This window comes from Oryza brachyantha, chromosome 1 (genome assembly GCF_000231095.2).
Source record: "Oryza brachyantha chromosome 1, ObraRS2, whole genome shotgun sequence".
Lineage (NCBI taxonomy): Eukaryota > Viridiplantae > Streptophyta > Magnoliopsida > Poales > Poaceae > Oryza > Oryza brachyantha.
In genome coordinates this window covers 13,929,284-14,000,934 of record NC_023163.2, presented here as the reverse complement: position 1 = coordinate 14,000,934, position 71,651 = coordinate 13,929,284, and the positions used below count along the sequence as shown (strand labels likewise).

Here is a 71,651-nt window from a genome sequence, read left to right as displayed (position 1 = left end):
TATTCGACATACCGAGGCAAGGGTGGCGTGATGGAGTATGGACGGGACATTGTGGTGTAACGATGGCCTCTACTGCTTTCGGATTCACCTAGACACAAGAGGAGGCTGCTCGGTTTGGTGTAGAGGAGGGGGCGAAACCTGAAGTGTGGTGCGGTTGTCTAGGGAGGGTTAGGTGAAAGGTCTTATCATGGTTTCCGTACTGAGGTATCATGGTGATACGTTGGGGCATGGTAACATGCTTGGGAGCCATGTCTTGTGAGTTAAGTTGTACACCTCTACAGAGTAAAACTATTCGAATAGTCGTGCCCGCGGTTATTGGGCGAACTGACAGATTCGCTGGGATTAGTTGAACCTTCAATAATTTGATTAATCTTCGAACTGGTTTGACCCTGCGTAATGTGGTGTAACGTTGGTAGTGGTTTGGGTCTATCGCAAGGTGGTGTAACGTTGGGCAGAGGGTTGATCCTGTCGCTACGTGGTGTAACGTTCGACAGCGGTCTAGGCCTGTTGTAACGTGGTGTAACGTTGAACAGCGGATGATTATTTAAATGTTTACTTTACTTTTATTTTAGTCTATTTTATCTACTGGTTTGCTAAATTACTGTCGCTTTTATGCAATTTAACCTTAGTCTATCTTTGTTATCATATTGCATTCATTATTCCCCTCTCTTGGGTGTTACTTGTTGAGTACGGTGGTTTGTACTTAGTCTTGCTTAATTTTCCCCACCAGAGAAAGTGCCAGAGTTCCAGTCAGAAGGTTGTTCTCAAGGTTGAAGTGAGGTTCAGTCCACCGTCGAGAATGCCTGTGGTGTGGAGCCAACATCGCCAGCTGAAGATTAGATGGTTTAGTTTATTTTCCTTTTCCGCTGCATTTTGATAGTTAATTGTTTTTATCTGTTTTTAAGTCATGGAACTACGTATTAAATTGTCATAGTGTGTACTCAGGCTGATTCCTGAACCGAAATTTAATACATGCTATTGTTTAGAAATTGATGTAAATTTCTGGGCGTGACATGTGGCAAGATCACATTGGTTCGTGGCTTGGTGTGGCAAAGATCGCGTCGGTGCACGACTTGAGTTTAACCTATTATAGGAATAGAACATGGTTTACAAAAATTGCTTTTAAAGCCCCTTTAAAATTTTAACTGCTCGTTTACTGCAAACTAGCCCAACGTATGCTTCCTTTGTACTCCCTTGAATTACTGCTGCATTGTCCCGGCGTGGTTTGCAAAGTACGAATGTACTCAGCCTAGCTTGTTTTTCCTCCAGCAGAGGAGTTCTTCAAAGATGGTGGCTTCAGTTTCTAGCTCATGCCTGCCGTCAAGTGCCTTTGGTTGCTAGCGTGTTGGTCATCTGCTTCGTGTTGGTATTAAAGCTGAGCTTGATCGCAGGACAAGCAAAATGGAACCCATAAGGAGCACTTCCCCTTTCATGTGCATGCTTGCATTTTCAAAAAGGTTTTGAGTACTTTGAAAAAAATGAGTTGGTTCGGTTCGGGGATTTCAAAATTTGTTTCTTTTGAGTTCAAAAATCTTTTGAGAAAACCGAGTCAAGTTTTTTTTATTGGTTTGGATTTTTTTTGGGCAAGTTAGATCAAAGGAATAGGATTGAGTTTAGCTCTGGGATGCATGCGGTTTGATTTGGAGTTTCTTCTACCATATAGTGCACAAACTAGATTTACTCATCATCATCTTCATGTGACACATCCAACAGCCTGAATCAATCCATACTGGATCGGATGACCCAGATCAGCTATGCCTCCCTCCCGTCCAGCCTACGCACTCCCTCTGCATGCCTCCTCTACCCTAGCTCTAGCCTCCCAAACCCTAGCCGCCGCCCTCCCTCCGTCGCCGTGCTCCCATCCCGCCGCCGCCGCCCTACTAGCCGCTTCCCTCCCTCCTCCGTCACCTCCTCTACACCCTCCCTCCTTCACTGCCCTCCCATCCCACCATCACTGTCGCCGCCACCGCCTCAACTGCATCCTCCCTCCAACCGCCTCCAAGTCCTAGCCGCTGGTAGGGTTACCCGGTCCGCCGCCTCCCTGCCGTCTCGCATCCATCATGCCGCCCCCTCTACACCTCATCAATGCGCCATTGCCGGCCTACCAGCCGCTGGCTCAACTAGGTGCCGCCTCCTGTACGCTCTCCATCTGTTGCCGCCCTCCCGTCTTGCCACCGCTCTACCATCTGCCGCCACCATGCCGTCTCGCCTCCGCCAGGTGCTGCCCCCTCTACGCCCCACCTCCGTTGCCGCCGGCCTACCAGTTGCCACCTCAATCAGGTGCCTTCGCCTCCTCTATGACATCCCTTCATTGCGCCCTTCTGTCCTGCTGCCACCGGGTGCCGCCGCCGCCTCTATGCCGGGTGCCGCCACCATGCCGGGTATATAGTTTTTTCCCTATCTGATTGCTGATTGATTTTTTAAGATAATGGATAATCCGGCTTCGACTTCAAAAGAAGCTACAACCACTTATTACATCCTGAGGTTCACACATAAGAGCAACACGAGATTGACCAAGTCTCTAGACAATGGACTCTAAACATAAACAATCCAGAGAATAATTGATTACATAAAATTTTAATTCGTGGATATCTGATTGCTGATTGATGGAAACAACATTTCACAGAATTTTTGTCTTCATAAAAGGAAACATCTATAAAACTGTTTTTTTCTTCATATATCCTCATGCACATTGTTATAGAGTTGATAAAAAAGCAGCAAAGCTTGTGCCCTTTCGTCAGAGAAGAAACACTTGGAGCAAAGCACAACAGTTAAAAACTTGCAAGCAAAACTGAGTATTACCATGTTTCTCAAACTGGTAACGCGAAGATTTGGCAATAGCATTTATTTCTTAAAAGTTAAACAAAACTAGCATGATTACGGTTGGCTACAAGTAACATCCTCAATGTCTTCCAGCATCCTCATCTTGCATGTGCTACGCTTCAGAAAATTTAAAGAATAAAAACCAAGCAAGTATAACTCCCATATTGTTTTAATTCATAACGGTGCGACAGGGAGGTGCGGAGGACATGGTTACAGACGGCATCCAGATTCCCACCTCATGGGAAAGAAAATCTTGTACTCAAATCTACAAAGAATAAATACTGGTGTGATAAAACTGGGCTAGAATAGTCAGTTTGAAATATAGGAGATCCAAGACCATAAAACTTCAGGAGAAAAATAAAAACAAGAAAGGAAATGAAGTAAAAATAAATGATTGTGCCTAAATCATGACAGGCACCTATAGAAACACTTTTGATTGGAAGAGGAAGAAAACAAAACAGCATATTCTGATTAATATATAAAATAGGAGATGGCGGGAGTGTTGGGAAAAAAATTACCTCAAATGATAGCAGGAAAGAAGAAGGAAATGAACAGAAAACGTAGAAGATTTGGGGGCTACCAGTTCAAGCAAGCAAGCAGAATTTTAACAGAAAAATCATAACACAAAACTTATAAACAATCCATGTGTTTTGCAGCCATCCGTTTAACTTTTGCTTCCTATTTAGTCAGCTGCAGTGAATAGAGGTCGAAATAAAGCATAAACAAGTAGTAGAAAAGCCCCAATCCTGGTTAGGAACTCCGCATGTGCCAAATAAATGGAGATAGCACATAGCTGTATAGCACAACCCCTGCTAAAGTAGACCTATTGGGTTATTTTATCCAACGTTAATTTCTAACCTTAGCCTAATATTGATCACCTCTGCTAACGTGAAAAAAAGATTGAATATTCTGACCTGTTTGAGAAGCCATTGATCGAATTCAAATTGATCTTCTTGCTCTGTTCTTTCCTCTCTTCTTCTCTATTCTCCCTCGCAGTAGGCATAGACGGCGTAGGTGTAGCAGTAGGGCTTCCCATCTTGAATTTGCGTCTGCGCCTTCTTTGAGATCACGTAACGACTCCCTTCCGGTGCCTAATCGATCGGGTGATTAGGGTTTTGATTTTGGAACAGACGGCTTGGGCGTCCCCTCCTCCTCTGTCTCTCTATTTATATGGCACTGGTAGGGCTCGGGGTAATCTCAAATTTAGTAGGGAGTTTTGAATCTACCGATCACCGAAACAAACTTCTATTCTATCTCTTCTTTTTTTTGTTAGAGTAGGACACGAATTTCTTGTTTGAGTAGGAGTAGAACACGGTAGAAAAACGGTTAAGGAGGATTCCGAATTTCTTAAACCGGACTCTATCTCTGATTTCTTTTATCCGGTGTCTAACCGAATAAATCAACCAACATTCTCCCCTTGATTTAGAGGTTTAGCTAACGAGTAAATTTAAACAAAATAGCTCCCCAAGACAATATGTCACAACAACATTCTACGTCATTGAGACTACAAGACCTATAGTTTACTATAGCGCTCAAATAAACTCAATCTTATCTTAGCGGGATGTTGATTGGCAAACTTATACCCCACATCCCGGATCTTCTCAGAGTATGGATCCATAATAAGCACTTAGTATTAATCATTAGTAATCCGATCCTGGGACCTGTCTTTCACAACATAGTGGATGCGTTGTTACTCGATCATAAATCGTCTATTCTTGCGCAATTCAAAATATAAATATTCATTAAATCTGCATCAAAGTTTCTCCCCATGCCGAAACATGGTTAAACTAATTGCGAATGAAATCAAGCCTGTATGCATCTAGACTAAAATCTAAAATTTATTATTATTAGTTAATAATGCAGACATATCTTATGACTTTCTATATAAATAAACTTACTAAGCATAATAAAATTTCCACCTTTATGTAAATATTAATATTGCCTCACTTGTGGCTTATTGAGATAACCAAACTTTCAGTTGGTTTCTCTCTTAACAAAATATTATTATTATTATTATTATTATTATTATTATTATTATTATTATTATTATTATTATTATCTTAATCTCTGCCCTAGAAGTGTGGCTAAATAATGCCATCAAGCATCACATGCATTTATAATAAGTATCACACAATATATTAAAACAACTAGTTTCACACAAAAGCAAAACTAACAACTCAGATTAAATTAAAATAACATTGTTTTGAAACATCTAACTCAACTAATATTATTTAAGAAACACAAACTTAACTAACTCTAATTCTAATTCTAACACAACCAAAAACTTTTCTTGATAGGAGAGTGAATAAAATTTAAGCTGATATGGAGTTTAATTGTGAAGTTTTCCGTCATGCTTCACTTCAAAATCTTGGCTTGACCAACTATTCTTTACTTTCCGAGTTCTCACTCCTCTCTTACTACCGTTTGGACAGTATTCAATTCCATTTATGGCTAACCACGCCTTGAAACGTGGACAGTTCCTTTGCCAATGTCTATGGCTCTTGCAAAATTTGCAGTATGGGTTCCGATCAGAGGGATCAGCTGAAGTAGAATAATTGTTTCCTTCTTTATTTTGAGAATTGTCGGTGTTACTCCTCTTGCTGCTGGAGCCACCTTCTTGATGCATCTTTCTTTTGCCTTTGTTAAAAGCATTCGTGAGGTTGAGCTGATCTTGAAACTTCTACTTTTCAGCTTTCTAACGCTCTTCCTCCTCTACTGAGTGTGAGATGAGTTCTGCTATGGTCCACTTATTTTTCTGAGTGTTGTAATTAATCTTAAAGAGAGCATAGTCAGGACCTAGGGAGCTCATAATAAAATGCACCAAAAAACCATCTGATATGGACATGTCCATAGACTTAAGCTAATGTGCCATATGAGTCATCCCCATTATGTGTTTTCTAATACCACCTTTGCCATCATAATTGCTAGTGATCATCTTTGAGATTAATGTATTGGCATAAGCTTTAGATGAAGATTTGAAATTCTCTTCAATATTAGCCATATACGTTTTGCATCTTCAGAGTCAACTATCCCTCCAATAATTCCTGGAGCAATAGTGCTCTTAATATACATTAAGGACATTCTATTGGATTTCTTCCAGACTTCTAATTTTTCCTCATAAACCCACTGAAGATTTTCATGTTGCTCATCAGTCATCTCATCGGTCCATTCAGGCTGCTTAGGAGGGTCCTGTCTTAACGCTAGGTCTTCTCCAATTAGTCATAAGTTTAGAAGCACATTGTTCTTCCATTCGGGATAATTGCTTCCATCAAGGGGCTCAATGACTTTAAGCTGTCCCATAACTAAAATCATGTAATTATAAATATTAGTAAAGTATATGAAATCAATCCGAGTAGATTCAATTAATAATAAAACCATAAATTCCACAATCTAATCACCGTTGGGCAGAATAGATCATGTCACAAAATAAATTTTCTAATTATATCATCGTTGGGCAGATAATAATTAAGAAGAAAAAACAAATAAATTATTGACATGAAACCATAAATAACGTTGGTCAGGATATGGTCTTATATCAAAATATTGCTTTCTGGTCAAACTTCGCGTTGGTTGCATTTAACCAGAAATATATTAAATGGTCATAAAATTTTGATTGAATTTGATAGCATATGAAATAATATTTATAAGAAGAAAACTGAAATTTTAAGAATAGTGATAAATAAATTTGAAAAATTAAAGAAATTAACACAGGCTTAAAATAAATGAAAGACACTTTTTTTTTGGGCTCAAACTAATGAGCTGGCTTGAAACTAATCAGCGAAGATGGCCCAGTAAACAAAATAATGGTTCGGCTAGGATAAATGGCTTGGCCCAGTAAACAAAATAATGGTTCGGCTAGGATAAATGGCTTGGCCCAGTAAACAAATGGCCGAATAAGGGTCAATTAGGGCCGGCAGCCTAATGAGGAAGGACGACAGCCGTCCGATTGAATAGATGGCCGTGATCTCTCCTCACCTGAGATATCCCCTTTAGTTAAAAGAGAAAAACTTAAACCCTAGCAAAAAATAATAATAATAATAACGGCGGCGGAGGGCTAGATCGACGGCGTGCCGGCGGCGGGCGGTGGGCAGCGACGGCGATGGCTAGCGCCAAGAGAAAGACAGGAGGTCGTGCTAGCCCGTGGAGGCGGCGCCGGCCCCAGCTTGCGGCGGCAGCGGGCTGGATCGACCGCGCACCGACGGCGGTAAGGCGGCGACGGCGACAGCGGCTGCTGCGCCGACAGCGTCGGGAAGAAGCGGCGGCGAGGGCGGCATTCGGTGAGCCGGAGACGCAGCACCGAGGGGGCGAAGCCGCGTGGCCATGGAGGGAGGAGACGAGCCCGCACGCCGGCGAGTGCGGGCGGCACTGATGCCCGCACGACGACGCTGATGCGGTTGCTACTTCAAATCGGTAATAAACTAATCCGATCCGAATCAAAGTTTGAATGTTTTGGGATTCTAGGGTTCCTATTCATCGGGGAATTTGGGGATTTTCTTGAAATTTGGGTTTCGCAGCTGAGTGTTTTTTTTGGACGAATTTTGCGCAAAATAAATGCAAATCCTTCTGCTGCTAGTACTGATTGAGAGTGAAATTTGACAAATTACAACAGAAATTGAATCTAAACAGTGCGTGAACAGTGTGGGAACAGTGAATATGAACCCTAAAAAATAAAATACGATCTGAAATAAATTCTTTGCACCAAAAGTGGATCAATTCAAAGATTAGATGGCTTCTCCCAGGGATGATGGGACCAATTAAGGCTAAGTTAAGCTCTGATACCACAATGTTGGGTTATTTTATCCAACGTTAATTTCTAACCTTAGCCTAATATTGATCACCTCTGCTAACGCGAAAATAAGATTGAATATTCTGACCTGTTTGAGAAGCATGGATCGAATTCGAATTGATCTTCTTGCTCTGTTCTTTCCTCTCTTCTTCTCTGTTCTCCCTCGCAGTAGGCGTGGACGGCGTAGGTGTAGCAGTAGGGCTTCCCTTCTTGAATTTGCGTCTGCGCCTTCTTTGAGATCACGTAACGACCCCCTTCCGGTGCCTAATCGATCGGGTGATTAGGGTTTTGATTTTGGAACAGACGACTTGGGCGTCCCCTCCTCCTCTGTCCCTCTATTTATATGGCACTGGTACCTCTATTTATATGGCACTGGTAGGGCTCGGGTAATCTCGAATTTAGTAGGGAGTTTTGAATCTACCGATCACCGAAATAAACTCCTATTCTATCTCTTCTTTTCTTGTCAGAGTAGGACACGAAGTTCTTGTTTGAGTAGGAGTAGGACACGGTAGAAAAACGGTTAAGGAGGATTCCGAATTTCTTAAACCGGTCTCTATCTCTAATTTCTTTTATCCGGTGTCTAACCGAATAAATCAACCAACGAGACCTACCTAATATCAGTGTCATTATATGAGAAGATGGTTTTTGTGGGATATATGATCCATTTTTATCCTCTTTGCCATGGATGCTAATCATATTCAGCTCTTGGATTGAAAGTTAAGTGTTCCATCAAGAATGTACGCACGCAGTATCCAAAAGTCACGATTTGGATGGAAATTTATGAATTCCTGTTTCCATTTTTTGGTCGATGATATTTACATGAAAACGAACACAGTAGGTGCTAGGCAACTATTACAGCAAACTCACCTACACTTATAATTGCTCGAGACATTCCAAAAAGAATTTAATCAACCTTTATATGTGTTTGCATATGCATATCGTAGTTTACGTTTATAAGCATTTCCTCATAGCAGCTAGGTGATTGATCAAAACAAAAATGCTCAATCTTGCAGGACATGGGAGACTGTGGTGAACCATCCTCCAACACGGGTCACCGAGATGAACACCTACTTGGCTAAAGCCTTCACGACAGAGCTCGATTCCACATCCCTGAGGTGGTTCTTGTACATGTTCACAATAAGGGTCATGTTAAGCATTTCTACATATTCAAGTTTAGATATATGCACCGCTGAATGGAATTTAATGATAGAGTTGATACTAGCACCAATAGCAAATTGTGCTCTGGCATTGATTTTTGCGTTTCATCAAGTAGAAATGTTTCGCAAGCTGGGTTTTCACATTGTTTTATTTTGGTGCACATATTTTCAGTGGGTTGCGTATAACGTGGACTGGAAATTCGTGTAGCTGTCCCTGAAATGTTGTAAAAGTTCACTACATAATTTTATAGTATCTTAGAAAGCTCCTAAAGAAAGCTTCAATAATAGCCTAATATCCATTTTACATGGTTGTTTAATATTCTTTTCATGAAAATTTGATATTCTCAAGTGACAAAGATCGGGCCATTGTGGCAAACTATTACTACCTCCGTTCATATTGTAAGTCTTTCTAGGCTTGCCTAGATTCATTCATGGATAAATGTATATAATTTATATATGTGTCTAGATTCATTAGCATCCCTATAAATCTAGGCAAAAGACTTACATTGTGAAACGGAGGGAGTAAAATAGTAAGCTCATATGTGTAACTAAAGTTTACGATCAGGTTCTTGTGATTAGTCAGAAATCTATTGTTGGGTTTGATAATAGCCCATATACAATGAACTAGTAAAAGTTTAAAGTGCTGCTAGGAGAATGTATAGTTCTCTGAAGTTGAAAAATTAGTTCAGCACCGGTTTATAATAGTTTACACATGGATTCTTTCTGTACTATTTTCAGTAAGTACATGCATATATAGGGGGGTTAATAGGATAATGAGTCCTAACTTAAGTTTTTAATCTCAAAATGAAAAAAAAAGGGAATAACTAATAATTGGATTGTTGAACACTAATGGTGAATGAAGTGGCTTTCCTATATGTTGATTGTAAGTTTGTCTTTTAAAATTAGTTTGCATTTTCACATGAACGTTGTTCTACTATATGGTTTAATTAGTTTAATAATTGAATTGTTGAACACCCTGAAATTACTTTGCTTTTCACGTGAATGTTGTCATCTCTAAGAACTGTACTAGAGTCACTGCTTGACTACCTGGTGATTTTAAGTTTTTAACCTATCAAAATGCAGCTGAACCGAAAGGCGGAAAACAGACTTTGGTAGACACGGAGGGATACCAAATGCTAATAGCAATTGTTTTTCTTAATTTTCTTCAATTCAGTTGGGTTCAATTATACACCCTCTGTTTCATACTGTAAGATATTTTGGCTATGTTAAGATTCATCTGAAATATTGCAATATACATGGTTTGTATATAATTAGATTTACGAGCATCCACGTGAAACAGAGGTAGTAGTTGATATGTCAGCAGAGGTACCTAATTTGTTAGGTTGACCACATGTCAACATTCTTATCTGCGGTGTCATAAGATACCGATTGTACCACAAATCAATTAATGTTCTTGTGATTTATATATGTACAGTTTGTCACAAGCTTGTAAAAAAGGAGACACCGTCATAAATCTATAATCAATTATTACGATGTACTCTCTGTTAAAAAAATTTGTTATTTAAGATAAGATTTGGTCGAACTTCAAAATTCCCACAAACAATTTTATGTTATAATAAATTTAAAAAATCTAATAAGTTTACGATTTTATAATAGTACTTTTCAAGAAGAATCAATGTGTATTATTTGTCTTGTTTTTAAACTAAGCATTTAAAAAATTATCGATGTTTAGAATTTTAGAAGTTTGATCAAATATTGTCTAAAACGATAATTATTTTTGAACGGATGGAATATCTATCATTCTACCTAATCTGTGTGATAATTTCTTTTTGGATTATTTTTCAATAAATACTCCTTTTACCACCAGGGATTACCAACTTTGGTCCCTGATATTCTTCTTCAAAGCAAAGTTGCAACACTTTGAATGCAAGTTTTGGGTCAAGTCCAACCGGTTACCAGGGTGCACTTGGTTTGACACAAAAGAACACGGTTCTTGGTGCTTGATTCAGTTGTAGTCCTACACACCTTACAATTTAATTAGGTAATCTTTTGTTTGTTATATTGATATTCACTATAGAAATGTTCACCCAAATTCCTAGCATGTACAAATAAATGTTAGGAAAACTAATTTGGTTATTATGAAATTTAACAATTTATTATCAAACAAAAGTTATACCACCGTAGCGCTAACACGGGTATATAACTAGTATAGATAAGCTATTTTTGGCATTATTTCTTGTCAAGATAGGTGGTCTAGGTTTTGCATCTTTCATGAAAAATGTTTTCTTGCATAAAAAGTTGGTTCTTTATAATGTTCTTTTCTCTATTTCTATGTCTCTTAGCATATATTGTTCCCTTCCTTTCCATAGATGCCTCCTCAGAATTGTCACGGTAACGATAGGTGCGGGTTTATGTACGAGTTGGCACTCATGACACACTTACCTCGGTTTCAGTATTCACCCGAGTAAATCTTAGTTCCTTCGCTTGCGGGAGAGCTGCCTCACCGGGTGTAAGATTATCTCGCCCTAAGTTTTACCTTAGCCCTGGATCATTTAATAAATTGCTAGAAAACAAATTGTTTAATTAACTCAGGAGAAAAACCCATAAATCATTTAATTTAATTAAATCAAAGCTTGCCAAATTATTCTAAAATATCTCGAGAGTAGTGAGAATAATTAACAATATTTAAAGTTTAAATTCATAAAATTTGCTCCAATCAATTATTAAAAATTGGCAAAAAGTGGAGGCTTTCCCTTCTTTTTCCTCTATTATTGGACGTTGGGCCGCCGGCCCAACTCCTCTCCCCCTCTCTCCCCAGCCTGCTCCCTCCCCTTCTTTCCCCTCCCGCTCGGGCCCGCCCAAGTTGTAGCGGCCCAGCCGCATTCTTTCTCTCTTTCTCCCTCGCGTTCTTTCCCTCCTGCTGGGCCGAAGCCCGCTCGGTTGCCCCTCGCGCGTCGAAGTCTACTCACCCTCCCTTCGTTCCCGATGTGGCTGACCGCCTAGCCCCAGCCGTCAGATGCCTCTTCCTCCGGTCCGGGCCACCGCCGCGCGCCGTGTCGTAACCTCCGCCGCTGAATCGTGTGTGCTGTGGACTCCAACCAACCTCCCCGTCCTACGCATGCCGCCGTCGCGTGCACGCACCGTCCGTCGCCGTCATCGTTGTCGCGCCCTCATCGCCTGTGCGTCGCCGTCATCGCCTTGGGACATTGCTGCCTCCCCAGCCACCGCCGCCTCGGGGCCGCTCTAGATCGCCGTCGCTGCCGGAGTTGCCGCACCTCGTTAGTCGCCGAACCTTCGCCGTCGCCGTCACCGTCGGTCGCCACCGGCCATCACCCGAGCTTGCCGTCGCCCACTCGGTCGAACGCCATCCCTCTCTCTGACTACCGGGCCCAGCCCGTCAGCCCCTACCTTCCTCTGACAGGTAGCCCCACCTACCAGTGCCGCCGCCTCGGCCGACTCCATTAATTGTACAATAAATTGACTTTAGAACTTTCTGTTTAGTTTAAAAAACCCAGAAAACTTTTAATATTCATATAGTCTTCGTTTTAGTCTATTTAAGTGTCATTAAATCCAACTAAATGTCAAGAATCCACTAAGAATATAATCTTGTGCTATTTCATTAGACTTATAGCCCATTTTATTTGTTTTATTTGATTGTCGTATAGATTCGGAGCCCGTCGACACACCGATTTATTTCGAGATCGTTGCAGAAGTTCCCTAGGGGTTGTTGACGCTGAAAATGATAATCAACGGTCACACACGTAGGCCTAGGAATCAATCTTAGACCATTCCAGTGTAGGAACTGATTCTTAGAAATACTGGACGCGCCAGTTAGTTTTATACTGTAACCGACAAGTTATAGCATGGAAAACAGTTAACCCCGAAACCGCTATCGGCCGGATAGCGGATATCATCTCAGGACCCTAGCCGATGAGGTAGACGATCGGCTTTACAGGAATTTCATGGTAACAGATATAAATGTGCTCAATCGGCTAAACCTAAGGATAACATCGAACAAACAGTCTTAAGATTAATCAGCTGATTGGACCGGTTTAGCACTTATCTCGCGTAAAATCGACAACCGATAGGAGACTAAGTGTGGAATTTAACACAAACCAGAATACTATACCAATTACTAGTATAAAACAATAATAACTAACTACACCTATAATCATGTTAGATCTAGAAGATCGAACTCAATCCAGATAGTATAGACCTAAACATAATTATATGTAAAATCAACTAGTCATTACGGCATACGAATAACAGGACAGTAAACTAGCGTAATCTACCAACCAATCCATTAAACCCAGCTGATCGGACCGATATCTATAAGCAGATTGCACCAAACATACATAGATCAGATCTAACCGAGCCAGTATACAATCTAATACGATATAATCATAGAGATATGAAGATCAACGAGCTTACTGAACAAATCAACAAATTACCCAAGATAATGCTGGCTAGAGCTCCAGCGATAAGCCCCCACGAGCCCCCGATCTAATCTGATAATACAAACCCGACAAACCAGATTGATCGGACCGAACCGATACAGATCAAGCCAACTGGAATTATGTTAACGAATCAAACAAAAGAACTAACGAGGTCTTGATCGAGAACTAATACTACTTTAAACCTGAACAGATTAAAGCAACACTAGAACTCAGCCCACCGATCAACCAGGCAGGAGATCGGACCTAACCGAGACAGTCCTTTTCTAGTTGGTCGACGGGTTATGACAAACGATAACTTACATTGCAAAGTTGACAAACCCCACGCCGAAAACTGAAGCAAGTCGAAGGTTTTGAAGGTGATGCGCCAAGTTTGATTGATCTAAAGATAATTTACGAGGACCCCAGACACATATATTTATAACCCTGGGTATTAACTAACCTATCCTGATAAAAATCCGTGACTAACTTATACCGTTCGGACTTTAATTAACTATAAAAATCCTAACCAAATCCTAAGATAAAGCCTAATTAATCTACACGGACTCACAACTAACACCGAACCTATCTCTAAGTCTTGGGCCCAATCGGACTCCAATTCCTGTCCGATCCGGACTCTATCGGCTGCACCCATACCGCGTCCAGTCTCCTGCTTCCGGCTGATTCACGCCTTCTTGTCCAATTCGGTTTTTAGCTGTGCTTCAATCCATAACGACGATTTGCTAAAATCTGGCGTTAACAGGGGTCTGAACAAGGCAAGTGACATTCAACCTCGAACATATTGCTCCCATTACTGCAATATTCTCGCTTAATTATTCAATCATGCATTGTTTGTTAAATGTATTTTCTTCATTTTATTTACCGGGTTTCACCCATTATTTACCCGTTATTAACCATTGATTATTCATTTTATACTAGGGGTAATCAATGTAGATTTAGGTCTAAGTTAAGCTTAGCCCTGCTTAGCTCAAGTAGCACATGGTATCACATTTAATCAATGATATTCATGGATAGCTGTTGTTTATGATTTAATATCCAGTCAAGGTTAATGCCTACTAAAATATTGATTAATGGTGGATGTGAATGCATGGTTTTGAGAGTCGCACCTAAGACAATTAAGGACAGGTTCACTGGAAACCCTGTAAGTCAATTAGTTCTAACCACAAACCAGAGTGGGCAATAGTGAGATTTGAAGTGTACCTTCGAACTATTCGACATACCCAGGCAAGGGTGGGCGTGATGGAGTATGGATGGACCTCGCGACGGTCTATGCTACTTCCAGATTCACCTAGGCACAAGATGAGGTTGCCCGACTTGGTGTAAAGGAGGGTGCCGAAATCTGTAGTGTGGTGCGATTGAATAAGGAGGGTTATGCGATGGGTCTTATCACAAATTCCTTTCTGATGTGTCGTGGTGGCATGTTGGTGCACGTTTATGTGTAGTGGGACTGTGTCTTATAGGTACGGCAGTACCCAGTACACCTTTGATTAGAGTAAACCTATTTGAATAGTTGTGCCCATGGTTATGGACAAACTACTAGATTTAATGTGATTAGTCTCACCTTAATAACTTGATTAATCTGGAATTGGTTTGGGACTGTTGCAACATGGTGTAACCTTGAGCAGTGGTTGGTCGTGTTGCAACGTGGTATAATGTTGGACAGTGGATGTCGGTAATTTCAATTATTTATTTATGTTACTTTATGATTATTCTATTTCAATCACTTCATATTTATTAAATGCTGCTTTATGCAATTAACCATAGTCTATTCTTATAATTCAATCCATCATTTATTCTTTTCTTCCGTGCTACTTGTTGACTACCGTGGTTTGTACTTATTCTTGCTTAATTTCCCTCTCATAGACAGAGTACGACTCGGACAGAGATAACTCTCAGGAATGAAGCTTATCCGATCGTCGAGTTTTGCCTATGGACTGGAGCTGTCGCTTCGCGGGATCAAGCTAGCTAGTTTTTATTTATATTTTTTCGCTGCATTTCATTAGACTTTTTATTTAATTTCATTTATTTTTAAGATGTGGTTATATAATTAATATTGTCAACTGTGTACCCTGACCGGCTCTGGACAGGAATTTAATGCACTTTAGTATGGAATTCATGTATGGAATTTCTGGGCATGACAAACATTTTGAAATTTCATGAAATTTAAATTTTAAATTTTAAATTTTAAATCACGTTTAAATTATTTTGAATTATTTTTGCGCGTCTTTTCCTTTTTTTCCCTGTTTTTACGGATGACATTTTGGTATATAGCCCAGATTTGCCAACTCACCTCACTCATTTGAAAATTGTCTATGGAATAATGCGACAACATAAATTGTTTGTGAAGCGATCAAAATGCTCTTTTGCTTGTTCTCAGTTGGAATATCTCGGTCACATTATATCGGCTGATGTGGTACAGACTGATTCCGACAAAACTGAGGCGATGATGCAATGGCCGGTACCTACAACTGTGATAGGGCTATTATCGCAAACTAGGGATTGGGGCGCGCCTTAGCGCCCCGCTTGAAGCGTTGAAGTGTATATTTTTTACTGTAACTTTGGTAGGTATGTTAATTAAGATATCTTTACATTATGTAAGCAGATATGCCCCCACCGTATGAGCGAAGGGTACAGGGTACGTAATAATGTAATAGAACTGCCCGCACATAATGTGCGGCTAGCATCATTTATTATACATGGTCTATTATCTTGATCATAATTAATTCAATTGTTAATTCGAAGTTAATTTTTTATATATTTATTTTACCATGGAACCTTATTTATCTATATTCTAAATTATATTTATACATAAACTCTTTTCTGCATAATAATAATTTGTAATTCAAATTTTAGATACTTCTAAATTGTATTTATATGTAGACTATTTCTCTTAATTTTACTTTTTAACCAGAATTTTAGATATTTCCAAATTATAATTATAGATGGTCTTTTCCCTCAATATCAATTATTTTAAAATTTTTAATCCAAAATTTGGATTTCTTTTAAATTGTATGTACACATGGACTTCTATTTTTCTTTATTTTTAATTCAAAAATTGTATTTCTAATTAGATTCTAGATGTTTCTAAATTGTATTTATAGATAGTCTCTTCCCTCAATATCAATTAGTTTAAAATTTTAAATCAGAAATTTAGATTTTTAGACCGTATGATCTAATTTAATGGTGTAGATTTTTTCTTAATAGATACTACATCCGTTCTATAATAACTTCATTTTTTGTTTTTTCGTATCCAACGTTTGACCATTCGTCTTATTTAAAAAATTTATACAGAAAATTACAAAAATTAGTCACGCATAAAGTAATATTTATGTTTTCTTTTTATTCTTTTTCTTTATTTTTAATTGCGATATTGTATTTTTAATTAGATTCTTTTTATTACACATGAACTCTTTTTTATTATTTTTCTTTGTTTCATAATTCTGAAATTGTATTTCTAATCAGATGTTTTTTTATTAACGTGTGTTTTAATATGAAATTTGGATTTTGCTAAGCTGTATTTACACATTGACTCTTTTTTATTATTTTTTATTTATAATTCTAAAATTGTATTTCTAACCGAATTCTTTTTTATTACATATGGACTCTGAAATTGTATTTCTAATCAGATTTTTTTGTTTCTGACATGCGATTTTTTATTTCATAGGAATGAAAGTGCTACATCAACTGTATTAGAGATCTAATGCATTATAAAGAAGAACCGATATATTTTTCTCTCTTGTAATACACAGTAACTGATTTTTTCCATATTTGCTGTTGTCCGACTCAAAAAGCTAATATTTTTTCTCTCTTGTAATACACAGTCTTCTCTTTTTTTTTCTCTAATTTTCTTTCGATTAATCTCAGAATTTCTAACACTTGAGAGAGAAAGTAGATGCTCCTTTTCCTATTACTTTATATATATAATAGATTAGAGACAACAAGTCAAGGCATAGAACAAGTACAAATAATAAAACAATAATCAGAATGGTCATATAACGTATATATATTATGTAAAATAAATCCATTACACATAAAATCGACAGCACTAATAATACAATCCTGCATTCTCTTGAATTGTCGAGGAAAACCTAAACTGTGAATACAAGACTGATCGGCAGCATTCGTTATATGCATTCAGCGAAGAGGACAGCAACGTTGGTATGGTGAGGCGAACAGGCCGAATTGAGGAAGATCCATTGCACGCCCTCCCATGAGCTGCAAGTTGGGTCGTAAGAGAACCCATGAGTAATGGAGGTCGAAAAATGAACATAATTAGCGTGCACTGATCGTAAAATGTACGGCTAGAACGACCAAAAAAGGGAAGAACAAGGGGACGATAAATTTCTTCTGGTTTGTACAATAGTTACTATTGTTTTCAACCACAATATGATCCTTTAAATAGGGTCAACCAGGAATACTAATAAATATATGTTTTCGTTAAATATCTTTTAAGATTAGTCTGTGCGTATATATAGGCTCTACTGTCGACGGCAAGAACCACAGTAACTGTCTATGTTAAAAGCTATAAAATGGTGTAAAAATGTGTTCATGGGAAACTGTATGTTGCGGAATCAAATGGAGTATAGTTTTTAGGTATACGCAAAAAAGAGATAAAGTAGTATCGTGGTGTTTGCTATTCTGTTGAGAAATGGGCCATATAAATAATGTTAATTAACACATTTCAATAAATTAATAAGGTGATGAAATTCTTGAATATTAGAAATTGGGCTTGCAGAAACCTTTTACTCCTTTGGATCAGAAATCTCTTTTGGAACAGAGTTGTCGCCCTGGAAACCGCAGGCGAAAGATTAGTTGACAGGGTTGGTTTATATTACCAATGTACAACAGGAAACATGAAATTGCACACCTCTAGTTTAACTTCACCAGGATCTTGAATACATTCCCTGTCATCCCAGTCTTTCGGCTGCAAGAAAAGACAATTATAAGAGAAGCTTTTGTTAAAATTTCTCAGGATACCATCTCTTTCAATTATGCAGTTCAAACCCAGAATTTTTCTGCATTGGCTTTTTTAGGAGGGAGAATGTCCCAGTAAATAAGGTAAAAATCACATGGCAAACATATTATAGAAATTTTCGCCTTAACAAAATTAGTTAAAAAGGTTATTTTAATATCAACGTATCCTAAAGGAACTAACGAGTTCGGTAGCTACATCTAAAGTATAAGTTTAGAGCTTCTGGCTTAGTTGTTTGCAAAAAGAAGAATATCCTCATCTATATTCATATAGAATATCTTTGTACGAAGAGAATAAGAAACCTCAAATACAGTTAACTAACTTTCCTGTTTACGTTTTGAGATGGCGTGCTACAACGGTCATGGTTTTTCAACATTGATAATTCGATCATTAGAAAGACTCTTGGAACAAATAAACAACACACATGTAAGTAACAGAACTCTCAAACATTTAGTAATATCAGTAAACTAAAGAAAGATGCTTACTCATTAACAGATAAATGAAGCGGGAGGTGCGACATACATAGCTACTTTGTAAACAGGACTCTTTCTGGGCCAAACATACGCACATACAATGTGAGCAGCAAAAACACGAGCATACAGATAGGGAAGCAGCAGCAATACAATTTGTTGCTCTTTTACCTGATCAGGCTGATCACCTCGTAACATCTTACTATCCATAATATCTGAATAAACATCATCAAACTCAGTAATAAATCCACCGGCCGCCGCGCCGCGCTGCAGTAGAGCACCAGAACATCACGGCAGTAAGAAAGAATAAACTCGAAAATAAAGCAGTGCAACATAATAAAGAAATACTTTAGGCTAAGAAGGGTAAAGAAGTGCAAAGGAATAGTTAATCTCACCGGTGATGAAAAGGATGCAAATGTTTTATCCACTGCCTTTAGGCAGCCTGCCATGTACAAGAGATGAACTGTTTACGTAAGACAATCCAATAAAGGCAGGGAAAAAGAATGTTTAATCTATACAAACCTAGACTAAAGTACAGCACTGTAAAATAATATGCATAACTTACCGCTTGACAGAAGATGATCCATGGTAACGACAACCAGCGAGTGCTTTCTTGTGGGAAAAAAGATTATCTAACACCATATACAACGGTTCGTCCAGTACAAACTGATACCACATCTTTGATGTAACTGCATGAAATCGAATAAAACCTGCAAAATGAATGTAAGATTACCTCAACTTCCTTCAAGGACTATAATATTACAGCTAGTAGTTTTGATGTTCGCCTGAGTGGCAACTGTAACAAACCTTTTTTGACAAAGAAACTGCAGGCATGCTTGGACAGATATACAGATACCCTGATATACAAACAGATGATTGCTCTTTAAAACGAAGGAACGGCATTTTTCTCGAATGGGAGATTCTATAAAATAAAGAGCAATCCATAGAAAAATCAGGCTCTCATTTAAATCGACAGTACCAATTCTATATCTAAAAGCAGAGGGAGTTTGAAACGGCGAGCATCTTTGGTGACCACGCCGGGAGCGACGCGGCGCGGGCAAAACAACCGGCTCAGCCGCCAGCAGAAGACACCGGCGGAGCAAACGGCGATGCGACCGGACGAAACAGCCGCGTCGACTGCGACGGAGCAAACTCGCAGATTTGGCGCACCCGCCGCCCAGAGACAATCCGGCACAGCAGCAGCCGAACGGGGTCCGTCGTCGCAACCTCCGCCGAGGCAAGATCCGGGACTACAGCGCGTACATGTGCGCCGGTGTTAAAGATAATCCTGTGCTGATTATATTTTCCTAAGTTTAGATTATTTTCCTATTTTGGATTAGCGTGTTTCTCCTGCCTTGTTTAGTGATTGTTTGGTGATTTCTAACAGCCGGGACGGCCCCGCGCGACAGCACTGTAAGACCGTCATTGCTGGTAGGCACATGCAACTGGGCCGGGCATACCTCAGGACAAGCGAGCAGGCCGGCACCAAGATGGCGCAGCGAGCTCCGCCGGCCGAGCCCCCAACAGAAGACGGTGTCGTCATCGGCGCTGATGGCACCGGCCGCAACCGACGCCTCGACCGCGCCGTGCGAAGCTAGTCTATCTGGCCCATCCCCCGCGGGCAAACCAGCCGGTCGACCGGCAACCGGCCGGGGCCAACCATGGCGACGTCCGGCGAGGCAACATCCGCAGCGAGAGCACCTGCGCAGACCAAGACGAAGACGACAAATGGAAGGCTCGCGCGGAGGAAAACGAAAAAAGAACGGGGCGCACCTGCAGCGACGACGAAACCGACGGCCGAGCGGGGAGGACCGCGCCGACGCAATGTGCAGAAGCGAGGAAGAAGGCCTGCAAAAAGCAAGGCACAGCATTGAGAGAAGAAGAACATGACCAAAACAAAACTTCCCGCAGCAAACAAGATCGTAGAGTTGGTCAGCCGGACGGACCCATCGCGGAGCAGACGAAGAGCGGTGAAAGAAAAGCAGACGAGCAAATGCAAGCAGCAAGCTTCGAAAAGAACCGAAGAAAAGAGCCGAGAGAAGAAAGAGCGACGGCGGAGGCCAGAAAAAGGCGAGACCACCGAGGGGAAACCGAGAGCGCACCCGAGCGAGAGCTCGACATGCATCAACCGAGACCGACGATAGGGCCGAGCCCGTGAGGAGGGCCACCTAGCAGCGAGCGCAAGGAACCGCGCAGAACGTAAAAAAAAGCCACCACAGTCAGACACGGCGAGGAGGCAGGCTCTCCCCTCTCCCCAGCACGCAGCGAGCAGACCGAGGAAAGGAAAACCAAAAAACGGAACTGCTCACCCACTACCGCCGCACTATTTATTTCCTACGTGGCATGGCTCAGCGGCCGCGCATGCTGCGCCGCTTCTATATTACTAAGGCTTATTCGATTTATAGGAAAGGAAAAACGTCCCGTACAATAGGAAAAGTACAGGAAGAAAAAAAAATATATGCGTAAAACAGAGTATTATAGGCTGTGGGCTTATTCGAATTGTAGGATTGTAAAACAAAGGAATGAAAAAAAATAGAAATATCACAATTTTAATTAGTGCAATTACAGTTAAAGCATGCACCTAGCTGTCAGATTAGGCTTAGCCGATTGAGCACCACTTATTAATAGAGCTGAAATCATGTTTTTTTTCATCGGTCTTCGTGCACACGAATTGAAACATGAGGTTGGAGGGGATTTTTGTCTTCATGTACTTTTCTTCTAGTAACCGTAACAAAGGAAATATTTCTTTGATATTTCTATGATTAATTTGGGTGAGCCGAATGAAAGGATAGGAAACATTTCCTATCTGCAGTCTTCTTCTAGAAATCTTTCAAAATACCTTGATCCGAATAAGCCCTAATTTATTAAAAATTACAGTATTATATATAGCTCGTCCTCTCACCCTGTTACTTAAGAAAGTGGCTTTCAGTTGGACCGTTAAGGCTCAGACAGCCTTTGAAGCTTTGAAATATGCCATGGCTCATACACCTGTCCTGGCACTACCGGATTTTTCCCAATCATTTGTATTGGAAACTGATGCTTGCACTTATGGAGTGGGTGCTGTACTGAGTCAAAATGGTTACCCTATTGCTTTCTACACTAAGACTTGGGATGACCAATCAAAAACTGTCCATCTATGAGAAGCAGTTTTTGGCTATAATGATGGCGGTTAGCAAATGGTGTTGTTATCTTCAGAGAGGCCCTTTTATCATTCGCACTGATCATCAGTCTCTATGTCATTTGGATGATCAAGTTTTGGGTACTGAGTTGTAGCAAAAGGCTATGACTCGATTAATGGGCTTACAATACAGTTTTCAATACAAGAAGGGAGCTGACAATGTGGTCGCGGATGCTTTTTCTCGTTGTACAGAGCGGGCTGAAGTCAGTGCCATTTCCATGCCTTATCCAGTGTGGATTCAGGAAGTCCTCAACTCGTACAATAATGATTCTCAAGCTCCGCAATTATTGGCAGAACTAGCAATTTACTCTCCCAATGCAGTAGAGTACTGTTTGTCCCAGGGATTAACTCGATTGAATGGTAAAATATGGATCGGTGCTAATGCCGGATTACAAACCAAGTTGATCACATCGTTTCATGCTTCTCCAATGGGTGGTCATTTTAGAATGTCTGCTACTTATCAGCGGCTTAAAAGATTGTTTTATTGGGTTGGAATGAAGTCCGATGTAGCTCAATTGGTGAAACAATGCCAAGTGTGTTAGCAAGCCAGACATGAAACGTGCAAGCTCCCTGGATTGCATGTTCCTCTACCCATCCCAAGTGAAGCATGGCATGACATCTCCATGGATTTTATTGAGGGTTTGCCTAAATCTGATGGACTTGATTCTATTCGGGTTGTGGTGGATCCATTTACAAAATTTGCTCATTTCATTCCACTTCGCCATCCATTTACTGTTGTTCAAGTTGGCCATGCGATGCATAAAGCTGTGTTTAAAACTCATGGGATCCCTCGGTCCATTGTCTCTGACCGTGATAGAGTGTATTCACCAGTAAGTTCTGGACAGAGTTGTTTGCGGTATGGGACACTCCGTTTCAAATGAGTATAGCTTATCACCCACAAACGGAACATGTGAACCAATATGTGGAATGGATTGTATAGAGTGTATAGAGTGTGGGAACACCTAAATGGATGGCAACGGAACGGGTAGAAAGGTCTGTGTAGAGCGGGAGCACCTAAACACAGAAGCAGAAGAGAGGGGGATTGTATAGAGTGTGGGCAACGGAACATAAATAGGCAAAAAAGAGCACGGCACAACGGAATGGATAACAAAACACACATCAACAGACATATAACGGCTAATAGGTCAATAAAGAGGAACTACCACATCTATAGCAGAGCGAAAACGACAACCATGCATAATAAAGAAAACACAACATGCGTATCTAACGGCACCGTAGCATCCATAAATGTTAGAATCGGGGAACGAAAAAGCGCACAACCAGTAGATGTGTCACGGCAAATAAAAAGTACACGCAGCAATGCAGCACACCGTAAGGAGGGGCAAGGAAAAAAAAGGAGAAGTGTGATATACCTTGTAGGGAGCAAACCAAGCTCTAAACATGCAACGCACAGAAGAGGAGGAAAAACACCAGTGCACCAAGCGGCCACACCAGCAGCCAACCAACGCAGGAAAGCAAAGAAAGACAGTTGTAGTCAAAGAAACAGCTAGAAAGAAGAGAGGTGAGGAACTAACATTATTAGCAAAACACAACCAAAATACAGCAAAGTAATAGATGAAACATAGACGCATGGGAAAAAATACTGAAGCAAACCGACAAAGCATTACCTACGATCCGTCGACAGGCAGAGGCAGGCTCATGACCCCTTGTATGGGGAAAAAAGCGCATCCAAACCGTCTGGCCTGAAACAACATATAAAAAAGATCCATGAGCAGAGGCGAAAAACTCCAGTTTGGCAAGCACACAGAGAACATAATCCGGGAAGGGCACAGCAACCAGACGAAGATTACCAGCACATGGCAGGGAGGAAAATACAAATGCAGCGAGGACTCTAACAATGGAAACCAAAAAGGAGAAAAAGGATGGAGAGGGTGCGAGCAGCCAAGAGGGAAGCGTAAAAAAGAGAAACAGCGGAGGAGACCGTGGAACTGCTCGCTCTGTGTCATAAAAGAGAAGAACCCCCTCTAAAAGGTAAAGGATAATAACCTGGACTCTCTATAGCAGCACAAGCAAGAACCCACCAATAATCAATTGGCCACGTGGCATGTTATGCTAGGCAAGGACCACTTGGCAGAGAAGAAGGGTACAAAGGAATAAAGAGCATATATAGACACCAGACTCGCAACACAGGCCATGAGGCAGGGCGAACCAAACAACAATAATAAAGTGGGCATGCACCCTAAAGGCAGGCCTCACACAAAAAATAATACTATAACCCATGAAACATCGGCAACCATGTGGCACGGGGACCACAATGGAACCCACACGGCAGCAAGCAAAGTAGACGACGTCGATACGCACTCCCTCATGTGCCGCACTGAGGGCCCACAAAAGGGAGGCAGTGAAGCAAGGCCTCGGCACATCAGATGATCAGAGTCTGCCAGGACAAAAAAAACACCGTGGACCGGTAGAGCAGGCGCAGGGAAAAACCACCATAGCAACAAACCGGTCCCATGCAGCAGGCCACAAAAATGGAACACAAGGTGCACCGGTCCACGGGAGGAAGAAAATAAGTCAAAAGCGCACAGTGCGCAGAGTGGTAAAAAGTTGTATGACACAGGCGGCGACGCAACGTGGGTCCACTGATAGGACGCGCACGCACAGCCAAAGCAAGTGGGCCCATGGCAAGGCTGCCGAGCTGCACGCCCCTAGCGTACACCCACCCACGGCACAGGCCCACAGAACAGAGGAAGCAACGCATAGACCATGTCCTTGGAAGGTGCAGAGACGGCACAAACGAAGAAACCAAGTCCAGCAAAGGACGCACCACAGCCACACGATGGCCATCGAACAGCCCACAACAGCACGCAGCAAACGAATGCAAATCCAGCACAGCAAACCATCCGATGACGTGTCAAACAACCAAGCACTCCACGACAGAGCAGAGCTCTCCGGAAGAAGGCAATTTCCCGCTACTTTTAATAGTAGTAATGCTGGGGAACATGCATTGCACCTTGCAGTTCAATTCAAGCAAATTAAATAGCTAAGCTGAATCCTTAACAGCGTCATGTGGAAATCACTAAGCTGAATCATGTGGTCGCAAACAGTATACCATGATCCTTAACAGCGTCAGATGCAGCAAACAATATCACTAAGTTGAATCGCCTGCAAGCAGCACCAAGGAAGATGTTACTTTACACAAGAGATCTGTCACATTCTGTAATACAAAACATGAGTAATACTTTACTCATCGTGCTTGCCAACACCACCAGAACCGCCATGGAACATCTGGTAGCTCCCAAGCTCTGCTGTTGTCGTCTCTGCCACTTGTTCCAGCGCCTCGTCCATTTCGTGCTCCATAAATAGCCCAGTGTAGGCTCTGTCAATTCGTATCAGCCAGTTCATCTTACTGATTGTTACTCTCATTGTCCCTGGGAAATCGGCAGTAGGGGATCTGCACACGCTTAGTATCATCTTGAGCATTTGTGCGTATGTGTCCTTAGTAAGGTTGGCACTCTCGACAGCTCTATCAAAATCGTTGGCTTCCATGGAGTGGCTCTCGAGAGCATTTGTGCGTATGTGTCCTTAGTAAGGTCTGCAGGCTGAGATCAATAAAGCTCTCTAGTAGTTTTGCACCTTCAGCTCTCAGCTCTTTCAGGCCCGAGTTGTATATATCGCAAATTATGGAGTGAGTTTAATCGAGAAATTATGTGGGTATCTGTTTTAATTGTGGGAAGCTATATGGAATAGGACTTATTACTCATACATGAGAAGTTTGTCCATCGGGGAATTCAGGATTATTGAGCTTCTGAACTTCAACTTTGATCGCTTCCAGTACCTGAAATGATATTAATTGATAACATAGGTTACTTCAAAATTTTCTATTTCAGTACAGACTGACATCAGAATACGAAATATGAACTTTTCTTTTAGCACAAATGGAATTGGAATGTGTAACTGAAGACAAATAATAGATAGTTACTTGGAAATTTTAATGTATGCAAACAATCTGCTATGCTTGATAATGCTTTCTTTTACCTTTATAACTATTCGAACAAAACTTGCATTCATTAATAACACATTTCAACTACCCTTCAGTGTTATGGGTGCACATGGATGCAGAAAATTTAGTATCTCAGTCCAATTGCAGGAAAAGACTCAAGGATATGACAGCATTTACCTTTTTCAAAGAGCCATCGACTACTTCCTTGAGTTTATTGGCATAAAGTGGGCCTGAATAGGTCCTCAGATGTTTAAACAGATGTGCTACCATGCTTCTTTTCTCCATGGAAGCATCAGAGAGCATGCTCTCTAGCACTTCAAGATCAATGACAAGTAGGGCCAGATATTAATTGTGTAGTATATGACTATTGTATGAATTGACTATTCAACTTGGCTATGGACAATTTATAGCCAGCAGTTGGCTATACTATTGAACTTGCTCTTATTAATTCATTCAGGCATCATCCCTGTCCCAAAAACCTTAACTGCAGCAATGGTACTCAGTTTCAGAGTACCCCAATTACGCTGATAGAATCTACTAGGAGGGAAACTCTTGTGCCTTGCAGATTGTAAGTTGCCCTTAGCTGTTATTGCAAAATGGCCCTCACACAAACATCCAGCAACATGTACTCCTATGCAAGAATAATTACTGGGAACGTTTTCTTAAAGCAAAATCTGGCAAACTTCAAATATGCAACCCCAAAAAGCACAGCAGAACTACACTAATTGCAAGTCCTCACTTTAGACAAGTACATAGACTGTACCTGAGGTATGTATCAATCTTTTGTCATCCATCAGCAGATGCAACCTGCATTCTACATCTGACTAAGAACCCCTTTTCAGTTCCTGGGTAATCTCACTTCCTTGTTAAGTAATCATGTGAAGCTTGAGTTCCTACCAGTAGTCTCCACAGGAGCAAACCCCATCCTTGAAATGGTGGAACCTGCGTGAGTCTCTTACAATAATATCTCTGTTAACAATCTTTGATATCATCTTGATGACAGCATGGCAGTCTAGGCAGGCAGTCAGATTCTTCATGATCCTGATTGGTGCCCCAGGTGGGGTGTTAATCAGAGCAAATGCAATGGCCAATCTCTCACTGTGGTATTTTAACGACTCCAGCTTTAAGTCGTCATCAACCAGATGCAAGACACAGCTCGTGTTGGGCTTATAGCCTTGTTTGTCCATCTCTTTGTACAATCTCTCTAGCTCACCTTTAATCTCATCAATCACTGGGCTGGTTAGGTCATTTGAAGAAAAGCTGTATATCTTTTGCTTGATTTCAACCCAACTGACACCTGAATCTTTCCTAAGTCCTCTGTCTCGCATAATCTTCTTCACATGTGCAGCATCTTCCCACTGACCAGCTTTGGCATATATGTTGGACATTATAACATAGGGTGTTGCATCTGTCGGTTCCATAATGAACAGTTTATCAGCTGCCACTCTAGCTAAACCCTTGTTTCCATGAATCCGACATGAGTGAAGAATGGAGGTCCATATTATTGGATCATCCTTGAATGGCATGTCAACCAACATTTTCTGAACTTCAAAAAAATATCCTACTCGACCCAACGTATCTATAACACAAGAATAGTGTTCCTTCCAGGGTGATATGCTATAGTGGTGTTTCATCAGGCGAAAGTACTTCATGCATTCATCTGCAAGACCATTGTGACTGCATGCTGCTAGTATACTCAAGAAGGTGACTGGGTCTGGATTAAGACCACAATGAAGCATGCCTTCAAACATCGTAATGGCATTCTTTGCCTGTCCATATTGAGCGTAGGCTGAAATAACAGCATTCCATGAGATGGAATTCCTCTCGGGCATCTCATCAAATGTTCGTAGTGCCTCGTCCAAAGAGCCACACTTTGCATACATGTCAACAAGCGCACTCCCGCAGAATATGCTGGACTTATGGCCTGACCTTATGAGGTACGAATGCAATTGCCTTCCTAGCCCCATCATTGTGAGGCTTGAGGAAGCCTTGATTATGCTTGAAAACGTTGCCCTATCAGGCCTTAGACCAGCTCTTCTCATGTCAGAGAACAACTGCAGTGCTTCTTCATGCAGTCCATTCTGCACATACCCAGTGATCATTGCAGTCCATGAAATGGCAGATTTTTCACTTTTTTTAGAGAAGTTACTCTTTGCAGCATCGATCATGCCACATTTTGAGTACATATCAATCAGGGCATTGCCCAAAATATCCTGAGAAGCAAGGCCCAGAAGGAGCAACTGAGCATGTATTTGCTTCCCGATCTGCACGTGAGGAAGAGAACCAGCTAAACTTAGCATAGTAGCATAAGGCAATATCTGCCTGTCAAAACCCAGCTTCTGCATGTCCCTGAACAGCCGCAGCACCGTGGTGGCGCACTGGTTCCAAGCATAGGCTGCAATAGCCACATTATAGGAGACATTGTCCCGCACTGGCATCTCATCAAACAATCTCCTCATGTCGCCAAGGCAACCGCATTTGGAGTAGAAATCGAGCAACGAGTTGTTAACAAAGACGTTGAGCATTGATGTGGATCTAACCACGAGAGCGTGAAATTGACGCCCAAGGAGGAGACGATCCATACCTGCTGCCACTGCGAGAATGCTGGAGAAGGTGAAGTGGGTGCTGGTAAGACCGGCATGGCGCATATCAGAAAATAGCTGGAGCGCCTGGGCGTGCAGCCCCTCCTTGGAGCAGCCCATAATCATGGCGTTGTACGTGACAGAGTCCTTGTCCGGCATCTCGAGAAAGACTCTCCGGGCTGCAGAAAGGAGGTCGTGCTTGCAGTAGGCGTCCAGCAGCGTGTTGCAGACGAAAACATCGGTATGGAGGCCGAGCTTGATGGCAAAGGGATGGAGTGACGGGACAGCGCAGCCGGGAATGTTAAGAAGGGTGGAGAGGGCGACACGGTCGAGAGTGACGCCCTCCTGGAGCATGGCACGGAAGAGCGACAAGGCATCGGAGCTTGTGTCGGCGGCAGCATGCGCGCTCATCATGATAGTCCATGTGACGACGTCGCGATGAGGGGAGGAGAGGAAGAGATTCTGAGCGGCGGAGAGATCGCCAGACCTGGAATAGGCGGAGAGGAGGAGGTTGAGGGAGGAGATGTTCTTTTGGGGCATTTGGTCAAACACGGCGCGGGCGCGATGGAGGTGGCCGGAGGAGAGGAGGGAGCGAAAGGAGAAGTTGAGTCGGTAGGTGGGGACGTCGAAGCCCATCTTGACCATGTAAGCGTCGAGAGGCATGGCGGAGCGGGGGACGGCCGCCGCGGCATTGGCGACGATTTTGGAGTTCATGTCATGTGGCGGCCGTCCTCATGCCTCTGCTGCCTCTGGAGTCTGGACGTCGTCCTCTTCCTTAATTCTACTAGCGGGTGGGGCGCACACGCCGCTTGGGAGCAGCTCGACTACAAGCAAATGGAAGGGTAAATGCATGGCAGATGCGGTATGTAAATCAAAGGGAGTAAATAATGGGCCAAGGATAGTAAGTTCAGGAACCTCCCAGCACTTCGTATGAAATCGGCATACATCCGCCACTTCTTTGGGCCGTCATCAAAAAGAGTGTCAAATCGTCCACCTAAAGAAATCATTCATAAATATTTGTAAACAACATAGATTACACATGTAGTCCAGTAGTCCACACACAATGTAAAGTATTCATGAACCTTGGTTGACAATACATTTTGGAAAAAAAGAGCAGGTGTATTAATCGTACTAATGAGAAGACACCCAAATGCCCCTATGCCATCTTTGAAAACCCATCTACAGACGAGTATTTCTTTGACCTAGGAGGATTTTAAGTCAAACAAAATAAAAGGGCATGCATTAATTATGAGCCATGATGAAGACATCACTATGTGCCTAACTATATTCTTGCGATACTTGGTGAAGACTCTAGAAACACTCTTTCTAATTTATAAACAAGTAGAGTTAAGGTAACCAAAATATAAATGAAACAGCAGAAAAGTAGTATCATGATTCTTTCTCTTCAGGAGAAACGATACCAAGGTCTCTACTTTAATCATCGATATAACACAGCAAGGATGATAATGACCTTATAGCAGCAGCAGAAGCAGCTGCCGAAGTTCCTGTAGAGGACCCAACACCTACAGCTTGTCAATCTATAATCAGCTAATCATAAATTATGACATAAGGTTATGACTGAAGAATATGCTTTGAAAAACTCAAGAGCAGAACTGAAGTGCTCAATTGTACACCATGTCAATAAGACCAAAAGTAGGCTACATTCTTCCTTGTAATTTTGCCCCTCAGATCACAGTGATCGTAATCATCATCAAATGGAAAAGACTGGTTGGAAATACAGGAATTTTGGAAGCAGGGTAATTTGTCCTGTTCCCTTCTTTATCTGGGAGGACGTGGCAAAGCTCCCATCATCTACCTTATTTTTTCCCCGGAGCAATTGCAACAATGTCGACAATATCATATATCAAATAATAAACTAAGAGAGATGCCTGTGTATTTACCTTATTCATTTATGAACTTATCTATACTTGTTAAATACTTGATTAAGTCATAAGATACCTTCAGAAGTGTTGATGTAACCAGCGTGTGACAGATCCATCCTGTTACATTTGTTGGTAATTGTCATAGCATGTACTCCAGGTAATCATCTGAAACCGACCCTGAAATATGCCTATAGAGAACAACGTCGACTTTAGGTGTACATTCGACAAGAGTTGTGAAGTCCTGAATTTAACTGCAGAACCTTAAACAGCACTAATTCATTGAACCCTCTGGTTTTGACTTCATACAACTGAACGGCGAGGTGATTATTAAGTATTTTGACGGCCACATAGATATGGAAACATTCACCTGGAAACCCAGCCGGAAGTATAAAGTCCCTAATAGCCCGAGGAATAAAAGAATCTGCATCTTCTTTTCCCAACCTGTTTAGCAGAGATTCATGCTTGTCCGATTAAACCTGTACCTTAGAGTTGCCATCCAGTACATACCTATCCAACACATTCACCATACGATAAGAAATTTTAGCTACAATCCTGCAATCCAATATCTAAGACTCAAAGATGCAAGCTTTGATACATCAATTCTTTCAAGCAAAGTACAGGTATGCCAGGGAAAAAAATGGAAAATGAACAGCTGAGCAATCGGAGCTCAGAAGTGAACATACCTCTTGGAAATCCCATCCTGGTATCTCTCCACGAGCAAAGGCCTCGCTTTTCTCCAGAAGCACACAGATTTCCTTCAAGACAAGACGAGAGAGAGAGAGAGAGCGGGAAGGAAACGGAGGAAAGGAGCGGTGAGGCAGGAGCGTGGCTGGAGCCAGAGCCGTATGCGTCGGGCAGCTCCGACGTGCCAGTGCGCGTTGGTGGTGGAGAGCATGCTCCCTCGGGTGTACGGACCTGGCGGTGCTAGCTATCGCCAGCAAGTGGAATTGGAAGGGTAGCCCGCAAACTGCAGGGCATGCGAACAGAAGCAACAGGAAGCTGAACGAAGCAGAGCGAGAGAGTAAGGCAAGCAAGGCGACGGAGAAGAAAGCCGTAAGGCAGTAAATGCTGAGAAGAAAGCTGTAAGGCAGTAAATGCTGAGAGGACAGCAGGGGCAGGCGGGCCCACCGAGCAGACGAACGTGTCGACACCCGCAGCGACCGAACGAAGAGAACGAAAGCGAGAAGCGCAGAGACGAGTGGAATGAAATCCGATCGGATACCTATGCTGTTTCCGTTTCCATATTTTTTTCGGAACAAGAACCAGAATCAAAAATGAAACCGAAATCAGGTACTATCGAAAATAATAACAGATCGAATTCGGAGCGGACCGAATACGGTAACGAAAATTTAATGGAATATAAAAATAACTCAAAATGTGTATGCAAATCTTTTCTAAAACAATATATCAAACTTCTGAAAGTAACCAAGAGAACAACACATCATAAATTATAAAATACCACATCACGAGAAGAAACATTCATGACTTATATTATATGGTAGAATAAAATTGGACAGCACCTTATTTCACTTCTCATATTCATAGTCACAAAATAGAAGTAATAGAGTTTAGATGAGCTAGATGAATAGTAGTTACATATAAATAGAGTTTAGAGGAGCTACATTAACAGAACAGAAGTAATAGTTGTTACCTAGATTAATAGAGTTTGGTGTTTGGAGGAGTTTAGAGGACATAGCAAGCAGCAGCCAGCAAATGAGCAGCAGATCGGGGGCTGGCGGCGTCGGGGGCGTCGGCAGTCGGCTGGAGGCGGTGCTGGGGGCCGGCGGGCGGGGGCCAGCGGGCGGAGGGAGCTGGAGGCGGCGCCGGGGGCCGGGGGCGTCGTGGCCGGCGGCTGGAGGCGGCCCCGGGGCTGTCGGCGTCCGGGCGACGGGCGCCGGTGGCGGTGGCTGGATTAAGGCGGCGTCGGGGACCGGGGGTGGGAGGGGGCGGCGGAGGGAGGGGACGCCGGCGCCGTGGGTGGGAGGGCACGTCGCCTCGGTCGCTCGCTCTCGCCTATCTCTGTCGCACTTGCACGGCCGCCGCGCCGCACGGGACGGGCGCTCCAGAGGAGTCACGGAATCACGGGCGGCGGCTAGGGTTACGAGAAAATTGCAGTTTTGACTATCCAAACAGCGTGTTTCACAATTATAGGACACCAAACGTTGGTTTGTAAAAATAACCCTCAAAAACGATAGACACTTGATTCTCATGACATTAGAAGCTAATCTAATCCAAATACATGTATTTGATTAGCAAATTACCCATATTACCCTTATAACCTATTTCTTCCACCGTATGCCTCGTCGGTTCGTCGTTCGTCTTCTCCTGGGCGCTTCGTGGCTGCGCCGGCGGCCGGCCCTGGCCGCTTCCTGGGTACGCCGGCGGCGGCCAGCCCTGCCCGTCCCGTGGCCGCGCCGGCGGTGTCTGGCCCTGCCCGTTATTGTTTTCTGTTTTTCGATGGACAGGTTGCAAACATGATAATATTTCTGGTCGATAGTTACAATAGATCGGTTCCCGTTGTTTTGGAGATCCAATCTAAGGATCATCCATATGATCCAGCACACGATTCTCTCCTTTCTCTTATATCGGTTAACGATGATATGCATCAGTGGCACCTATTTCTCATATACAGACAGGCCAGGGCCAGCCAATGCCGGCTGTTCTACCTTCTGCATGGCCTCATGACGGCCAGGGTCGGTCGCTGCCAGGTGGTGCGCCTCCGCCACAAGACGGGCAGGGTCGGTCGCCGCCGGCAGGTGCGCCTCTGCCACGGGATGGCCAGGGTCGGCGTCCTCCGGCGTGGCCACGGGACGGCTAGGGTCGGCCTCCTCCGGCATGGCCACGGGACGGCTAGGGCCGGGCGCCGCCGGCGCGGCCATGAGATGGGCAAGGCTGGCCGTCGCCGGTGCGGCCAGGAAGCGGCCAGGGCCGCCCGCCGGCCGTGGCGCCATGGGCCTGGAGAAGAAGACAAACCGATGATATGCGCGTGACCTCTCGTCGTTGAAGATGAACCGACGAGGCGTACGGTGGGAGAAATAGGTGTAAGGGTAATATGGGTAGTTTGCTAATCAAATATATGTATTTGGATTAGATTAGCCCCTAATGTCATGAGAATCAAGTATTCAACGTTTTGAGGGTTATTTTTACGAACCCAACGTTTGGTGTCCTATAATTACGAAACGCGTCGTTTGGATTGTCAAAACTGCAATTTTCTCGTTACCAACACAGCAACACTGCCTCTACTCTGGAACTTTGGGCCGGTCTGGTTTTAATTAGAGCAAATTTTACGAAAGATAGTTTAACCAAATTGTTGTAAAACTACGTATCTAAATATATATATATATATATATACATACATATATATATATATATATGTTTTACAAGACTATATATTCAAATTTAATGCATTGCGTCACCAAGCGACGCAACAACGATACTCGCAAGCTTGGATTGTGGTCGCGTTAATAAATGGAGACGCATATTAATCATCATTACATAAATCCATGGTTTTTAACGGTACTGAAAGTGAAGATCAAACAGAACCAAAAGAAACACATTACATGATCCACACACTACAAAGTTTGAAGGAGATGATTGACCATTTTCGCTAGCTGCCTCCAGTTGCTACACCCTGCAGACAAGAAGGAACCAAATTATATTACCATACACCAAGCTTCTGTTTGGGAAATATTCACATAAACCACAGTGCACACAAGTTTTAAAATTATTTGTCTACTCCGTCCGGTTAAAAAAAATGTTGTTTTAGAATGTACGCAATTGACATAAGCTAACATTAACTGCAATTATTATTTCAAATATATGTTTTATAAGTATAAAAATGGCATAGCCAAGTTTGTTATCATTATCATATGTAAATCTGTGTAACTAGTTTTTTAAAATTATGTAAAATAAATTAGTCGTCAAAATCATGTCTTCTTGAATTGGAATGTCTGAAACAACCTTGTTTGAGATAAATTATTGACCGGATTTTAATGTGAATTATCTGCTTCATTATAGGAATAAATAAAACATTTTAAAAAAATAAGCATAACAAAGTAACAAACAAGTCGTCCAAGTAATACGGTAGAAGAAATTTTGTGAAAAAAAATATTTTCCAAAGCGTGGAGCGAATGAACCGTTTCAATAGTCCGGTGAATATTCTGAAAAGAATAAAGCCAGCGTATCCAATATTGAAAAATCTAAATTAATGCTGGGGACGAACATGTATTGCATCTTGCAGTTCACTTCAAGCAAATTAAATATCTAGGTCCAGACACGAGGAAATCATGTGGCAGCAAGCAGTATACCTTGATCACTAACAGCGTCAGATGCAGCAAACAATATCACTAAGCTGAATCGCCTGCAAGAAGCACCAAGGAAGATGTTACTTTACACAAGAGATCTGTCACATTCTGTAATACAAAACATAAGAGCTGGGCTCACTCACCAGAACCGCCATGGAACAGCTGTGCTGTCGTCGTCTCTGCCACCTGTTCCAGCGCCTCATCAATTTCGTGCTCCATGAATAGCCCAGTGTAGGCTCTGTCATTTTGTATCAGCCAGTTCATCTTACTGATTGTTACTCTCATTGTCCCCGGGAAATCGGCGGTAGGGGATTTGCAAACGCTTAGTATCATCTTGAGCATTTGTGCATATGTATACTTTGTAAGGTTGGCACTCTCGAGAGCTTTATCAAAATCGTTGGCTTCCATGGAGTGGCAGATCTGCAGGCCGAGATCAATAAAGCTCTCTAGTAGTTTTGCACCTTCAGCTCTCAGGCCCTAGTTGTACACATCACCAATTATGAAGTGAGTTTAATCAAGAAATTATGTGGGTATCTATCTGTTTTAATTGTGGGAAATTATGTATATATCACAAATTTTGAAGTGAGTTTAATCAAGAAGCTATGTGGGTATCTGTTCTAATTTTGGGAAGCTATATGGAATAGGAGCTTATTACTCGTACATCAGAAGGTTGCCCATCAGGGAGTTCAGGATCATCTAACTTCTGAACTTCAACTTTGATTGCTTCCAATACCTGAAATGATATTAGTTGAGAGCATAAATTACTGTAAAATCTTCTATTTTAGTATAGATTGACATCAGAATACATAAGATGCACTTTTCTTTTAGCACAAATGGAATTGGAATGCATAACAGAAGACAAATAATAGATAGTTGGAAAATTTAGTATCGCATTTACCTTTGGCAGAGAGCCGTCGACTACTTTCTTGAGTTTATTGGCATAAAGTGAGCCTGAATACGTCCTCAGATGTTTAAACAGATGTGCAACCATGCTTCTTTTCTCCATGGAAGCATCAGAGAGCATGCTCTCAAGCACTACTTCAAGATCAATTTCTTCCAGGATGGTTTCCTTATTGTTTTCACTCCCTGCACTGACCAGAACTAATGCCAGCATGGCTGTGTTTGCAAGTTCGGCTCCATGATTGAAATCTTGACCAATATCATTGGGCCTTGGATGAATTGATGAAACAAGCTTTCTGATGATCTGGCATGAACCTCCAATCATTTCTCTGGCAGTCTCATGCATTGCTAAGCAAGAAAGGATTTTTACAGAATGAAGAAATAAAATACTCTGCTCATCATGCTGATCTAGGATGTATCTGATGTTAGTCACAATCTCAACATTCTTGGAAATGGTGCTTCTAAGAGCCTCCCCAGTCTCACCGGTAGTGCTAATTAGCTTCTGCAAGACGTTGAGTGAGGCCTCAACTATCTCATCTTGCCTTGTATTATTCTCAGTCTCACCCTCATCTCTGAACTTCACCAGTCCTACAATTTTCGACAAAAGGACATCGGCTTCAGCCACAGGCCTGCAGTTATCTTGATTGTCTGTGAGCCTCTCCAGAATTTTGACACCATACCAGGTGAGCTCCACACTGTCTCTGTCATGGGTGGCACTGCATCCTGACAATAGTAGTGAGGATATAAGATGTGGCATTGCAGGAAAATTCTCCATTAGGACGTATGGAGCAAGCTCAAGCACTATGGATGCAGCATGGCCTCTAGTTTCTTCCTCCACTGGGCTCTTCACATCTAGCCCCAACATGCTCACTACTTTCTCCAGTGTCTCAGTGGAAGATCGAATGCTTGTCAGTGCCCTCCCTGTGTACTTCTTCCCAGTGCTCCGGTAACTGCGATGAACACCAGCTACTAACAACTGCTTTGTGTTCATCTCCCATCTTATGATGTAGTCAAGAAGGAGAGCTCCTTCCAGCTGGTCATCAGTTGAGTCAGATCGTACCATGTCCATTGCAAAGGTGACCAAATCCATCTCGAGGGCTTGTCGGATGGTAGAGTTACTGATGAACGCCCATAATTTTTTGTTTGTGTAGTAAGAAACTTCAACATTGCCCCACCCAAGTAAACTGTATTCAGAAAGGACTCTCCTTACCAATGGATCCAGCCGAAGCCCAAGTGCAGGAATCAGCATGTAGGATGAGATGCTTTGGGCGAATACCAAGCCGTAGAAGATGTTAAGTGACCCCCTGATGTTCTTGTGGTCGTCTCTTCCTTGGTTTGTCTGATCAACGTAGTCTTGTCGCACTAATCGTGTCAGAGAAATCGACAAGCATATGCAGACAGACAAGACCTCCAAGGATGCAACAACTACCTGATACAATGTCATTTTGACGTTGCGTTCAGGGCACAACATGTACTTGAAGGCACTAAGTTTTTGCTTTAGCCTTGCGCATTTGCCTGATTCTTGGCTGCGCGTCGCTTCATTCTTCGCGTTCTTCCACCAACTTCTCTTTCCAAGGGAGAAATGTTTCTTACCGTGCAGAAACTGGAGTGGTATGCGAAGGAAGATCCTATCCTCAGGTTTCTGGTTATACCCGAAAACCCTACCAATTAAAAATTATGCTTAAAACATGAGATTAGGCCAGGAAAGCCAGCAGCAATATTTTGCTAGGATATGTTCTAATTGAATTTTCAGATGACTTAGAAAAATATTTCTTTATTATACTACTAACTACCATATTTTTTCTGTAATTTTTCATGGACCCAGATTTTAAAAATAATTGAATTTTATTGGACTTTTAGATTACATCTGATTCTACATGTACAATTGTGTTATTTTATATAATATATTTAAGTCAACCAAAATAATGTGTAATAGATTAAGTTCTAGCTTCATTTTCTATTGAGATTTACTCCGGTCCAACAAAAAAGTACCTCGAGGTACCAGTACCTCGAGGTACCACGGTACTAAATTGTTTTTCACCATTGGACCTAGCTGAGCAAGATATGCATTGTTAGCTCCAATGATCAGAAATGATTTGGTGCCGCGAGATACCGGTATCTCGAGATATTTTTTGTTAGGCTCAAGCAAATCTCTTTTGTATCGTATCTTACGTAAACTAGTCTTGAAATTAGAATTAGTTCGACATGCAACTTTTGTCTTCCGTAGATATGATCATCGTAAACAACAGAGTTTCAATCTACATTGCGATAATTTGAATCTACCACGAACAAATTAGTCATTAAGTTTCTTTCTTTTTCTCCAATTAATTGGGAATTTCTAGCCGTCCAGACAAATGTGTTATCTTTTTTTATCACAATTAATATATGTATTTATAGATGTGAGTGCACACTTTAATGTGAGTGTGTGTGCATTACAAATATCTATATTTGTACTATGTTGCCCATGTTGGCGCTACCCACCTAGTGCATAGTGGCCACTAATGCCACACACACCTACCATGTGATCTTCACCTCAAATATCCGTGATGTGGTTCTAGAGATATAGCAAGTTTTATAGTCCATCTATCTTAAAATAGAATTAGATTTAATACGTGCTTCCTCCGTAAAAAACAATTTTTAGAAATGAATCTAGATAAGAATTTTTAGAAATGAATCTAGATAAGTTCTACGTATAAATTTGTAACATGCTTGAAATGAGTAAAATTTTTACAAAAATATTTTAAGTTATCGCTCTTTGTTTTTTTGAGCTGGAGCATTTTAAAACTCTCTTTTTTTTTCTCCTTTTTACGTTCCGATCATCGCCATTGATAAGCCCACCAACAAATTCATTTCTTTCGTAACTGTCTGTCTTCAAGTTCTTGCTATAAAATTCTGGTAATCATAAATATTGTTATTTAAAGTCGTGCCAATATCCAGATATACCAGTCTCATTTATTTAATTTCATTATATTTAATTACTATCCAAAGTTTCCATATTAAATCTTTACTTAAACTACTCCTATCCAAATTTCAAAATCTCCATAATCATCTTCTATCCAAAGATATACGAAATATCTTAAATGTTGCAAACCCGTCTCAAATTAAAACTCCTGACCTGTGTATTCGGAAATTGCGTCAATCTTGCACAAATCGATGTTTCGTTTCTCCACCTAAATTTCCTCCGAAACTTCTAAATATTTTTCTTCTCAGTTCAGGGCTGAAATTTGTCCAGCCCATCTCCTCAGCCCATCTTCTTAGTTCTCAGTTATGGCCTAAAAGTTTGCTTTTTTCAAGTGATTGGTGGTATAAAGGAATAAGTCCACTTCAGGTCCCTCAACTTATCGTTCAGTCTGTTTTTCGTCCTTCGACCATAAAACCGAATACAACTGGTCCCTGAACTATCAAAACCGGTGTAAAAGAGGTTTTGAAGGCGATTTTGGCTGACTTAGCGCTTTTGACTAGGTCTCTGTCCTACGTGGCATTGAGATAATACTTACGTGGCAATTATATGGCTAGTAGGAATGACATGTGAGGTCCACGTGGGTCCCACCATATTTATTTCTTTTGGGTCGCTGACTGTGGGCCCATGTGGGCCTGCCAATTTTAAATTTTTTTTGCAGCTGACAAGTGGGCCCACTGTTTTTTGGATATATATTTGGCACGTAAGCGTCATGTCAATTCCACGTGGGACGGAGACCTAGTCAAACTAGCCACGTAGGGGCCAAGTCAGCCAAAACAGCCTACAAAACTGCCGAGGGACCTCTTTTGCACCGGTTTTGATAGTTCAGGGACCGGTTGTATCTAGTTTTACGCTCCAAGGACGAAAAATAGACTGGACGATAAGTTGAGGGACCTCAAGTGAACTTATTCCTAGTATAAATGGCCATAAGGCCTGAGACCCGACGAGACCCAGCCCCTAGCACGACCATTTGGCCCGGCCAAGCACGACATGACACGGGTCCATGCCAGCTTGGCCTTACAGTTGCATCATGCCTAGGCCAATGTCTTGGCATGATGGGCCGGGCCAGCCCGATCCAATTAGAAGGGAAGAAAAAAATTATTAAGAGATCTTAAAGAGACTTAATTCATTTGTATAAGGCTTAGTCCAAAAAGAAAAGGTATGCAAAATAGACTTTTTTTAGCCATACAAGACATGACCCAAAAAAATAAAAAAATAGACTTATTCACATAGCCCAAAGAGACGAGGGAGAAATTATAGACTTATTTAGTGAATAAGCACGATGAGACATCGTGTCTTTGGAATGGCACGACATGGTCTCATGGGCCAGCACGGCATGGCCTGGTGTATTTATTGGCCCTTGCCGGTTCGACGGATTTTGGCACATGCCGATTGTGCCTAAGCCATGCCAGGCCAGACATCCCATCTGGCCATCTATAATTGGTGGTCTGCTTTCCCTTACGAGTACGTGGAAATGGAGATTCCTGCAGGCAGGCCCGGGTGGTACACCTGCTTGGACAAAACTACTGCATCCGTTTCATAATGTAAGATGTTTGACTTTTTATGTTACAACGTTTGACTATTCGTCTTATTTAAAAATTTAGTATAAATATAAAAATAACAAGTCATATTTAAAGTTTTTTTTATAATAAAGTAAGTCACAAGCAAAATAAATGATATTTCTATAATTTTTAAATAAGAGGAATGATCAAACTTTGTAAGAAAAAAAGTCAAACATCTTACACGTGAGTATCTTAGTCCAGGCACATTGAGGATTGAGGTTGCCTCCTGCCATAGGCCTTTTTTAGGCGGTCTAGTTAAGCGACGGAACTGATAAAATTATTTTTCCATGTAATCTGCAACACGATTGATTGGAAAACTATACTATCATAGGTGGCCTCGTTAGACGGCGGATAGCCATATTAGATGGCCACACTTGGTAAAATTTTTTATGTCTCTTATTTTGAATTTTACAATGTTGCTGTAATTTGATTTTTAAAAAGGATTTCTAGTTGCACCATACTATAAGGCTGACATATTTTAAATAAATATACTGTCATATAATTGAACAAATACTTTAAAACCACAGAAACAAAGTCGTATAAACATATATTGCCATAATATTTGACTACGCATATGAACATATATAAACAATTAAATAGTCGATATAAGAGGGAATAGTCTCCTATTATGCTTCCTACACTGTTGTCTGCGTCACTTTTTTTTTCTCTTTTTAAAGGGGTTCGTGGTTGTTCCACGTGCACATGACATGAAAGTTGAATGACATTTGCATCAATCATAATCCGATCAGGAAACCTACAATGATTTTAAGTCCTTTTAGTCAGTAACTTAAAAAGATAAGCTTAGGTGGTGTTTAGATTGAGAAAATTTTTGGGAGAAGTGTCACGTCAAATGTTTGACCGTATGTCGGAAAGGGTTTTCGGACAGAACGAAAAAACGAATTTCACGGCTAGCCTAAAAACCGCGAGACAAATTTTTGAGCCTAATTAATCCGTCATTAGCACATGTTGGTTAGTGTAGCACTTATGGCTAATAATGGGCTAATTAGGCTCAAAAGATTCGTCTCAAGATTTCTTTCATAACTGTGTAGTTAGTTTTTTTGATTCATCTACGTTTAATGCTTTATTTAGGTGTCTAAAAATTTGATGTGATGTTTTTGGAGAAAAATTTTGGGAACTAAACAAGGCCTTAGTGCAGCAAACACAAACTGAGCCTAACATAAGTTACAAAGAAATGGGCAATGCTTCGGTTATTACTTGTAGTATAATATTGCCAGTAAAACTAATCTTGGCTATTGATTTAAAAAGGGTATTTTTGTACTTTGATTAATATTAGATTTGTATTTATTATTTTTTTATCACATTATGCGGGCAAGACTCACTATCACAGTAAAAAGACGATATTGCCCTCTCAGAATTGTACTACATCTAAAATTGCTGGTAGTATAATTTAATCATAACCGTTCAAAAAAATTAGATCAGTGATCTGGATTAAATTATACTACAATTAATATGCACCGGAGTCGGCCTCTACAAAATAGACTTGTTGATAACTTAATTTGGAGAGTGTATATATACACACACACCCAAAACGGAGTTAATTTGGGGACAAATTAAACTTATATAGAGATGCACCTGGATGCTTGAATGAAATTAAACTTATATAGAGATGCACCTGGATGCTTGAATGAAGACGATGACGGTGACGCGCCAGAAGTCGTCGGGCTTTATGAGGGTGGAAAATCCACCGAGCAGCACGACCGTGGCCCAGACGAACGCCAGCGTCCCGAATCCGTTCATCAGCTTGAACAACACCGCGAACCAGAAGATGGTCTTGTTCAGCTTCTCTTCCGGCCGCGGGATAGTGCCGTCGCCTGCTTCCGTCTCGTCATCCGTGCCTACTGCTGCTGCACGCCTTGGTGCCGCCGCTCGCCGGATTATTGATCCTCCGGTGCTCGCCGGCATATTATTCCTTCTACGGCCGCCGGACTCTGCCATCGCTAGCTATCTAGCAGCTTATTAATTAACTACACTTCAAGACTTGCACTTAAGATCGATCAATCTCGAGATCTCCTGCCAAGAACTACACATCATGCATGCCTTACCATCTTATTTAAGGAGGTCACTCTCTCTCAGAGATTCTCTCGTCTACAGCTTGTATCTAGGATTAATTAACGCATGCAATGCAACCATGCATGCATGAATGTGCTAGCTTTTTCTCACGGAAATAAATTAAGAAAAGACGACGTACGTACGTCCTGGATAGGCGACAGGGTATATGATATGATAGGTCCTCTTTAACAATTTGAAATAAACAAGACCCTGTTGCACAATGTGTTACATGTTCTCTTACAAGAAGGTATTGCCAGGAAATTTGACCACTTCAAAAGTTGTAGCATATATCCGCACGACAAATATTTGGCCCTGAGCTCCTGTCCAAAGTCATCCTTAGCACCGAACTAAACACTCGCTAAAAGGGTATGGGTCTTTTTCCATAAGAAAGTATCTCTAGTGCAGTGGTTGGCTCACCTGTAATAGGTCATAGAGCATCTCCAAGAGATTACCAAAAATTGATTTTAAAAATTGCTATACTGGGAGTTGTCATAATTATATTTCTAAATCTTTTTCAACTCCAGCTGTGCTCCTATATTTAGATTCTTGAATTTAGTTAGTTTGTCAAGGAGGCATGACTCCTAAAAATTTTCCCAACTCCAACGGCACCTAGACAGAGGCGGCGTTCTGGACTGTGACGGTGCCCTCAGAGGGAAAGAAGGCTGGGCACGTGCAGAGGCAACCGAATGATGTATGGGAAGAAGGTTAGCAGCGGGCAGAGGCGGCTAGACATTGTCAGGGACGGAGTAAGAGCGTGAGAAAGGAAAACGTGTGTGTTGAGAAAGAACAAAGACGCACGAAAGATGATTTTTTTACCGGTTGGAGCAATTGGGATTACAAAAACACCTCTAACTTTGACTCATTTTTGGGTCTATATTAAGAGCAACTTAAAATTAAGAGTATGTATTAGCCTATTGGGGGCTGTTATAGATCACTTTTTAGGCTAATTTTCTAAATGTAAGTTTTGGGAGCCCAAAAATAGCCACTCTTGGAAGTGCCCTTAGCCCATCCTAGTTTTGCCTTTTCCATAGAAAAATCAAATGTCATATTTATAAATAAAAAATAATTAATAAATAAAATTTTTATATTTGTGTTGTTAACGACATAAAACCAAAGACTGAAAACAAGGTATGATTAAAAACCCAAAATTAAACTCTAAATTTACTGTCAAAAATTTAGATTTAGGCTTATTAGCATAGGTAGGAGCGAAAAGATAAGACTGATTGAGTGAGCTCCCACAACAACACCTTTCATTATTTTTCCTCTTGACTACTAACTCTTTTATTTTTTAAGGAAAATGGCACGCATTGTTTATAAAGTGTTTTTATTTTAAACTTAAACTATAAAGTTAAATTTATTTTCAAGTTTATGTTCATTTTATACTAAATTATAATATTTATCTCAATATCTATAAATCGGTGTCCTTAGGTGAAAATTTGAAAAGAACATACAATATGCTTCTTTTCCTAAAAAAAACATGTTTTTTTCCTTGAAAATAGGCTTGTGGCTTGGAAATGGATTCTACTCGCTAAAGGGGATATCCCCTCGTATATATTTTCTCTCAAATTCATTGTAAATGGTTATGAAGAAAGTCTTTTACAATGTAACAATATAGTTTAGTGACATCTATCACTCCACATAAATAAATTCAAATTCGATCTAGAAATTGACATAAAATGATAAATTTAGGTGTGAACGTCGGCGTTTTCGATAATTGCATTTAGCATGCTATCGTCTCGATAATTATCATGCTATCGTCTCCCAGCGGATCGGCGGTTTCACGAACCCTGAAGGGGAGCTGTCAGGAGGTTGTTGAACGTCGGCGTTTTCGAGACCACGCCCACACGGCTCACGTATGTCTTGGCACCTAAATTAGTACAAATGATTTATTTTGGGTATTTATACGTACATCAGTCCATGCTCGTGAGCCTAACTGAGCTCAAGGTGAGCCTGCCTAAGAGCTCATAGGTTTGGTAGGCCCAATTTGAGCTCAGCTCAAAGGTTTGAAAATTTTTTGAAAATGTGAAATTTTGAAGAAAAAAAGACAAAATATACTGAGTGGAGAGATGGTCTGGTTCAATCGAACCAAATTGAGTGTGTGTTGGCACGGCACACGAGGGACAAATTCGTTATTTTGACACGGTTACTCTCTCCTATTAGATCAGAAATAATAAAATAATAGATATGATATCCTCCAATAAATTACCAGTTTTGGGACTGTCCTCTAGCCCTATCACATTTTTGCCATATCTATCAACAAATTACACAGACTTTAAGTAACCTGTAGCAAAATGTTTCATCAACTTATCATTGTTTGGCCACCTAAACAACTATTCAGTACAGACATCAGTACATCGGTTTCGACACACGTCCGAACCCATGCCATATTTTTGCTCGACAGAAAGTCATAAATGGCTTAAAAAGATAGTTGGTAGTCCAAACAGTAAAATTGTTCCATTCAAAGTGAAAAAGATATTTTTGAATGGTCCAAAGTAAAATTATAACAATTAATGATGGTGAAAACAGTGATTTACTCCTATTTAAAATTGTAACTAGAGTAGACGAAACGGATGGTTTAGTCATCACGGTTACCGCAATAGCCACGATTATCATGGTGAGAAACCGTCCAAAACCAAGATAGTCGCGTTTTGTCGGGCGTCGGCTTCATACATGTAATTGTGCAATAATTTTAGAGGTTATGTATTGGTAATAAAGAATCAAGAAATAATCAAGTAGGTTGCTTATGGTGTCGCTGTCCAGGGACACCTAACAATGACCAGAGGTAGTCATAGAAAACAATAATGGTCAAGTTCTTTTGGTACTCTTAGGGCATCAGCAATGTTTATGTTCTTGGTGAAAATAAGGTAGGTTCCACCATACACTATTGTTATTGGCACAATGGTTAAAACAAAAAGGATATTAAGATGGGTCCCACATCTATGTATGAAATCTAACTTTTATCACTAACAAATAAACTAGTTGTCATGTGCATGTGTTTACTTTATTATTTTATTCCTTAAGGTCAACCTCTAAGCTTAAGGATACTTTCTGTTCACAACAAATATTGCTAGCTATTCTCATTCTTATGTCACATTATGGTTGCCCTTATGTCGGAGCAGTGGGGAATCCACCGAGCATCACAACAGTGGCCTAGTAAAAGCAACTACAACCAAAGAAGCTCGTTTGCTAACATGTCCTTCCGACGGTTGGAAAGCCTTGTTGCCAGCGTGTGATATTTGTGATGGTCCCTCATCTATGGTTAGGGCACCAACGATGCATCACCGCGTTGAGTTGTCTCATCGGTCTAAGTAGGAAAAATATTTATATATGCGAGAGCAGTGGTGAGACTGAGTTGCTTCTGCAAGACTGTTGCGTCTTCTGTAGGGCACATGTTCCTCGTTAGATTTTATAGAATCCATGACTGGAGGCACACATCGGAAGATGAACGTAGTCTTACCTTGCGCTTGCATGATCTTTTGCTCCACCGAACTCTACCCATCAGGAGGATGGAGCTATCAATCACGTGTTTTTAGGTACAAACCGTGGAGATATAAACAATAGTTACCTTCTCTTACGTGATTATCACCCCAAGCCGCGCAGTTTTGAAACTTCTTCAGCTGGAGGCGGCTAATCTAGAGGCGGCAGTTGACGGCTGCTTCGTGGGAAGAAATGGGGAAAGGGAGGGGGAGAGAGATTGTGGACTATTTGGCCGGCGGTGTACACAGGGAGGGTGTTATTCTCTCTAGTGAACCGAGTTGGGCCAGATGCACAGTGCAAAAAAATCATTTTTTACCAATTAACTCATCACACGTTGCCTTTTTTTCAAATTTATGTCTGATTCATTGAGTTTTTTGAAAATTTTCTTTACATCTAAGCTCAATAAATACATATATATGACCTTGTCTTTTTTCTTAATTTTTCATCATTTTTAATTATTTTTTTTAAATTCTAGCGGTTTTTCCCAGAGAAAACCACCCAAAGCTGTAACCATTCCTTGGCGGTATGCCCGATTATCATGATAATCATGATGATTATCGTGATAAGAGGAGCCCTGGTAAGGAAATGGGCGGTGGTGCTGAGAATAGAGGGAGAGGTGATTGCTGTCTGTCATGACCAATGGGGGAGAAAAGGAAAATTTGGTCAATTGCTCCATGCAGATTTTTTTTCTAATAATATGTGACTTTTAGGTTCTTACGTGATATTTAGGATTTATATGTAGATTGAAAAGCTAAAACGGTTCAAATCAAAATGTTAGAGGCTGACATACATATATAAAGCTACGCTTGAGAACACTTGCACTATGGAAAAACTTTTTAAAGATATGGTCTCATCGATCCTATATGACATATCGAGACCACTCGATAGTGATGCGTGTACTGTAGATGCTCTTATGCTAATAATCCTCAGTACTTTATAGTCACTATTCAGCGGTCATACATAGGTAGTGTTCGTTTGTGTTTGTTACTAACCTATATCGTCTCGTTTTTCACAGGCATGTTTTTTAAACTGTTAAACAATATATTTTTTGCTAAAATTTTCTATAGAAAATATGCTTTAAAAATCACAATAATCATTTTTTTATTTTTATAGTTAATAATTAATTAATAATATGTTAATCCATTGCTATTTTTTTTGCCAGTTACTAACACTAAGAAATAACGGCCCTGTAGACCCTCTACAAAGAACTGGCTGCTGTATCAGAATTTTTTTATTTTTTAAACAATTTTAATAAATAATTTTATTACTAAACCTTGGAGAAAAAAATTTCTACTGTATGAACATTTTGGCCATGCTAATATTGGTGACGTGGCAAGACAATGCTACCACATAACCTGATTGGTGTGATAGTCTTGCCACACTAGTGTCAGGCATGGTAACTCTACCATGCCAAAAACACGCTAATATTGGTGACATGGTAAAGCAATGCTGCTACATAACATGATTGGTGTGGCAGTCTTGCCTCACCAGTGTCAGGCATGACAACTCTACCATGCCAAAAACACGCTAATATTGGTGACATGGTAAGACAATGCTGCAACATAACCTGATTGGTGTGGCACTCTTGCCACAACAGTGTCAGGCATGTCCACTCTACCATACCAAAAACTCTGCGTGACAGTGTTTTTGGCGTGGCCAGAAGGTTCATATGGTGAAAATATTTTTCCCCGATGCTTAGTAATAAACTTATTTATTAAAAAAGTTTTTGAAAAAATTGCTGTCTCGCTATCTCTCTGTCAGACTACTCTCCACTTTCCCTAACCTACAAGGCTAGAACCTCTCACCACACCACTTTGCACTGCTCTCAACTTTGTATCTGTATCACCAAATAATTAAAGTCAAGTCCTCGACCAACAATAACGATTAACGAATGCGTGATTGAGGTTCCTAATCGGCGCTCCATAATAAATATAAGCTCAGGATTATAGCTAACCACTCTATTAGCTTTTGTGTTTTTATTATATAAGCTAGCTAGTTACCCCCTCCAGTTTCGTAACATTTATTGTTTTGGATAAAATGTAGTCTAAACTTTTTAAGTTTTAAGATTCAAATAATTTAGATTTATAAGCATGAGCGAAAAGTTTACCCAGTTCAAAAGTAAAAAAAAGTATAGTTGTCCAAAGTGAAATTATAACAATAAAAGATGGTATCGCTGTTCAGGGACACTTAACAATAATGACCAGGGGTAACTAACACAAAAAACAATAATTATAACGAGTCTGGTCAAGCTCTTTTGCCACTCCCCTATATGTTAGATTTTGTGTGGTTTGGCAAAATAATATTTAATAATTAAAATAATTCTAAGACTCATATTAAACAATGTGTACGTGCGAATTGTGACTGAGGTGTGGCGTACGGTACATGATGTACTGTGCTTGATGCAAATATGTGCAGTCAATCTTTTACCACTCAAGCCAAGTAAAGGTGAGTAATGCTAGGAGTTTAATCTTGACTCAAGGCAATTAACATTGGTTGGAGGTTAGAGTTTTAGTCTCTAATGACCAAAGTTATATGCTGGCTAATGGAGGGAGTTACGGAAGTTTTTGCTCTTGATGAAAGGAGTTTCTTCCATGAGCATTACTTCTGCATGCAACTCTTGATCGCCTGCACCTGCTCGGTTGCTCTAGCGTTGGATAAAAGCCTCATTTCAGCCATCCATTGTTTAGCTGCAAAAGCTCTCCCCATTCTAGTTTCTTGCGCGCACAAGTATTGAAAGAGCAGCTCTCCGAAACAAGAGCTGTCCGTAAGTTTACCTGCTCGGGTGAAGGCCGGCAATCACGTTTTTGGGAAGTGTCCGCAAGCGTCACGACTGCTTGCTTAATTCGTCTCCTTCTTCCTGGTGTTGTGGTGGTGATTGGCACAGCTACCTCTCTGCACTGTACCAAGCGGGATGACTACACCGATAGGTACTATGTCAACTAGTGCATCCGGCTCTGCCGCTAGGTATGTATCTATTGCTTCAGTAAAGTTGTAGATCAAAATCATGGTAGTTGGTTTGCAATACATGTTAATCATGCTTGGCTCACACGTGCACATGTAGAATGTCACAAACATATTATTTATCTTTTCTAGATTAAATTGCTACTGAATTTGCCTAATTATTCAACACTACGTCGGAGCAGCGGGGAATCCTAGTACTCAGTCAGTCGTCGTTGATTTCTTTGCACCGATCTCTTTGCCCTCCTCACGCAGCTTCTACAAGCCTTCCTCTAGACACCACTTTCCCTAACCTAGAACCCGGCCGTACGTCGCCATGACACCGGCCACTTTACGCTATACTCTCAGCTTTGTATCTTTGTTAACAATAACTAAAGTCAAGTCGTCGACCAACAATAATGAATGCGTGATTGATTATATTGATTTATCCTAATCAGCGATCAGAGCTAACCACTGTATTAGCTTAATTTTGTGCTTTTAATAGGCGTTTAACGTACCCCTGTTTGCTTGGGCATGTAAACTAAATAGCATAAATCTAAACGACCAAACAACTTAATTTTTCAATAGGCTTTTAAAACCCATGTATATATACATGTCACTGTTAAGCCAAAAGCTAAGTTTGAGTAGTTTATTTTTAACTTATTCGGAATAGAGGTAGCACCACACGGTTAATTTTGAAGCTTTAAAGCCGCCACCAGCTTATAAATCATAAAAGCTGAAAAATTGCCTTAAAATCCTACGCCAATAAACCTAAGCCCAAACTAAAAGACCCAACCATGAGAAGATCAAACATTAGCCGATATATCTCTATACTAGGAAGGTAGCAGGGATGATCTGTCAGCTCACATATTTCCGTCACAAATTTTAGTAAATTATCCTTTTATTCTTTTAATATTAGAAACCAATCAAATTAATAGAGAAAGTAACCTGAGTGAGGCCGCCCACGTTTTCCTCTTTCACAACAGCTTTAGACTTTGGAAGCCGACAATATGGAACTTTTACTAGTTAATTCTTTTGCATAAATTAAAAAAATGCTGAAGTATGATATCTTAAGTCTTTTAGTAATGTATTTGCTGATGTGGAGAGAGAGAAATAAATTAGCTATGTACATAAAGTAGAGGGAGTGGTATATAAGATATATAGTGATTATTTCCTGTTTATTTAAGTAATTCCTGTACTAGTGATTTGATGATATGGGCACAAAAAAGTGAGAGAGGCCCTGTTTAGAATGGCAAAACGAATCTAAATACTAGGGTAAGAAAATGACAACTTTATATTTATCATTTGGCAGTCTGGACTAGTAAATTTCGCTTAAAAGTGCATAGGAACACGGACTACCCCTTACTTTTGAAAAAAATGGCAACTTTTACATGCCTCTAAATGCCAACTTACAAAAATACAATGGCAAAACTTTTGTCACCAAAACTTTTGTTATTTATCATTTACTATTTCAAATACCTCTCAAATACCTCTAAACAGGGTCATGATACCGAGTCTCAACTGCTAAAAATTCGGAGCGTCGAAGCAAGAGTCCAAAGCCTCCACTTTTTTGGCCTGATTTGTCTAAGAGCTCCATGATACTTCCTCTGTTCCAGACAGAAACAATTTTTGAGGTTTTTTGTCTAGTGTTTGAGCATCGGTCTTATTTAAAAAATTTATTAAAAATTAAAAAATAGTCGTACATAAAGTATTATTTATATTTTACCATCTAACAAAAAATAAAAATATTAATCATAATTTTTTAAATATGACGAAAAGTCAAACATTGTATTGAAAACTGAACGGTTGTCTTATTCTGGGACAGGGACAGAGAGAGCAGGTGCACAAAGCCACAGCGATCATCACTAAGATCATAGTCACTAGGGCTGTTAAGTGTTAACGAGTGGAGCTCGAGTTGGAGATTCATTCGAATCGGACCTTTCTTCAAGCTTACTTGAGTTTCTTGAAAGAACGAAACTGCGGACAAACGTCTGTGTACACATTAGTCCGGGCGAACACTTCGTATATGTAAAAATTATATATTTGAATTTTCCATACACAAACTTTATATATATAATTTTTATATATACATCTTTCTAAGATAATATTTTTCATGTATATGACTAAATACTTTGTATGTTGCAAATTTGTTGTTTTGTATAAATTTTCTATGCATAAACTTTCTATGTATAAAGATGAAACTTTACATATACACAAAAAATTATAAAACAATTGTATATACAAGGAATGAAATTATAATATATATATAATTGTATATAATTATAAAATAATTGTATATATACAAAACTTTCTATTTGTAGCAAATAGCAGGGGATCTAGAAGGGATGAAATTATATGAATTTTTGGAATTTTTAATTTTTTTTATTAAATTATTTACCATTTTAATTTTTCAATTCAAAAAATCACAGAAATAGCCTCCTCCCACCCTCTTAGAGGGCGGAATACTGACGTGGCGCACGGCGCGACGCCAGGGAGGAACGGTCGTTAGGGCCAGGGGCGGATTTTTTGCACCAAGTCCCCTTCCGCCCTTATGGAGGGCGGGAAGGGCGTAAGTGAAAATTTGCCGACGCGCCCGCAGGGGAGGGGGGAAGGGGCCTGGCCATTTTGCAGGCGGCCCCTTCCGCCCTCCGTTTGGGCGGTTTATTTGGCGGCCTATATAAGGCCGCCAGCCCCCTTCCCCCTCCTCATTTCTCCCCTCCCCACTTCACTCACTCAGAGTTGAGGGGAGGGCTCTAGAGCGGCGAAGCCCTGCTGAAATTTCTCGGTGGACTACAGTAAGTTTTCGAAATATTTGTTATGTTCAATAAATGTTGTTTATTTAGTGATTGTATTGTATTGTTGGAAAAAATCATTTTAGAGTGTATAATTAAGATATTTTTTAGTACATAATTACTGTTGTCAATGTATGATTTAGTAGTTGATCACTGATTTAGCGATGATATAATTTAGTCCGTATGTAATGTATTGATACGGTATGGTAAACAAATTTAATTAATACATAATTAATGTAGTCATTGGGTAATTTAGTTAGTAAAAGTGTATTTGTAGTGTACAATATAGAAAATTTTTTATTGCATAATTGATTTAGCGATGGTACAACTTAGTAATGGTATAACTTAGTGAGTACTAAAATGATCTATAAGTAAGACATAATTACGTTAAATAGAAAATGAAAGTAGTTTATGTTGTAGTTAAGGCCAGTGCTAAGCATATTTAAGTTAATGTAAAGGTAATTAAAATACAATGATTGCTTGTTGGTACCGGAGTATTGACATTAAAAGTTAAATATGATTTATCGCTTATAGGTAAAATATAATCAAACTTACAATCAAATATTGCGTGGACTTATTATTGTTAAAAATTAATGATATAGTTAAAAATATAGTTACAGGTACGATCTAATGTAGTACAATATCATTCGTACAAACAATATGTATTCATAAGAACACTAAAATGAGTGTCGTAAAAGATGTGTTCAAAAAACAGTGCATTCCCGTTGTAGTATGACCAATAAAGTGCAGTTTCGACGGTACTATGGAGAAGAAAATGTCATGTATGGTCCATATGGAATAGATCTTACTCAATTCAAATGCACCGTTAAGGGCATTGATAGACCTCTTGAAAGGACATTTGGTGCTATTCCTAGTTGGTTAATGAGGGGATTTTGATATGACCCAGAAACACAAGATATAACTTTGTCAGTGGTAATAAGTTGGGCAGAAGAAGGTAATATTTGGGAATTGATGCCGGTGACCTCGATAGAGACATGGAGATCGTATGTGCAAAATGCAATGCAACGAGGATGGCCACTCGTCATCCACGTTGCAGTGTGTAACAAGGTGGGAACTCAGACAATGAGTACCCAAGAGCAGGAGGGACCAAGTCGTAGAGGAGATGAACCTGAATCCGGTAGTGAAGGTGAAGGGGAGGAAGGAGAAGACATGGGTCCGACTGGAGCAGTGGATGAAGGGGAGGTGCATCCTGAAATAGTTGAGGCTATGGAAAGGGAAGACTCTGAGAATGAGAGGGTTGATGATGAGGACTCGACAGATTGGTTCGTTGAGCATCTCCAGTGGCGAAAGGATCCTTTCACCGGCCATATGCCACCATGGTGTGATCGTCCATTCTGTTATTGTGATGACCGGTGCATTCTAATGGCCTCGATGCACAGTGAAAGTCCAGGGAGGAGGTTCTTCAGATATGCAAACTTGACTCAGGTATGGTTGACCACAACACCTATCCCAACGTTTGTCATAAGTACCTACCTTCTAAATCGTTTTCCAAAATTTGGATTTTCCAGTACCAAAACCCAGTATGTAGATTTATTCAATGGGTTGATAGAGAGAATCTCACCCGCAATGATTCACGCCCCTATCCACTAAGTGAATATATATCCGACTACCGCAGAAGGAAGGCTGAACACAAACGGCGTATAGCGGCTGAGAATCGCGATTGGTGGGTCGATCTCAACGGACTACCAACGTGGAGGGAACGTCCCGAATGTAACTGCGGTGAACATTGCCAGGTTGTAAGATCTATTTCACGGCGAACTCTCGGTCAACGATGCTTTGTTTGCTCTTGCATTGTCGACGACGATCTCGTTGTAAGTACCATTTCTTCTATATATATATATTGCCGGACATTCTAATTTATAGATTAACATTATTCTTATTTTCACGCAGGAAGAACAAAGACAATGTAACTTCTTACAGTCGATAGATACAGAGAATTTCTGTCGCAGGTTCATCAATTACGCAGCTAGAAACCCCCTCACAACTCCTTCAAGCAGGGATGGAGGACGTACGGCGTGTAGAAACCGCTACCCTTGATTGGAGGAATAATCCATTCGACGTACCAGATTGGGTCGAACGTCCAATATGCAGTTGTGGAAATCGCTGCCAGATGACTACATCATTTGAACCACAGAGTTATGGGAGGAGATATTTCCTTTGCCCAAACATAACCGATAACCACACCGTAAGTAAACATCATCCCAATATGACATTATGCCTTCCACGTTTCTATCTTTGTTACCCTCCTTTGGGAGCATCTCCGGTATTTTAGGAGAACCAAAGAGCGTGTTGTTTCACTACGTGGATCGATGAAGTCATGCCTGAGTACTACGGCCATAAAATAACTGAAGCCGAAACATATCATGAGTACAAGCGAGAGAAGGAGTACCACGAATGATCACCGGTACAACGACGCTCAAGGGGACAACTCCAAAGATGGCCGCAATGTATTTTCAACGATTCTATCCTGATTTGAGCTTTGTTGTAATACATTGTTTCCCAAATTGAGTGATGGAATCTCACGTACATTTTTGCTTCTTGCGCCAATATGTTCTTTCTCTAGTTCTAGTTTTGTCGTTCTCATGTGCTACAATTTTACTTTGCTATTATGTTGTATTAACATTCGGAATATTTTTTCTTTACTTCGACATATGTTTTAATGACATTATTATATACAAAGCCAATTTAATACAAGCTTAATTTAGTACTAAATGTAACATTAAACAATACTTCGTAAATCGAACCTCCATAATTTTTAACTTTATTTTTAACTTTTATTAACATTCGGAAAATATTTTCTATATTTTCTTTTTAAGTTATATATACAAAGCCAATTTAATAAAATATTACCTTCATTTAGTACTTAAATATAACATTAAACAATATAACATAAAACTAACCTAAATCAAACCTTTTTCCTAACGGTAATTAGCCAAACTAACCTAAACCGCCCTTACGGAGGGCGGCAGGGGGCCGCCTGCAAAATGGCCAGGCCCCCTCCCCCCGCGGGCGCGTCGGCCGGCCATACAAATTTTGCACTTACCCCCTTCCGCCCTCCGTAATTGCAAAAGGAGGCTTGGTGCAAAAATCCGCCCCCTAGCCCTAACGACCGTCCCACCCGGGCGCCGCGCCGTGCGCCATGTCAGCATTCCGCCCTCTAGGAGGGCGGCAGAAGGCTAATCTTGTGATTTTTTAAAACGGAAAATTAAAATGGTAAATAATTTAATAAATAAAATTAAAAATTCCAAAATTTCGAAATTATATGGGCCTAGCTTTCCTCATCAAGGCCAGACCCGGGTAAATGTTAAGCGGCCTTGGACCCATGGGACGTCGTACCAGCCAGGCAGCCACCTGCATCAACGAGTGCGTCACCCACGCGGGGCGCAGCTGCCGCGGGTGACGCCGCCACCCCGGGGTAGTGGCGGAGGGCGAGGAGGGCAAAGCGCTCGCGCTACGGCGGCAGCGCCGCGAGAGCCAGCGAGGGCATCCGCTCCTGGCGTACTCCTGATTCGTTTTCCCCACCGCGGCGGTGAGAGAGACTGTCTGCTTGCTCCAGTTTTTTCTTTCTCTTTTTTTTTATATTTTTTCAGTATGGTATAGCCTACCATTTTTTTGTTTGATTTACGAATAGCCAACTCATAGATGGAGTGGAGTAACAAATAATCAGTTCTGAATGTTTATATGTAGTCTCAATTATGACCGTATCACTGACCAGTCTGTGGATGACCAGCACTCATGTTTTACAAACTTTATATAAACTTTATATAGATTGTTGCTCAGTTTTTCTTTTATAGATTTAAGATTTGGTTGTTGGCAATGCTGGCCAAGTTATCTCTATTAACTTTATCTTATGACATAGCTACAGCATAACACCTTCGTCTATTTTTCATCATGGATTTGCCACTGAACCGCACTAATTCTTTTCTTGCATCAATCACCTTTTTTTCTCATACATATTAATTAATATGGATTACTAGCTTCTGTTCACTCGATTTCAACACTAATCCTTTTGTTCACTAATGCCCGCCAAGGGTATTTATTTAACCAATATTGTTGTTTGGTTTTATATTCTTGTCTTGACCTTGCAAATGATTCTGTATATCAGAAACTTGAGTGCTTTTGAGTTTATTCTAAGGACTCCTGTACTACTGCTTTTATGTGTTACTTCAGCAAAGTTCTACAGTGCATATAGACAACAAACTAAACTCAATACACATTAAGTGAAAAACGGCACAACCCTCGACAGAAACCAACACTTTTAAATGAAATGACCCTTCTAATCTTGTTATTAAGAAGATGCATCTTCCTGCGTGCTGTTGGAATATTTAATAACTGATGCTGTTCATGAAATTGAATTGGATTAATATTGGATAGCAGTATCTAATTTCAATTGAATTAAGTAGCTTACAGTCTTGCACTAAATTCCATACCAACTGACTACTATTTATCAATTTCCTCCCCTAGAGTATGCCACCATCGCATATCACCAATTTTAGATTGGCGCAATGACTGTAAGAAGTCGGCAGTGATCTCCTCAAAGCTTAGATACTTGAGTGGCATGAGAAACTCAATGCCTACAGGGACCTCTTCCATGCTGCTTAGGTTGATTAGTCTTAATCTTTCAAGGCTTATCATGGCACCTTTCTGTATCTCCAGTCTCTTTAGATTAGGCAGGTCCCTTAAACGTAGAATCTTCAGCTTGGGAAACCATCCGGTGAAGAAGACAAGCTGCTCTCCACTGTAGGCTCTGGTGAAATGTAGCTCTGTCAGATTTAACAATTGAGAAAGGGATGCCAGTGGATCCTCTCTTAGCTGGGACCAAAACAGGCGCAATGAATGCAGATTTTGTCCTCCAGCATCTGCTTGGAAGAGAGGAGATTCTGCACCCAACATGCTGTGTGCCAATCGTCCACTTAAACGCAGTTTATGAAGGGTTGGGGGAAGGGGGTTCAAGCCATCCAACTGGAGAACATCATCCTCATCACTAGCCGTGATGCTTAAGTAGGACAGAAATTTCATCTGAAGCAGCGACTCGCAGAGGCGCTCACAGTGGTTTGCCTTTACGTTCCATAACCTGAGTCCTCTCATCTGCCTGAGCTCCCCTAAACATCTGATAGACTCATCCTGAGCTTCCAATGCTTGTAGTGATTGCAGGCTTGTCAGCTTCTCAAGGCCCTTGGAGATGCTTACACCTGTGCACCACCTGAAAAGGCGCCGTTCTCTATCCATTTGTTTCTCAGCAAACAAGTGCCTAAGCTTTGTCAGCTTGACAATGCCTTTAGGCAGCTCAAGTATGCTAGACCTAAAGAGGTCTAGCGTCAACAGGTTGGTTAGCCTCTCGATAGACTTCGGGAGCAACTTCACATTTGAACCACGGAGGCCTAAATGGCGAAGATTGAATAGATCTCCGATAGCATCTGGAATCATGTTGATGGGTAGCCCACTTAACTCCAGTACTGACATATATCTGCAGTTGTCCGCTACTAGACGCAGTATGCTGGATGATGATGCCATGCTATTATCCAATGCAATGACTGATCGGAGACTGTGTGCACATGAAATTGCTTGATCAATGCCCTTGTTGAGTTTTTGTATTACCAATCGGCGTTCATCTCTATCCTCAAATCCCCAATGTCTATTATCTCCATCATATGCAACACCAAAACATTCTCTCCTGCTCAAATCAACTGCCAGCTCATGCATGATATCATGCATTCTGAATGATTTTATCCTGCCAAATGAATTCCTGTCAATAAGTTGTAGCATGTTCCTGTTAACCAATTCCTGTAGATACCCTTCCGCCACTTCCTCCATCGTGCTTCTACCCCTCTTGGTGATGAATCCCTCTGCTATCCACCACCGTATAAGTGCCTTTCTTTTGAGAAGATGGTCCTCTGGAAACAAGCTGCAATATAGGAAGCAACTTTTCAACTGTGTTGGAAGGTAAATATAGCTCAAGTAAAGGATATTCCTGACATGTTCCAGGCTTGGATTATTTATCAACTCCCAGTCGAGCTGGTCATGTATTCGCCTCAGTTCTTCTTTGGTCGTGTCACGCACGAAGACAAGCCTGCCAACAGAGACAATTGCCAGAGGTACCCCCTTACACTTGCTAACTATTTGATCTATTAAGTGTGACAGTTCTGCATCATACTCATGATTCGTACCCCCTAGAAAAGCTGTTTTATGAAAGAGTTCCCATGACTCCTTTTCAGATAGAGGCTTTAATGTTATTCTCCTGTCTTCGAAAGCAAGGCGAGCTACATCATCCACACGAGTCGTTAATAGTATTTTGCTCCCTTTGAGATTAGGAGCAGGTGCTCCAAGCAAATCATGGACTGCTTCTGGTGCCCAAACATCATCCAATACTATCAAACAATTTTGGTGTGTTAGGAATTTCTTGAGTTCTTCTCTAAGACCTTGAGTATCCATGTCATTAATGTTAACCCAATTACTCTTTTTCGCATTTGTTGAAAGCTCAGTGACCAAACATTTTAGAACATCCTTAATGGAGTAAAATTGAGAAATCGAAACCCAGGCATGACACTGAAACTTTTCTTTCTCCCTCCTGTATGCATTTGCTGCCAAGGCTGTTTTTCCAAGCCCTCCCATTCCATGCAATGCAATTACAGAGCGTCCCCGCAAATCATCTGCCAGCCACTCTTGGAGTTTTTCTTTGTTTCGATCAACCCCAACAAGATCTTCTTCACCAAGGGAGCATGAAATTCTTGCTAGATGCTGGGATCTCTCGACAATGTAACTTGAGCTTTCATTACTAGTGGTGGTATTCCCACCACCTACCGTCGAAACCCATCGATCTTTCGCCTGGAACAGGTGCACCAGATTGATCTCTTCATCCTTAATGGCGGATGCTATCTTGTTCAATGAAAGCAGAATATTTGGCCGCATAAATCCTTTCTTCAGACAGGTATTCCATCCAGTGTCATATTTATGTTTGTGGGTGACAAGTTGCAGGTAGTCATCCACAATGTCCTCAATCCCATGTGCTAGCATTCTTACCTCTTCCACCCAAATTTCATATGTTTCTTTGTGGCGATTGCGTATATCCATTCGAGAAAGGAATTGATGCATCAGCTTGAGTTCCCTCCTGACACGACCCATGCTACCTTGAAGCTCCGTTAGCTGTGTAACAAAATTTTTGAATTTTAAAGTAGCTTGGTTGATTGCTTCATTCCCCAAGGCAAATCCAATCTTCTGCACAACTAAAAGGATCATGGCTTCAGCCATTAATTTCACACCAGGTAGCTTGAGTGTATATTGTTTTCAAAGATTTTAGATTGCATAACCTGAAAATGTAAACGATTGTGAGGAGTGGCACACTTGTATGAGACACCTAATCAAACTCAGTGCTATACCGAATTGTTTGTATGTAAGAAGAGGGCCTGAAATTTCTAAACTTCAAAAGAAACATGCAAATGATTCTATAATTGAAATAAGAAACTTTAGGATATTTTAGCTTCAAATAAGAAATTACATTTTTGATTTTTTTTCTTGGGCTTTTATCATCACTGCACATGAAAATGAAGTAATGATACATAGGAAAAATATGTTGTTGTGAAATTCAAGAAAAAATGGGTTTACATCTAACTTACAAATTCCATAAAGTTCAGTTCTAAAGCTGCTTTATGTACATGTACCTGTTATTAATCTGACAATCAGATCCCCATTGCCTGAGCTCTTGCAATCTTCATGCGTTTCTGAGATAGGCATGCCCCTTCAAAAGGATACTTGTGGTTCTAGCCAAAGTGTTATTCTTGTTTGCTCCTCCTGCATCTCTTACCAACCTACACTTGTAGGTTTTTCTCGAACGCCCTACACTTGTAGGTTTTCTCGTAGGTTTCTCTTTCAAAGGCATGGCTGGGCTGACGACGACTTGGTGATTTTTTAATTATTGTTTACTCTTAAAAATTACTTTAGAGCGCTCAAAACATAATTTATTTATTTATTTATTTATTGACTTGTTTATTCTTCTTTTTTCTCTTTTTTGTCAATCATTTTGGTTATTAACTTCGAGCTTTGCTCGAAAGGAAGTCTACACACGTAAACTCTCTCTCACACATAAAAAAGAAATACTTCTCTGATTTCTCTAAAAAAAATATTCCCTCAATAACATAAAGTCTGATCCTGACTTGGTTTTGCAGAGTGCTTTGTCCATGATGAGCAATGAGTTGATGGTTTATTTTGCCGTGTGAGATGACATTTTAGCCAAGTTGGAGTGAATGATAGGGACTTAAGATTTGTGTATATTTATGATGAGCTGGCAGTGCAGTGGTCGCTCAAGGAAGGTAACAAGTTGTGTTACTATAATCAGATTACAAAGTAAGGATACTTTAATTTTATAATCATTCGTAAATGTGTTATTTGTATATCGTGTAAAGACCGTACTTGGAATAAACACGACGCCTCCACATGAATTTGTATCTCTTGCTTGGTAATTTCAGTGATGAAGGCATGCGAGCCATGTCAGATATGAACTTGTATAGACGTTGGATACTTCAGTCAAATATTACCTAATCAAATGTAAAACATCAGGCTGACGGAGCTTAAAAACTCAAGACAAGCTGATTAACTTTTATAATTAGGCTCTGTTAGTCTGTTTTTTATGTTTGTAGTAACGTCGACGCTCAGGTTTTTGATGTTTGTACAATTCCTTTTACACCTTATGGGTAAAGGATTTTGAAAAGGATTATTAATTCCTAGAGCAAATTTACACAAACCAAAGCAACCGATAAAACAACGTTGGATGCCTTGACGGCGCTAGATGTCTAACTGTTGTAGTATTTTACATCCAGCCAGAAATAGACGTCTAGCTCAGTAGTGCCAACCATTTCACTATATTTTTGATAGGTTTTTAGTAGGGCATCCGTAGTATGAGTAAACTAAATACATTTTAACATCCATTCGAATAGTAATGCCCACAGTTAATTGGTCACCAGGACATGCATTAAACTTGCACATGTAGTACCTACAGCTGGTTGGACCCAAATCTATCTCGTGATCAACCGTAATTTTGTATTAACTGTCCGGATGAGTGGATTTACAGTTCAAAACAACTGGCAACACATTCGTTTTCAGTAGATCTAGGTAGCTAGCGCCCTCTCCGTATAATAGAATAACTCATTTATGGGGAATGGAGCATGCAAACCCTACCCACAGCATACAGCATACTCACCGGCACTTACAACATGGCTCATCTCGACTGAATAGCATAACATGACATACCAGGGTACTAGTGTGATTTTGCCGATTGGGTCAAAGTGGCTCAGAGGAAGTTCCTCTGAACAGCTCCGGATGAAAAACGGGACGACAATCCTTGTGACATGTTCTCAGGATCTAAATTGGCGTTTTGGCGTCCAGCAGACAGGTCCTTCTCACGGTCCCAAGGCTTCCATGGGTGGTTTCCTTCCCATTCTTCTTTATCTCGCTGTTTCTGCTTCTTTTTCTCCTTTTTGCTCTCCCGATGCTTTTCCACGAGAGATACTGACCGTTTGGAGGAATTGTATCTATCCACCAATGAAGCATCTGAGCTTTTGCTCTTTCCTTCATCTGCGTCTGCAATTGCCTTTGCTTTGTTGTAGGCTTCTAAGTAGCTGTCACAAGCATGATAATATTATCGCATATAGAACATTGCATTCATAATGCATAAAGGACATTGTGCTGAACAGAACAAACAAAATTATCATCAAGAAAGACACTCCTGTTTTGACAGTTAAACACCGTTAATAGACTAGGTAACAATTTTTGGCCAAAATAATTTCTAATCCCTGGAAGTGTTTCAACAGTTTACACAGTGTACTCTTCCTCTCAGTAACATGCATAGGATGCCGATAAATGCCTTCTACTAGAAGGCACCAATATTTGCTAAACTAGTATCATATCATAAACTGAAAGCAAGAAGTGTCAGATATCTTACTTCTGTTGTGCCTTTTGAGCTCTCTCAAGAGGAGTATCTGTCCATACACTTGTATCACCGCGTCCTTCTTTACCATTCATACTGAATGATGTAGTTGAATGCATTGGTACTCCTGGCTGAAAAGGAGAGTTAAACATACATGTAAGAGAACAAAATGAAATACTTCCTTTTTCCCCTTTTAGTCAGAAGATAAAATACTTAGATGAGTATATTTCAATCAGTTACTTTTCTTTCAGGAGGCAACGTGGTCATCCATTCATCTCTTTTAAGTGGCTGTGGCTGTTTTGGAACTGCCAGAAGTTCCTCATCACCCTCGAGAGATACACCTGTAAACAAAATAACAATAAATATGCCATAACGATAATTCTTCTTGTTATCCTTAATTTTCAGTACTCAACAAGTATTCGCTGGGAACAGGCAGCTTAGGAAGAACATATTAGGATTAAATTAAATCAAATAAAGGTAGGTGATTATCTAGATAGGAAATAAAGGCAGCTTAGGTGATTATTGCATTGGTTTCTATAATATTAGAGATTATTCCTTGAATGCCAAGTCACCCCTCCATGCATATAAAGGGATCACATGTACTATATTATCAATCAAGCAATGAATCTCAAAAGTTAGCCCAAGCCTCAGAGCATTTCTTAGCTTAACAGGGAGAGCCGGAGAAGCCTTCCCCGTGTTATTAGAGGACAAGTGCACTATCCCCCGGTCGTAACAATATTGTACTCATTAGTCATTAAGTTGCTCAACAAACAAAAGATTATGACCAGAAAGAAGGGTAGGACATCATAAAATATTACGGGTTATGAGAGTGCATAGCTCTCAATGACTGCAACATATCAAATCAAGACATGAGACCAACCCCAATGAAGTTTACAAAATCTTCTTAATAAAATGCATATGGTTTTCCTCTGTTTATGATTTTGGTGGTGGTGCTGATAACTTGATACTGCATAAACTTACCTTGTAACCGCCTCCATTCTGCAGCCTCACGCATTGCTTTAAGCTCAATCTACAGAGAGAGAAAAAAAAAAGGAAAGGTAACAATTATTTTTCATGCAACTGAGAGCAGTACTCAAAACGTTAGTTCAACAAGAAAAGGTGCTATATATATGACACAAATAAGTTTACCTCAAATTGTTCCATCTCCTCTTTCTTTTTTATCTTCTCATCTATCACACCTCTCTGCAACAGAACAAAACAATCCAAAGAAAAACATCAGTGGAGAGAACAAAGCTTATATAACTTTTCCCCCAAAAAGAAAGGATGTAAAAGTAGCAACTCTGTAGAGGCATAGAAACAAGGTGTTAGCTGGTTTTTGGGGCAAATAAAGCTAAGGAATGAGGTATAGCATGAGTTCTAGACATAATGAACATCACGCATGCTAGGGAGCATTGTGTGTTCCTTACTAAAGTAATAATTAATTTTTTTGAATAAATCCACAATTTTATTTTTCCCTTTTAACCAATCTCGAATTTCCTTGGCAGTTATATGTAGTACTGTTGGATTATTGGCATGGCAAAACAATGAATCAATTCCTTGTATGCTACTGCATATTTGTGCAGCCCCTCGTTATCTCAATGACCAGGTGGTTCCAGGCCCACATGTCATTCATACTCAGTCGCACACAGAGTAAAGGTAATTCACAAAGAGATCCAAGAAAATCATATCAGGGTAGCGAGTACTTACTACGAATTCAAAATGAGCATAGTGATACGGCTGAAATAAACTACCCAAAAGTTGCAACTTATGCATAAATATTGAGGCAATCAGCATTTTCTTTGGAGAAAATGAACGAATTATTTTCTATGGTTAAGAATCAGAACTTGTTAAAAGCATGATTGGGTGCACTAGGTTGCAGATGGCTAGCTGTGAAGACTAAGGGTTTGCCTGCACTAGTCGAATCATATGTCATATCCTACTATTAGCTTCTTTATTTAAGCAGAAAGTATATTTATTTGTTAAGCGTTGTTATTCTTTGATAGGTTAGATAAGCATTGTTAGGTTACGCCAGCTTGTTCAAACAAATTTCAAACAAATTAAGCAAGTTCAAAGGGACATTCGGTCAGTCAATAAATTTCAAACAAATTAACAGTCAGCAAGTTCATTCTCATCTCTAGTCTCCACTCATATCAGAAGTCGTCAACACCCAGTCGCCTCTTGGTGCTGTTTACCCCCAAAATTATCTAGGGTGAATTCCACAACTTGCATGGAGAAATTCATTCAATGATATATTATACCCCAATTGTTGAAACATCTTCTTTACTATTGTTTCTCCATAAAAGACCAGAGTTACTTAGTAGTTTGTACAATTTTACATATGAAATGAAACCATCACAGGACGATAAAGCTAGATAGCGACTGAAGGGTATGATATTAACAAAAAAAAAAGGTACCTTCTCAGGGTCCTGTAAGTCTTTGAAAGCATTATTCAATTTCACAAATGCTTCCTGAGCTGAAGGATGAGGACATTTGTCAGGATGCACTAAAAGAGATAACTTCCAGTACCTGCCATGTGGGATAAGAAGATGAATCACCAAGAAGAAAAATGTGTTTCAATAAAAGACACTACCTGAACAATAGAATGCAGCATGAAATATATATTAACAAGATTACAAAGTGCAAGAACACAATAACCTTTATAAAATATTTATATGCTGCAAGTTATTACATCTGTAGTAAATGCTACTAGAAATTTTGCTATTTGTGTCACGTAAATCCCTCAATACATGAGCTACAGCCAACAAACAAATATTACGTGAACACCTCAAGATATATTAAATAGAAATGTTCTACTAAAATAAAAGATCAGCACAAAAATAACAAGAAACCTTAGGCTCAATGTTGGTTTACTGCATGTATAAGAATCACTACTGCAAATTAAGAGGTCATTGGTATTTCTTCGTGCTATTCACAGGAAAATTCTACCTACTAGTAGGTTATTTTGTGACTTAAAGTTTTGTTCACAAAAGGTTATTCAAGTGCATGGTACAACTTACTAATTTGCATGTGCAAATGTGTTATGAGCATGTTAGGGGGCCCTCATGCAGTCAGGCCTTGTAAAGAAATCACTACCCACACAAGTGGAATGACAGCATCATAGCACCATGGAGACAGGCACACCACTAGGGCAAGATAAGAGGGAGATATAAAAGACATTGATTCATTTCACCCCATTGTTACATAGATGAGATGACCCTTATGAAACTTATGGAAATTAAGAAAATACATATTAATTTACTGCCAAAACATGTTAGTTCGTGACTGAAAGGCCCAACAGATGACCAAGGCAGCTTTGTAGTCCAGGGCTTGCCTTGTCACGAGAAATTAGACCTAAGTAGCAAAATTGCTGGAAATTGAATCTCCATATAGGTTTTCCTTTATTTGTGAATGTTGGGCCCTCTCTATGGGCATGGGTCCATTTCATGACCACTATTCTAAAACAAGTTTTGCAAGATTGCATATAGGGAATGGATGCTCATCTAAAGTATTAAACAATTTTAAAATAACTAATGCTACAAGTAGCAAACATTGATATGATAATATTGTTACATTCTTCAGACATGAATAGTACAAAAGGACTTTTAAATCTGACTTCATTTTTTGAAAGCATAATGTGCAACATTTGTATCTTGCCAAGGACATTATAAACATCCATGCAGTAATTAATTGTGTTCATAACTGGATATATGTTATGTGCTTGTAATCTGTAACTATATTTTCAGTGATTACTTTGTAGGCCTATAAATTATATGTACATTTCTTCGCATTGAATATGTATGTATGCCATCCGCAAATCACACAACCGCCGACCCCCTCCCTAGTCACCTAAAGAACAGTACAAATACATGGAAACCCACAATAATCACTACCTTTTCTTGATGTTATCAGATGACATCTTCCAATTGACGCCCACAACATCATATGGCAAATTCTCATCAGCCGCCAATATTCGAGTTACCTACAACCAATTCAACAAAAGATAGAAAATAGCAGAATGTAGCACATCAAATTAGAACCATATAGCTGAACTGTGAGTTTGATACAAAAACAAGTATTTTCAGGTTGGCATCTGACTAACCTAACGGAAAATACCTCCAATCAAACACAATTATCCAAAAGACATGAGTATTATACAACAGGAAAAAAATTCACACTGTATATGGACTAACAAGAATTAGAAACTTAGAATTCACATTAACAAACACAGTATGTTCATGTGCATGTTTGTTACAGTTTCATAAACACAGGAAGAGTATTTTTACGCAGTTCAATCAAAGATGTTTCAAGTAGCAAAACGCTTTCATACAGTGCCATTTGAGTAGAGCACAAATTATTGCATGATTATCACAAGTATCAAATTAAAATGAAATCACTGACAAGAAACAATTGACCCTATAAGCATATTATGTTATCATTTCTGATTGCACGTTAAATAAACAAAAGCCCCAATATAGAATCAATAAGGACCCCAAAGGTTACTGGCCAGTAAACCAGAAGGCAGACTGTGTGCCAGTTTTGGCTTAAGACTCCATAACTCCTCATTTGCTTCCAATTTCTACTGAAGTAAGCTTATTGTTTTCCATATGATCTGTCTCGCATTTCAATCCATGAAAAACGGAAACATAAACTCAAAATGGATCCACTACAAATAGCCAGTTCATCCCTGGATATATTTCCATATACAAAGGAAGTAGGATAATAAACAACCACGACATGCCTGAGTCCAGTTTTCATGGTGGTTTTGGTTTCTAAAAGCGGTAAGGGCAGGTATTTCCAGTAAATCTGAATATATGATATAACACAGCAGGAGATGGTCAAGACTGGTCTAGGCAAATTAATTAATTGTGACTATACTGCTGAAGTGCTGACAGAAGGGCCAACATGAACCACTACCACACTATAATAATACCATAACATGTGTTTCTAAGTGCTAACTTAAGAGCCTGTCAACCTGCCATGAATGTTCATATAAAAGAGAACCCAAGCAACTGCAAAACACAAATGATCAGCTGTATGAAGAATGAAGCAAACTAGACCACGCAAGATCTATGTACTACTATATTAAATCTTGAATATGTGAAATGAAGGTTCAAAACACCGTGTTATCATTGTAAATGTACCTCTTCAAATCGCTCTGCTTCATTTGCAGATGCAGCTTCAGCTACCATGGCAGGTGGTGGGGGCCCTATGAGAAAACCATCATCAGCTTCAACTTCAGCATCCCTGGATATAAGGGAATCGATTAATATTGATAAGAATAAAATGTATAGATATATTAACAATTTGTTCAGTTATATATCGACTGAGCTACTTTTCGCATCGCATAGCTGCTAGTGTCTGTGCACTGTCAGCTGTTGACTAGATGACAAATAAGCTATAAATAAATAAAAATTCATACCGGGATCTAAGAGCCTCTGTCATTTCAGCTGCTGCAGCTAGTAATTCGCGTGATGGCATAGCAGGACCAATTACCCTGGGGGCAGGACAAACGTGTGATAGACAAAAAATTGAGCAAGAAATAGGTATCTTTTCATATTGGATAGCATTTGAATGACAAATAAGAATTTCATAAGGATTCCATAAAAGCAACATATGTGTACAATTTGCAAAAGAAAAAAAAAATGAAAACTATACAGCACGAAAGAGAATCCCTGGGATAACAACATGGCTAATAAGGCTAATAAACTCATGTATTTGTGTACTCATCATACAGAACAGACAATAATAGCTACAAACAACACTGGCATATCCACAAGAAATAAAAAGCTGTCAGAACCTTTTGGTACTAACCAACTAACCATGTGGCATTAGTAATAATTACTGACTTGATAACAATACTACTGCCAACGTCCAAAACATCACCTGTACATGCATTATATGTCATTCTAGTGCTAACAGAACAAGCAAATGAATTAATGCACAATGGACAGTTCAATAGCTATTAGGTTTACAAAGGCTAATACACAATCTTCTGTTATTGCTTATGTATTAAATCTAAATCAAATAGAAACCAGGTAAAATTATCTTCCTAAAATAAATCACAGTTGTAACAATGTCAATATTCCACACACATTTACTGTTATTGTGCAAAGAATACGGGGACTAATAAAGTTATCTGCCAGGCAAAAGGGCATCAGCCTGATATGTAAATATTTATGCATCGAAATGTATGTGATATCTCTTAAGGAAACTAATCATGTCAAACATTACCATCAAGTGGAACGCATGCTGGGAAAGACCACTAACTAGATACTATACCTGGTTCTTAACAAGCAGTCTACTATAGCTAGCCTTAAACTAGCATCAAGTAAACTACCACTGGCTACTAGACGTAATAATAATATTATAGATACAAGAGACAATTATAGCAGAGCAATCGTGAACAAAAATAATTCTATGTGAATGGTATTTTCTACATGAAATATATCAACTATATCCAAATGAATAATATTTTCCAGTAGTATGATGAAAAGAAAAGCTACAACAAAGAGCCATATTTTTCTTGCAGAGATTCTAGAACACAAGTATTTACCTCCGTTTAGGAGCTTGTTCTTCAGCATCATTTTTCACTGGCTCGTCAGAAGTGATATCGTTTTTATTTTGCACATCAAAAGAAGATGGTTGTTCCTGTTTAGTTGGTGATACTGGACTTTTATTTTGACTATCAGCCAGTTCACCACTAGCTACTAATACAGATCCAACAACATCAAGGGTGGGTAAACTTTTCGGTGGAAGCAAGTAAGCCCCATTTGAGTTTTCTCTCAGTTTAAGTGATCTGAAAAGTTTCCTTAGACACTTCACCAATGGCTTGTCAGAAATTCCAGAAATATCAATTCCTTCACCATTATCTATCATTTGAAGAAGCTGCAAATTAATAAAAGTTTTTATTAATATACTTTTCCATGGGTCAATTAGGAATAGTCAATAAGATAGAGGGTAACAGTACAGTTGGAACTATGGAAGTGCAATATAAATGTCATTCATGCACTAACAAGACAAATGGGTTAAACATTGAAAATCAACAAGCGTTGACATTCTCGTTTTAACACCATACATTCATACTACAAACACGAAGAAAGTTAAGTAGCACTGCTAATCAGTAATCACAAAACATTAGAACAATTACCTGAGGACATACTAAGCCAATATGGCAACAGATGAGAAGCATAAATCATATAATTAGTTGGTTATAAGCGCATGCATGGCAATGGCATTCCCGATCCCCACAGGTCTAGTATATTATATATTTGATGGTTAATAGGCTGGTCCTATGAAAACAAAATTAGATACTTTATGCTTACACAAGGACATTATATCAAAGAAAAGTATTGGATTTAATTTACAGGCATAAGTGAATGGTATGGACAAGTTATTTAGTCCCAATTATTAGAGATGTCAGTCATCCAGTTCTTTTACAGTGCTATGACTGCTTGAGATGCACAAACCACACATAACTAAATAATAAAACTTCACACAAAGCTCAGGGAAGAATTTTTCATGAAAGAGCTGCTATTCCTAGAGTAAATCGATGAATTTACTCGCAATCCAATTGTGCAGGTCTCGAGTCACCCATACTAATGAAGGAAATTAACGTTGGAGGTACAAAATGCGGAAGCGAACGAACCCTACCTGACGGAGCTCCCCGGCGACGGCGGGGAATTCACCGAGTATGTCGCGGACGATCTCCCGCGCCTCCTCCACCCTATCCTGCTCCTCCGAGCCCGAGCCGGACGAGTCGGACGCATCACCGCCGCGCCTCCCGCGCCCTTCGTCCCGCCGCCTCCGCCGGTGGCGACGTCGGTCGTCGTCGCGCGAGCGGCCGCTGCCCTTGTGGCGATGGCGATGCCTCCGGGACGACGACGAGGAGGAGGCCTTCTTGCGCTTGCTGCCGCTACGGCTACGGTTCCGGCGCTCGGGGCTGCGACTGGGGGAGGAGGCAGAGGACGGGGAAGGGGAGGAATCGGAGCCGGGGTCCGAGGAGGAGACGTCGCAGGATCTCTTGCTGCTGCGGCCGCGGCGGCGCTTGCCGTCCTTCTCCCCGTCGCATCTTCCCATCCTCTCCGACCGACCTGCTGAGGAGAACTGGCGTCTGGGTTAAGAGGGCTTCGGGATATGAAAAAAAAATCGCTATTAAACACTGGTTTTACCATAACATCCCACATTTTGGCATCGTTAAATTATTATCCATCGTAAGTTTCTACTCGCTGAAATATCATTCTAGACAAAAATACCCACTTTAATTCTTCCTCCCTCCATGCTCGCTGGCGGTCAGCTCATCGTCGTCCTCCACTTCCACCTCCGCCAGCAAGAGTGTACTGAGAGTAGATAGAGTCCAGACGACTGACGATAGGTTGGTCAGATCGAGGCCAAGGACATAGTAAGGCTCAGGCTAACTGTTGGGGATGCAGTGATGTTGTACAGCGAGAATGATGTCGATGTAGTAATTTTCTCATGTGTTTGTTGTCTCTCAGTCTTGTTACATCCACCTCGTCACCTTCCCTTGCGGATGTGATTCCCTCTCCCCTACCTCTTTCGCCGCCACCACAACACCGCCACCACAGCGCGAGGAGAGGGGAAATGGCAAGTGCGTTGGAGGACGACGTGGGGTCGGAGTGCTGGGGCGGGAGCTACACCCCCGACGCCGATGTCAGCGAGTCGGAGACCTCCGGCAACTGCTCCACTTACCTCCAGCAACTGCTCCACTTCGACCACCACCACTCGCCGCTTCGCCTCCTCCCCACCCCGCCGCCTTCTTCCTCTTTGCCAAGCTCGCCGCCGAACTCTGGTTCATTTTTTCTCCCCCTTTACTTAGATTTCACTCATACGAGGGGGTTGGTGCCTAGCGCCTAGGAGACAAACTCCTTGTGGTCCTCGAGGTCCAGCATGCACCAATGAGGTGCTCGCCAACAAGCATAGAGGGAAGAAGAGGAGGAGTGCGAGGGTGATGGTTTCTAGCATATATAAATTGATGAAGGGTGGCAATTTAGTAAATCCAAAATTTAGGATGGCATTATAATGAAACTAGTATTTGAGGATGTTATAATAGCAATTTTCTCTCGGGATCGTGGGGCATGGGAAACAAAGGCATCTTGTTGTTTGGTTTGGCTGAACGAAAGGGCCCTGATTGGTGAGCTTTCTGACAGTGAAGCGTCGCATAGAATCTTGAGTAAATTATATGTATGGTATATGAATTTCTAAGACTGTAAATTGGAAAACAAGTTAAAAATAAACATATTGATATAATAATTTATTTGATGTGTGTGACCAAGGCAAAAACAGCCCATGTAACTAAGAAATTAAGCAAATTATATCCAAATAAATATATTTCGATTGGTAAGCTATATCTAGTGTTGTTGTTTCCAAAAAAAAATTATAGCAATATTATGTCAAAATTAGAATAAAATAAGTAAATTTAAAAACAACATGATAATAAGTAAATGTAAGAACAGCATGATCACAGGAAATTAATAGTTTATCACCATTTTTCCTTGCTCCATGTCATCATCACCAATTCCTGCACAAGAAACTATCATCTCGACGGTAATATGGTTTTAGAATTTTTGCTTTCATAACAAAGAAATGAATTCTTTTTTCTTAACCATCACATGTCATTACTATAACAACAATATACACATTTAATCATTTTTTACACACACCATACAAGTTATTGTATTGGAACGAGCATTAAATCAGAAGCTTCTCAAAATAACACTTAGCTTATGAGAATCTATAGATACAAAATTCAGAAAAATAAGCTAGAAGCTAGAAACCGAAAAACCCAACTTTTTTATATTCTAAGATTATCATCGTTGCCTCTTAGAATTTTGAGCATCTTGGACACTCTGGCGGTCTTTGTCAAATGTTGTTTATCATTTACTTATTTTTCAAGCTATCTAAATAATTTCTCTCCATATTTTTATTGTGCTCCAACTGTCTCTCTATCTCATATGTTAATGTCTCCGCATCCTTTTTTTCTCCTCTTCCCTCTCTTTTTCACCCATCATCACCTACACCAATGTCAACGCCAGGGAGGCAGGTGAAGGTGACCTTGAGCCAATAACGCTCGAGGAAGACAAGTGCTACACGAGGGTTTGAGCTTAAAGGTGACGACACGCAATTATGGATTGTTGACGCTGTGGGGGGAGAAAGGCAATAAGGTCTTGTTTAGTTGGCAAAAATTTTGCCAAAAAGATCACGTCGATCGTTTGACCGGATGTTAGAAGGGGTTTTCGGACACAGATGAAAAAACGAATTTCAGATTCCATCTGGAAACCGCGAGACGAATCTTTTGAGTTTAATTAATTCGAATTAGCATAAGTTGGTTACTATAGCACTTATGACTAATCATATACTAATTAGGTTTAAAAGATTCGTCTCACGATTTTCTCTATAACTGTATAATTAGTTTTAATATTCATGTATATTTAATATTTTATTTAAGTATCCAAAGATTCGATGT

The 71,651-nt window shown here is 40.4% G+C and overlaps 4 protein-coding genes, 2 long non-coding RNA genes and 1 pseudogene across 19 annotated transcripts; 1 reads left to right on the top strand and 6 right to left on the bottom strand.

Moving 5' to 3' along the window:
- Positions 1-17,148: 17,148 nt before the first annotated feature.
- Positions 17,149-23,769, bottom strand: LOC107304506 (calreticulin-3-like). 8 transcript variants are annotated; one of them, XR_005812373.1, is made up of 13 exons: positions 23,613-23,769; positions 23,430-23,504; positions 23,175-23,196; positions 20,397-20,471; positions 20,084-20,324; positions 19,431-19,480; positions 19,189-19,333; positions 19,019-19,065; positions 18,795-18,890; positions 18,639-18,702; positions 18,049-18,105; positions 17,921-17,968; positions 17,149-17,396 (listed from the first exon to the last, which is right to left on the bottom strand). XR_005812373.1 is itself a non-coding variant. In XM_015838891.2 (8 exons), the coding sequence occupies exons 3-7, from the start codon at positions 19,208-19,210 to the stop codon at positions 17,924-17,926; spliced, it is 288 nt and encodes a 95-aa protein (XP_015694377.1). In that variant the 5' UTR covers positions 19,211-19,333; positions 19,431-19,480; positions 19,603-20,077; the 3' UTR covers positions 17,150-17,396; positions 17,921-17,923. The 8 variants fall into 8 exon arrangements, 3 of the variants coding, with proteins under 3 accessions (XP_015694377.1, XP_040383066.1, XP_040383062.1); XR_001550613.2 differs by having other exon boundaries at positions 19,431-19,545; positions 20,084-20,471; XR_001550614.2 differs by having other exon boundaries at positions 20,084-20,471.
- Positions 23,770-24,717: 948 nt separating this feature from the next.
- On the bottom strand, positions 24,718-31,979 carry LOC102720645 (putative pentatricopeptide repeat-containing protein At2g01510). Of its 7 annotated transcripts, XM_040521845.1 has the most exons (9): positions 31,882-31,979; positions 31,359-31,457; positions 30,914-31,229; positions 30,598-30,737; positions 30,307-30,418; positions 29,819-29,870; positions 29,263-29,341; positions 25,943-29,171; positions 24,718-25,600 (listed from the first exon to the last, which is right to left on the bottom strand). In XM_040521845.1, the coding sequence occupies exon 8, from the start codon at positions 29,059-29,061 to the stop codon at positions 26,659-26,661; it is 2,403 nt and encodes an 800-aa protein (XP_040377779.1). In that variant the 5' UTR covers positions 29,062-29,171; positions 29,263-29,341; positions 29,819-29,870; positions 30,307-30,418; positions 30,598-30,737; positions 30,914-31,229; positions 31,359-31,457; positions 31,882-31,979; the 3' UTR covers positions 24,718-25,600; positions 25,943-26,658. The 7 variants fall into 7 exon arrangements, with proteins under 7 accessions (XP_040377779.1, XP_015699302.2, XP_015699305.2 ...); XM_015843816.2 differs by having other exon boundaries at positions 30,914-31,457; XM_015843819.2 differs by having other exon boundaries at positions 26,529-29,171; positions 30,914-31,457.
- A 1,714-nt stretch (positions 31,980-33,693) lies between these two features.
- Positions 33,694-34,764, bottom strand: LOC107305104. Its single transcript, XR_001551192.1, has 3 exons — positions 34,678-34,764; positions 34,538-34,590; positions 33,694-33,861 (listed from the first exon to the last, which is right to left on the bottom strand). It is a non-coding gene; the product is annotated as an uncharacterized LOC107305104 (long non-coding RNA).
- Positions 34,765-34,775: 11 nt separating this feature from the next.
- On the bottom strand, positions 34,776-41,911 carry LOC102720833 (annotated as a pseudogene).
- Positions 41,912-54,560: 12,649 nt separating this feature from the next.
- LOC107304500 lies at positions 54,561-59,801 on the top strand. The gene is made up of 2 exons (XR_001550586.2): positions 54,561-54,781; positions 59,415-59,801. It is a non-coding gene; the product is annotated as an uncharacterized LOC107304500 (long non-coding RNA).
- On the bottom strand, positions 55,670-58,500 carry LOC102707923 (disease resistance protein RPM1-like). Its single transcript, XM_006645887.3, has one exon. The coding sequence runs from the start codon at positions 58,498-58,500 to the stop codon at positions 55,693-55,695; it is 2,808 nt and encodes a 935-aa protein (XP_006645950.1). The 3' UTR covers positions 55,670-55,692.
- Positions 59,802-60,261: 460 nt separating the features above from the next.
- Positions 60,262-69,281, bottom strand: LOC102719711. The gene is made up of 11 exons (XM_006644177.3): positions 68,822-69,281; positions 67,725-68,056; positions 66,591-66,665; positions 66,313-66,415; positions 65,062-65,150; positions 63,586-63,697; positions 62,321-62,374; positions 62,153-62,201; positions 61,412-61,512; positions 61,187-61,302; positions 60,262-60,863 (listed from the first exon to the last, which is right to left on the bottom strand). Exons 1-11 carry the CDS (start codon positions 69,245-69,247, stop codon positions 60,536-60,538), a joined length of 1,785 nt encoding a protein of 594 aa, XP_006644240.1. The 5' UTR covers positions 69,248-69,281; the 3' UTR covers positions 60,262-60,535.
- Positions 69,282-71,651: the final 2,370 nt, after the last annotated feature.

Excerpts from the sequence above, each read along its gene's own strand:
- LOC107304506 (XM_015838891.2), bottom strand. The coding sequence starts at position 19,210 with ATGGATCATCTTCTGTCAAGCG. Across the intron at positions 19,087-19,188 it reads GGATCATCTTCTGTCAAGCG|TTCATCTCTTGTACATGGCA; the intron begins GTAAGTTATGCA and ends TTACGTAAACAG. Across the intron at positions 18,106-18,794 it reads GAGGTGATCAGCCTGATCAG|CCGAAAGACTGGGATGACAG; the intron begins GTAAAAGAGCAA and ends CTTTTCTTGCAG.
- LOC102720645 (XM_040521850.1), bottom strand. The coding sequence starts at position 29,061 with ATGAACTCCAAAATCGTCGCCAATGCCGCGGCGGCCGTCCCCCGCTCC.
- LOC102707923 (XM_006645887.3), bottom strand. The coding sequence starts at position 58,500 with ATGGCTGAAGCCATGATCCTTTTAGTTGTGCAGAAGATTGGATTTGCC.
- LOC102719711 (XM_006644177.3), bottom strand. The coding sequence starts at position 69,247 with ATGGGAAGATGCGACGGGGAGAAGGACGGCAAGCGCCGCCGCGGCCGC. Across the intron at positions 62,202-62,320 it reads AGGAGATGGAACAATTTGAG|ATTGAGCTTAAAGCAATGCG; the intron begins GTAAACTTATTT and ends CTCTCTCTGTAG. Across the intron at positions 61,303-61,411 it reads CGTTGCCTCCTGAAAGAAAA|CCAGGAGTACCAATGCATTC; the intron begins GTAACTGATTGA and ends TCTCCTTTTCAG.